Source organism: Culex quinquefasciatus, chromosome 3 (assembly GCF_015732765.1).
Source record: "Culex quinquefasciatus strain JHB chromosome 3, VPISU_Cqui_1.0_pri_paternal, whole genome shotgun sequence".
In the NCBI taxonomy this organism is placed as follows: Eukaryota; Metazoa; Arthropoda; class Insecta; order Diptera; family Culicidae; genus Culex; species Culex quinquefasciatus.
Window position 1 is genome coordinate 152895856 of NC_051863.1, and position 72089 is coordinate 152967944.

The window sequence follows — 72089 nt, forward strand, 5'->3', positions numbered from 1 at the left end:
CACTTTTTAATTTCTCGATGGAGTCAAATTTTCTGTCAAGCTTCTGTGAAGTATCGAGGTTTTTAAGCGAGAGGGGAACGACACATCCGGATTTGATAAAACAATCATCGAATCCTGAAAGAAATAACGAAAATTTAGACATCTTCTTTAATCCAATGAAATCCGATGAAATACGAAGCAATCAAAAACAGCGCACAGTGGGCGAAATGGAACCCAAAATCGGACTTAATTGAACGCGGCTGGTTTGGCATGAATACAGTGTTATGTGTTGTTCAGGAACATTGATGTTTTCATTCACCGCACGGTTTGCCATTTTCCAAACATTTTTTCCAAAATTCGTCTGTATTTAGAGCAGGCTTTTGCGGCCTTCTAAAATGCACTTTACTTATGTGAACATGTCCCAGGAATCCAGCCATTGCACCGCAAATCATCTAGGTCCATTTACCATTGTTATAAAAGCATTTTTGTTTCAATGTTAGGTCAGATTTAAAATCTGAAAATATTTTTATCGTAAAGATCAAACAATTTACATAAAATGACGATTTGCACTTGATAGTTTGACACATTTATGTTGATTAAAATAAAATGTATGTGAAAGGCAGTTTATTCTGCGTTTGGGAAAAATTGGCCCAAAAGTGATTCTTCAATCATGTTATTTAGTTTAATTCTATATCAACATAAATGTGTCAAACTATCAAGTGCAAATCGTCATTCTTATGTAAAATTGTCTGATCTTTACGATAAAAATATTTTCAGATTTTTAAAATCTGACCTAACATTTGAAAACGGCCAAAAATGCTTTTATAGCGGAATTGGGGTTAAATGGAGATGATTTTTGCGGTGCAAGTGGTTATTTTTACTGGATTCCTGGGACATTTTCACATAAGTAAAGTGCATTTTGAAGGCCGCATAAAGCCTCCGCTCTAAATACAGACCGATTTTCAAGAAAAAATGTGAAAAAATGGGGAATTGGGGCAAAATGGACCCTTTGCCGTTTCGTGCGGTGGATGAAACCATCACCAATCGATTCTCTGGATTTTTTACATAAGAAACACTATTATTCATACCAGGGAACCAGCCGCGTTCAATTAAGTCCGATTTTGGGTTCCATTTCGCCCACTGTGCAGCGTCTTACACCTGACAAAATCTGCTAACATCTCGACACAACCAACACATCTCCTCGCACATCTCTGATGTTCGCTTTTGACAGTTTTCTTTAAACAACGTAAACAATTCGATGGATGTTGTTTGTTGTCATTTTTTTTTTTGAAGATATTGTGGAATTCAAATCAAAATTGAATGTAATCTTCCCACATTATCCGATGTGCTATGGAACCATGGCAGTCAACTTTGGTCACTTCCGGACGGAGCGGTCGGTTGAATCGAGATATTAAGAGTGCAACATGGAGTTAAACTTTCAGTCAAGCTTCTGTGAAGTTTTCCATGACAGCTGGGAAAGTTTCACTCCATGTTACCGGCTCACATCTCTCTTTTTAATATCTCGATTATGTAGTTAGGGAGCGTTCTTTTATTACGTAACGCTGTAGGGGGGGGAGGGGGGTCGGAGGCCGTGTTACGCTCTATAGAAAAATTTGTATGGAAATTTTGTTACGAGGGGGGGGGAGGGGGTCTAAAAGTCCGATTTTTCGTGTTACGTAATAAAAGAACGCTCCCTTAAATTATTTTGAAACAGGTTGGTTAGAATGTGGAAGCAAATTGGATGAGTGGAATTGGAAATGGAAAGCAGTAAACCTTGCCATCAACAAAGAGCAGTTTGAGCACATCCGGAAATTGGTCAAGTTGGACGATGTCTTAAAGCAGCCACACTAAGGACTGAATTTCTTCACTTGTGCCTAGTTTAAAACAAAAATTAAGAAACAAAAGTTGCGAGGAATCTGACGAGACGATGCTATTGGTACGTTCGTTTGAAGAGCCGATGCGGCACTGAGTGCTGCACTCGTCGCCGACGAGTCGTCGGTGCCAGTTTTGGTTCAATCAAACGTCATTTGTCAGTGCGCGTGGAACTCGCATGAAACTGAAAAAATATCGAGTGCGGCACTAGAGTTTCAGTTCCAAGATGGCGGCGAAACTCGTGCGGAACTAGTGCGAGTTTCTTCAAAGAAACACTTTGACAGCTCTGAGTGCGGCACTCAGTGTGGAACTTGCCATCAAACGAACGTACCATATGATTTGAGAGGAGTTTGTTAATGTTCAATTCGGTCATTGTACTCAGAAAAATAAGCTTTATCGCTGTAAACAATAATATCAGCAATCTATGCTTCATTTTAGGACCCTAGTTAGGACCCAATTATGCTGCAACATTTCGATATCATTGCTGGAACCTACGTAGACTCTGACTCACGCTGTTAAACCTGCATGACCTGTTGCCAATACGGATTAAAACTCAGGTACGCACCGGTGTAGCTACTGATCATTCAAATCATCCTAACTTTTCATTCTACCTGCTCTTTCAGACACCAACAAAGGCTACCACAACAAACGTGCAAGTTGAATCACGCTCCCTCCTCAATCCAACAGATGGCGACCGTCGCAAACATCGTGCCAACACTGCACTGCTGCTGCTCCCTCGTTCCACACAACAGCTGACGAAGCAGAATCCAGTAGCAGCTTGAATCGACTATACCTGTCACAATCCTTATTACATAGAGAGACAGAGCGAGGAGACCCTTTCTGCTGCTGCACATTACTCACTCATCAGCGAAGAAGACAGCAAGGTAACCAGGCAGAGAGAGAGACCAGGCCAGGCTAGAGACCCTAAATAGGGAGACTGGTCTAAGCTTGCTAAATCGATCTGGCAACGTATGTTTTGAGCTTGGCAACACTGATAAGTTTTGCTGGGCGTAAAGGCAAATGCTCGTTTGGGTACGTCAAACTCGCGTCTGTTTGGGTACGTCAAATTCACTTCGTCCAGTCTCCCTATTTAGGATCTCTAGGCCAGGCCAGGCAACCTATGTACAAGTGAAATTACTACAATCGTCACAGTACTGTGTTCAACGCGACGTCGACGACACATCGGGGGAAGCTTCGTCGGGATTTGTTCGTGGATTCTAGAAGAAATTTGGTAGACACCTTTTTTTTTGTTCGCGTAGAGTAGAAGTTTTGTGGCTGCTGGAGCACTGCCTCAGTGATTCAGGGGGAAAATCTGGAAGTGGACTTTGTGGCGCCCACGACCTGAGCGAGCGAGAACAAAGTGCGTGTGCATCAGAAATTTCTGGTCCAAGGACAAACGAAGACGACGGGGTTTTGGGCCAGCAGAGATGACTAGCAGAAGTGGGAGTAGGAGTAGGAGTCGATAGCATCTCGAAAGGGGTGTCATCACGTACACGGATTGGTCGAGTCGCTGAAGAGACCTCGATTTTTACTTCATTCTCCAAGATATTCACACGACGAAGAAGCGAAGATAATTTTCTGATTGAAGAAGGTGTCACATAAGCAGAGAAAAAGGGGAAAATTAGCTTCAAAGTTGTTGCTGTGGAGAAGCCTTTGTGTGGGGAGTTCCTCACGACGACGACTTCACGTAACCTTGGAAGCAGCTGGAAGTGGCACGGGAAAAGTTTTGTGGCGAAGTTTTGCACGCGGTACCACAGCTAGTATCGCGTATCTAGCAGGTCGACGAGGCAGGGCGATACTGCTTGTGGTGCAAATTTGAAAAGCAAGGAAAAAAAAAAGAAGAGTGAGGCTGAATAATCAGCGAAAAATTGCGTCAGGAGTAACGAGCGAAGAGTCTGAATCCAAAGAGTTAGCAGCAGCAGTGATTCCAAAGGAAGATTGTGCGAAAAGAAGTGGAATCGTGTGCAAACCAGCACCCTGAATCATCGCCCAAACCCCCTCGGGATCTTCTCAGAACGAGGTAAGTCATCATCAGCCATTCAACGCTGGAGTGCGACTCAGCTATTTACCGACCCCCTTTTTTCGAGAAAGGTCATTAGGATTACCCTCCCCCCGCTTACGAGCGTTTCAAAAAGTGGAGTATGTCACTCAAACGCACACCCCCTTACAGAGTCGCTAAAACTGCGACGCTTTGCCCTAGGATGATAAGAGAGGGTGGGCAGCATTAAAAGCGTGTCACCAAATCACGGTGCACAATCCAGTGAAGGAATCCTTGCTGAGGACTTTTGTGCTTGGTGTAGCATCTTGACGTTGGTGCTTCTTCGTCTATAGTGCTAACAGTGGGGTTTGGGATGTTTGCTCTTGTTTTCATTTTGGGATCATCTGGATTGATGAGAAAATATGTGTTTTTTTTTTGCTGCATGGAATTTCAGTGTAGATTGAACATGGTGTCGACTAGCACTGAACAATCACATTTGAGAGAATAATATTTTTGACGTACCGTGTACTTGGGTGATTTAGGACTACAGTTTGAATGGTAGTAGTTTTTAAAGTACTTAAGGGGTTAAATACATGTAGATAATCACATAATTTATTATTACAGAAAATTTATTGAATCCACTAAAAAGATGATTTTTGCAATTCCGTCGTGAAATTACTTACTTTTCCTGTCATTCTTGAACGACGAAATAGCCTACTTTTCTGTACCAAAAATAACAGAATCGAATAGCAACACTTTTCAAAATAAATGCTGAAAAGTAACACTTTTCAACATTTTTTTGATTTAAACGATTTATTGACAAAATACATGAAAATTTTACATAAAATTTCACTTAGTGTGTGTTTTTGGAATTGCAAAAAATGTTGTATGGAACTCGTTGCAAAACTTGATTTTTTCAAGTTTTTCAAATCCTCTTTTTGCAACTTGTTGCATAAACTACTATTTCAATCAATCCTGAAAGTTTCATGAAGATATTTCGTGACTAAACTGAGTAAGAGACGATTTAAGCTCAACATTTTGCCACGCGCAAAGCGGACTGTCAAACTTTGTGAGCGTTTTTCTCTTGACACCGAGTTGATTTACGGGTGCCACGATATCTCGAGATGGGATGGACCAAATTGGCTGAAATTTGAGGCGAAGACTCTCAAGACGTATCCCGTGTGCATGACGAAGCCCGATTTTGAATTTTTATTTTTTAACAAAATACAAAATCAAAAACTTTTATATGAAAAAAAAAAACAAAAATATTTTTATGTTTTTTTAAATAAGTTTTTTGAAAATTGGCCTTCGTCATGCACACAGGACCGGTTTAACGAGTCTTCACCAAAATTTTGAGCAAATTTGGTCAAAGCAGTGTTAAGATATCGTGGCACTCGTTTTTTTTGAAACTGCTAACTTCAAATAGCTATATCTCGGCAATGATACAACCAAATGTCTTCAAATTTGTTTTGATAATAGGTGAAAATGTATATTTGAATCTCCTGAAAACAGGTTTTAAATAAAATTTAGTGTGTGCTCACAACAACCTGACTTTTTTTGTCGATTTACATGTATGTAACCCCTTAATCGTTTCTGAACTAATGAGACTATCGGATTCATCAAACAATTTCACATACCATAATTAAAAAGGGAGAAGTTTATTATCAAGATTTAGCGAAAAATTGTGAAAAGTTACCTTTTTTCAATGAAATGTTTTTCAAAAAAAAAGCAAATTTTAATCATACTTATGGGGACGCCTGATTTTGTTTTCTGGCATGGCATTTTATACGGGAAAACACTTTTTTTAGTGCAATAGAGTTATCTAAGCCCGATCTCACGCACACTAGCTTACCATTTGTTTTTGCCGGCCGTTACAAATTTTAACCTAAAAACCCTTCGTATACGTACACGCAATACATGCGCACGTAGATAACTCTATTTACACCGATAGAATATTTTGATCGTAAATCCGCATTAACAGTTCAATAGGGCGAATCTGCGTTTGTAAACAAGCAGTCTATCCCCCTTTTACGTGAACTGTCACTTGAGCAAAACGGATAGACTGCTTGTTTACAAACGCAGATTTGCCCTATTGATCTGTTATTACGGAAATATGATATGCATAAAAAATTAAATTACAAACCATGGTATAAATATCAGAATGAAAAAAAAAGTTTTTTTAAATGCATTTTACACCTGTCCAGTTGTTTTTTTCAATCATTAGTTTTCATAATATCCAAGTATAGAAGAGTTTTTTTTCGCCGAACTATTTTAGATCTAGATCGATCGAAGACCTGCTAAATATGATTTTAAACGCAGGGAAATGCATTTCAAATTGTTTACAGTTGATTAGACTGGGTAGGGTAGGGGAACTATACCATTTTTCAGCCTATTTCTATTATCGGCCTATCAGCACTTTGATCATTTATTACAGCTTATATAAAGTGTTTTTGACTGTTCCAAAGTAATAAATAGCTCAAATAAAAGTGAGCAAGCAACTCTCCATTGTTGAAACATCTGAAAATATTGATTTAATAGCAGAAAACGGCAAAAGTGATGAGAATTGGTCGAACGGCTTAGTGTGATTAAAATGGGTATATTTCCCCTACTTTTGAAATATTCTCATAGTTGAAAAACCGTTATAGGCAGGGGGCAGAATGGCCCGCCTAAGTAAAATGCGCCAAAAACCATAGAAAAGCATAAATATTTTTTTTTTTTAATTCAGTGTAGTAGGCTTATGCTTTGGGATGTTCCCTTCAATGTTGTATACTTGGTTAATGAAAATTATCAGCTTAAGGGGTTACATACATGTATATCAATAAAAAGTCAGAGGTTGGTATGAGACACACTTCAACTTTTTGCCTTCCTCACCTTACTGAGGAAAGGCTATAAAATCACTCTAAAAACGAAATTCTTAATTCGACCTCCTAGACCCACCTTCATGTAAACTTATCGACTCCAAATCACATTCTGAGCAAATGTCTGTGTGTGTGGTGAGATGTTGATAAAAAATTTGAACTGGATATTCTCAGCACTGGCTGAACCGATTTGGACCGTATTGGTCTCATTCGATCCGTCTTGGGGTCCCATAAGTCGCTATTGAAAATTATAAATTTTAGTAAAGTACTTCAAAAGTCATGCTAAAAAACGATTCTAACAAAAGTCCGGAAGATTGTAAAAAGGGTGGTTTTTGTAAGGAACCCCGTCATGTTATACATTGTTAGAAAGGTATTGAAAAGACCTTTCCAAAGAGTTCAAAAGTTTGAAGATCTGACAACCTTATCAAAAGTTATGCACACTTAAGTGTTATTTACGCACTTTTAGAGGCCGGATCTCATATATTTCGATGAAAACGTTGTCTGGATCTATCATGCGACCTGTCGATGGATAGGTGATCCAAAGATTTTTCCAACGAGTTCAAAAGATTGAAGATCTGACAACCCTATCAAAAGTTATAAGCACATAAGTGCCCTGAATTATGAAGATCTGACTACCCAATGAATAATGAATCAAGTTGATAGAACACTGAAAGGTCCGCCCTTTTGTATCTCTTTGGATAGCATTACCCTCTGAATGTGAGGAAGGCATCGACCACCTAAGGGTGGATTAAGTAACGTTTTTTAAATTCTGTTTTCAGGGCATTAACATATACATTTTCTCCTACTAACGAAACAAATTTTAAGATATTTGGTTGTATCATTGCCGAGATATAGCTATTTTAAGTAATCAGTTTCAAAAAACGGGTGCCACGTTATCTTAACACTGTCTTAACCAAATCGGCTCAAAATTTAGGTGAAGACTCGTTAAACCGATTCCGTGTGCATGACGAAGCCCGATTTTTTAAATGTGTATTTAAAAAAAAGATAAAAATATTTTTGTTTTTTTTTCATATTAAAAACAAGTCAGTTTTTTTAATTTTGTAATTTAAAAAAAAACAAAAAAAAATCAAATTATTCGCTCTACAGCATTGCCTTGGCGTTCTCGATTGCGAGATTCCTACTCGAAACTAGGTGTTCGAAGGCTTGATTACTGAGGCAGTTGCAAACCTCTTTTTACACCTTAGCTTCCATCCACCCCGGGATTCGAACTGACGACCTTTGGATTGTTAGTCCAACTGCCTACCAGCGACTCCACCGAGGCAGGACCCAGGGAGACGACTCCTACACCTGGACTGAGCTAACGACCTAACCTTTAGGTTAAACCGGGGCCAACATTTACTTCCCGTCCGACGGAAGGCGTGATCAGACAAATTTCGCCTCGAAAATGCCACCGGGACCATCTGGGATCGAACCAACGCCGACTGGGTGAGAGGCAATCACGCTTACCCCTATACCACGGTTCCCGGCGATTTTTTTAAAAAGCAACATTTAAAAATCGGATTCCGTCATGCACACGGGATACGTCTTGAGAGTCTTCACCTAAAAAAAATATAATTTTAATAATAATAATCATGAAATATCTTCAGGAGTGATTGAAAATCATCTTGAGTGACTTTTTGGCGGGCATTCAAGGGTTTGTTCCGGTGGGCATACTGAGCCCAAATCCAAAATATGAGCTTGATTGGACGTAACAGGAACTGGCGCTTTGCATTTGAATTTTAAATGAGATTTAACCCGTAAAAAAGATTTTTTCAAAAATCTAAATTTTTGAGGCATTTTGGCCACTAAAGCGTTTATTTTCAACATCACTGGTGTGTAGGCCAGATCCTTGCGCATCTTTTGGTACATATCTGAGTTTTTTTTTATTAGGTCCTATAAACATATGAAAGACAATAGTTTATTGGTCCTTTTCAAAAAAAAACTCTGGATATAACATTGAAGTTTGGAGCAACCTGAAGCTCGGTACAGACCTTCAAAGTTTGTCCATTTTTTCGAACAGCCTGAGAATAAACGCTTTAGTGGCCAAAAGGCCACAAAAATTGAGATTTTTGAAAAAATCTTTTTTTACGGGTTATGTCTCATTTAAAATTTAAATGCAAAGCGTCAGCTCCTAATTCGTCCAATCATGCTCATATTTTGGATTTGGGCTCAGTATGCCCACCGGAACAAACCCTTGAATGCCCGCCAAAAAGTCATTTTTGTTACACTCTAGTACACATATTCTTTGATATAAAATTTTGTGATTTTCTACATTTATGTAACCCCTTATAACTATTTTTTATGCAATTAAAAAAAAAGTTTTTTGTCTACTTTTCCAGGGTGCATTTTTGAAAATAGTGTAAAAAAAACTCGAGTGTAAATTTGTACTTTTTTTGTGTACACTCGGGGTGACATGACCCATATTATTTATAGTTTTCAATCGATAATTCTGGAGCAACACTTGAAAAGGACGCATAAGTATTTTGACAGCCAGAACTATTTTGCATATTCCGAGCTAACCAGTAACTATTCGACAAAACGCGCACTGTTAAAAAGTAGCTGAGAAAGCCAATTATTGTTTACCATTTCGAGTTTTATGAAAATGTTATCTGTTGGCTCGACACTTGCAAAATAGTTCTGGCTGTCAAAATGCTTATCTGCCCATTTCAAATATTGCTCCAGAATTTAGACCTCACTAGACACCAACGCTTTCCCATCCCACAGCGAGGACTCTTTGCAATAGATTAGTCGTGTTTCTTTGGACTCCTCCTCCTTGTGCATAAAATGATCATTAATATTTGAGCTGGAATGCCAATGCCAAGTGGAATTACTATTAGAAACACGTCTTTAGTGTAGTAGGTTAAGACAAGTAATAATCTTTATTATATCTTTTAAAATCGTGGCTTACTATAATGCCAACAATTACTATGCACGTTCTTGAGACATCTACAGCAGTGTAAACACAATCTGTGATTCATCATGTTGCATAATCATGAGGCTTATCACCAAGTAACAGAGATACACGACTGTAGTAAATGTAATGTTTGCATCATTACTTTTCAAATGAACCCGTGTGCAAACCAGGGCCGCGACAGTCGCTGACGAGGTCACTTCCGAGGAATAACCCCGCTGGAATGTGTCTACTAAATCAACATTTTGCTTCCATTCGAGTTGCTACTAACTGCAGCTGGCGACTCTTTTAGCTTTCGTAAACATAAAGGAGCTCTCCCTGGATGCACACAAAGACCTTCCAAAATCTAGCCGAGTTCAGCCGTTTTTTTTTTTGTGTTGCGCCAATATTACATTGGTTTTGCCCGGTGGTCCAGACTTTCTTTGTCCGCTCGCGTCGAAAGGGACACAAGAAGTGTTCGTCGTCTCGCAGAAGTCTCAATAGATAAACTGGCGATCATTGCCACTCGATTTAGTCCAAGACACCTCGCTTTCCTCCTCCCTCGTGAGTATGTGGGTTTAGTCTTGAGCTGGCTAAGTAGAAACGGCTTTTTTAATTGGAACTGATTGGTCTGTGGCAGATCCGCGAGAATGGTTGATTGTTTTGTTTGTGTGGAGTTTAAAGTTTAATAGCTGCGCTTAGTTACTGTGGGAATGTGTCGATGTGGATTTAACTTTTAATTAACGCTGAATTATTGGTGTATTTGAATACATTGCTGCATTAACGGAATAGCTGGATATCACGTTACAGTTGAACTGCAATCGGGAAATATCAATTGTGGATGTCGTGGAGAAATTCCCGTTTCTCTTTAAAAAAGTAGACTTGGGTTCAAATAACACCAAATAACATGCAATTCATTACTGACTAAATCTTTCAAACAACGTATCTTAAAAACTTGTGAAGAAAAATTAGTTCAATGCATTTGATAGTTTTCGAGAAATCGTAATTTGTGCAAAAAATTTATTGTTTTATCTTAAACTGCAACATTGTATTGTCGAAAAGCGTCGATTCAATACAGTGCAAGTGTTTTATAAACACTCAATTCTAAATCAATAAGATATCAACTAGTTTAAATGTACAAATCACTTGAGGCTCTATTGTTTTCTAGATTTTTTTTATACAAATTCTACAATTACAATCTTATTGACATCAATAACAGTCCAGTCCCGGAAATGTGGGTAACCATTTCTAAACTGCTTCTAAACCCGTTCCCCACAGGTACTGTACCTGACGCTCGTGATGAGGACGTCCGTTGAGTCACATCTTTGCTGGGCGGACAAAACGGTACGTGCGCAAATCCTCGTGCCAATGCATAGAACATTTAGAAGGTTTACCTACAGGTCTACGCGCGCAGACAAGTGGCTGGGACGGATGGGTGTAAACAAAACCGAAACAGGGTAGAAACAGGGACAAAAACGCGATATTGACGTAATGAGCTCGTCCGACCAGGTACACACACAGTAGAGAACCGGACTTGAAGGGTACAGCGTTGGAATGGAAATTAGAATCACTGCGACAAGGCGACAAGGACTTTGGGGGGAGACAAATTATGGAATGGAGTGACGCGTCAATTGTCGAACGTCCAGCGACAGTGTTAGGATAGTCGTCCTTGGGGTTCTAATGACTCGCTGCACTGAATCATGAAATTAGGTTGGCGTCATTTGCAATTCCTAAATATGTAACTTTCTCGTCTTCCTACAAGATGGCAATAATTACCCTCGTATGGTGGAAATAATCATCTTGCTCGTATCCATATCGTTTATCGTTTGGAGAAGATAGCTGCAAGAATGATGACATAATATCTGAATGTGTCAAGGCTGTTGCGTAGGTGCCGTTAAGTTCATTCAAGATTGGCACGATTTTTTTGTGGACGAAGGCTCTCCACTTAAGTCAATAAGCCGAATTAAATTAAAATTGAATGTTTTTAACCCATTTTTAGGTTAAAAATCCAGTTTATAAAAAAGTTAAGAAACTTCTACTGGTTTCTTCTTCATATTTTGACGTTGAATCGTTTTGTTTAGAATGTCCTTAAGGTGAAGCCGTTGATCATTTTTTAAAGAAAATTGATCATCACTTTAAAATGCGCTGTATTAAATTCAATTTAACGAATTTCTGCACCAAAATGAATCATCATGTGCCGGTTGTTGCCTTCTTGAAGCCACTGAATCAATTTTTGATTAAAATAAATTGTGATTAAAAATTTGCATAATTTAGTAATGCAATTAACTTCCTAGTTGGCAATCATTGATTAATGATGATTTCCATAACTTTACAAGGAAAGGAATAATCATTATCAAAAGTATCAGCAGATGTAGCGCACTATTCTAAACCATTTGTAGAAGGAATTTTGTCAAAATATTGACAGCGATCCAAAATTTATATCTTTGAACGAAAAACCGTGGCAATGATGGAAGTCTTCACGTTAATATTAAAAACATTTTTTTGACCGAACAAAATTGAAATCAACAAAAATGTAACAGTCCAGACGTATTGAAGGATTTGAAGCAGTTGTTTATGATCTTTTATTCTTCTAACTTAATCCACCTATGTGGTTGATGCCTTCCTCACTTTTTACCAACAATGGGTAATATGAGTGGTTTGGACACATATTTCAGCTATTTTTTTAGATCCAGAAAAATAAGTACACAGATATAACTTAAGTGGTCATAACTCGAGACAGAGTGGCCAGGTCTTCAATGTTGTAGACTCGTTGGAAAGGGGTTTCGATTACCTAACCAACGATGGAGCGGGTGATGGATCCAGATATCGTTTGCATACATTCAAATTACATAAATATTACTTAAGTGGTCATAACTCGACACAGGGTTGCCAGATCTTCAATGTTGTGGACTCATTGGAAAGGTTTCTCGATTACCTAACCAACGATGGGTCGGATGATGGACCCGGACATTGTTTACATGCATATAAATGAGATCCGGATATATGTGAAAACACATTTTTATACATAACTTTTGAACTAGTTGTCGAAACTTCAAACAATTCAATAGCGATGTATGGGACCCTATACCAGGGGTGCCCAAAGTACGGCCCGCGGGCCAAACGTGGCCCGCGAGGTGATATTTTGACCCGCGGACCCATTTTGAATGATCATGTAAAATGGCCCGTTGACCACTTGTAAAGTGATTTTATACTTTTTCAAAATTAGGGTTTATTTTAAGATTTTTTATGCTAATCTTTTTTATTTTTTTTATTAATAATATTATTAATATTATTTAGGAAATAATTTGTTCCAAATATTTTGTAATTAAAACAATTTCACACGTTTCAATGTGAGTGAAACTAGTAAATATCGTCAAAACTTTTATCAAACATTTTTAGAAATATCAAAAAACGTACAAGTTTTTTTTAGGTAGAATTCTGTAATAGTTGCAAAAATAAAAGTTTTCTTTATTAATTTGCAAGTCATATTGACCCTTTTATAAACTGACCCTCAAACTTACATTGTACTTCCTTAGGGATTCGAACTCATTACAGTTAGATAACGAATCTGATTGACTATCAACTGATTCAGGCAGACAAAATGTGGAAATCTGAGAATCAAGTTTGCAGCAACTATTTAACAAAGCTTTCGTCGATCAACCCACCCTCCACCATTATTAAAAATTGGCTCGAAAACCAGGAGCAAAAATATATTTTCAAAAAAACATAAAAATGAAATTTAAGTGCATTTAGCTGAAATTAATTAAATAAGCATTCCTTTGCATTTAAAATCATTTGAGCATGTTTGGGTTTATTCAAAATAATTTGAATTTTAGTAAATTTTCGATGAAATAAATAAATGTTGTTTCGCTTTTTTTTGAAAATAATGATTGCAGGTTAACTATGCGGAAGCTTTCATCATTTTCTAAAAGTTTTTCATTAGCCACACTTAACTTATAGATGAATTGTTCAACATGTAATGTCACCACCACTTTCGAAATATAAAAACAAAGCTTATTTTTTTTTTGAAAACACGAGTACATTCAGCTAAAAACTTTTTTTTTCAAATACCAGAAACAACAAAATCAACAACACCGATAGAAACCAGTTATTTTGTGGTTTCTATTATTTTGAATACACATTTTTTTTAAATAACAGAAATGTAATATTTTACATTAAAATAACGTAATTCATTTTTTTAACAACCTTTTTTGTATATTTGGCCCGCAAGCTCATTTGAGCTTTAAATTTGGCCCGGCCTCCAAAAACTTTGAGCACCCCTGCCCTATACCAATTCGACTGCAACTGGTGTGGTCAAAATTGGTTCAAAAAGCGCTGAGAAAACTCAGTGAGAATTTTGGTCACATACATACATACATTAGGATGTAACAAAATCACACTTTTTTACGGGCATTTCGGGGGATGATCCCCTAGGAGAACTTAGTCAGAATCCCAAATTTGAGTCCGATTGGTTGCGACAGGACCTGGCGCTGATCGAATCCTCCTGAACCATTGAAAACATAAGCACAACATCCAAATAAAGCATTTTCTTTCGATGTGTCAAACTTTGATCGTAGTACGCTGGATATTTTCTCGTTGCTATAGTTACGACCCAGGTTACGACGCTTGGCTCTGGATGCGCGCGTTCAAAGAGAGTGTTGCCAATACTTATTTAACAAATTAATGGCAAAAAGTTTTATTATTTTCAAATCATTGTACAGTCATCCCACATATTCGGAACACCCACATATTTGGAACACTTTTGTGATTATTTGTCAATAGCATGCCAAATGCATCTTTTCTGACGACCCTATTTTTAGGACCTTCATTTGGACATTCTCTTGCGATTTCTTTAGTAAAAGTAGTACTTTTTAAACAAAAACTACATTTCAAGACGAATTTATTCCGAGCAGCAAAACACTGCCTCCAAATGGCCTGTTCCATGATTGTGGGATGTTATTGTGCCTCCCACAATTGTGGAACACCTGAATTTACCTGATATTTTCACAAAAAAAAGTTATCAGACCATTCATAAAACATAACTAAGATTGAATTTCGTTGGTTTCAGTGCGTGAAGTCATTATTTTGTAGAAAATATGTACTCCTGGAGAGATCCAAAGTTTGTTTACATCCGTAAGAAAAAAGTGTTCCGAATTTGTGGATTTCGAGGATCAAAGTCTTTCTTCAAAAACTTCATATAAAAGATAAAATTTGCAGTTGTTCGATACAGCATTCGAAAGATCGCAAGAAAAGCTTTCGAATGAAGGTAAAAGCGAATCATTAAGTTCAATTATCGATTTGCTATGATTTTTTGAACATTGGCCGATCTGTAAACTGTTCCGAATATGAGGGATGACTGTACAAGCAGTAATAATTATCCAATCTCTTTGCAGTCTTCGGCAAAGTTGTACCCTGGAACACAAACTATAAGCTCATGAAGTTTTGAAAATCTAAAATCGTTGAAGGACTCAAAATGGCAAAACCAAAACGCACCGATTTTACGGATTAAATCCCATTTAAACTTTGAAGCCGGAGCGTCAGGTCCTGTCGCAACCAATCGAGCTCAAATTTGAAATTCTGACTCAGTACACCTTGGGGATCATCCCCTGAATTGCCCGTAAAAAAGTGTGATTTTGTTACATTCTAACATACACACATACACACACATTTAAACGCACACACAGAAATTTGTTCAGTTTTCGATTCTGTGTCGATATGTATACATGAAGGTGGGTCTTCGAGCTTTTGATAAAAAGTTCATTTTTAGAGCAGGATTATAGCCTTACCTCAGTGAGGAAGGCAAAATCATTTGATATTACTCACTTCATGTAGTTACAGAAGGGCGTCTAAAAAAATATCATAAAAATAATCACCCTAAAAATGATAGATTACGATTTCAAGAACTATATTTCCATACAACAAAAAAAAAATCCTAAAAATGATTTACAACTCGAGCACTGAGCTTGAATGAAAAAATGGCTTTTTCGAGTATTTTTCAGAAATGCACGTATCAAACATACTAAAGTCATTCAAATTTGATCGTCTGGGGCTTCACAAATTCCTGCACAGACAGTCCAATTTCAAAAATCACTCCACAAAATAAGCCAAAAAAATCCAACCAAAACTATAAAAAAAAAGTTTTGGGTAAGATTTCTATTTAAAAAAAAAAACAAACATTTTGGCCGTGCTTTCTCTATGACCCCTAATCAAATCAAACAATTTCATCAATTTAAAAATACGGATTTTGGGAAAATGTTTGTTTTTGGGAAATAAAGTAATGAAGAAATCGACCCTTTTTCCGTGTACTTATTTCTTTCTGAGTACAGAGCGGATTCGCTAATTCGAATGGAACTGCATTCGAATGAGCGAATCCAAATTCGTCGATTGGAACGATTGACAGCCGTCAAATGCTTGAAACCACTTGTTCGGAAATTGTCGAACAATGGGGTTGCAACATCAGTTTGACGACTGGTTTTGACGGTTGGTTGAGTGCGTTTTAATTCGAATACGTTCGAATTATCAAGCATTTGAATTAACGGACATCCAAAGTAGCGAAGTTCGAATTAACGAATTCGCTCTATAGCAACTTTGCCCAAGACACCAAATCGACACAACTTGGTTTGTTTGGTCATAGATAGAGGGTGACGAGCGGGAATTCCCGGGAAAAATTTCCCGGGAAATCGACCATTTTTGGACCTCTCGATTCCCGGGAAATTCGGTCGAGATTCCCGGGAAATGTTATACTTATAAATACCGAAGTAAAATTATATAAACTAATCAGAATAATATTTGAAAAAAAATTTTTTTAGAACATTGGATGCTCAATGCTTGCTGTCCAAGTTCGAATAAACCAATGCTTCTCTGATCTTCTTATTCAGATAGTTTAAAATTTAACTTATCAAAAATCCCAATAACTATAATTGAGAGAAGCCAAAAAAAACTGGACCCCAAAATTTATCTTGATGCATACTTAACACTTACACCCCAGAAATAAAATCTAAAGTTTTTTTTTAATTATTTTTATTTATTATTTCTGAGAGGAAAAACAAAATCAAAATAGGTCCAATTTCCATACCCTCTCTCGAGCATAGCAATCCTCATAATCTATTTTTAATCCTCCCTAGGATAATTTCTCTGTATCAAGGTAATTTTCTTTTTTGATGTCAACAAGCCATTTTGTGTTTCGCGTTCAACTTCAATATTCAATTATATTTTGGAAAAAAACACTCTGTCAATCTTTGTAATTGTGAACATTCGGATTTTCCTGATAACTGTAAATAGTTCTTCAATGAATATTATACAGTTGACCTTAAAAAAAAAAACAAGTTAAAATTGTTGTTTTGAGTCGTTGTTTATCATATTGGCTATTTTTTTTACTTCACAAAAATCTAATAAGAAGTTCATGCAATAAGCTTGTGAAACTTTTGAAAAATCACTGAGTGCGAATAAAGATTCGTTAACATTTTAAACTACAATTTGGAGGCCCAAAAAGCATAAGAAACGATCTTCCTCAGATAAATAGAATACTGAAGTGAGGGTTTCATAGAATAAGTATAAATTAAATGTAACTTAATTGATTGAAAAGTTACAATATTTTTATATTTCCTTTTTAATTTTTTGCCACTATTGACATACAAAAAAAAACTCCCGGGTCCCGGGAATTCCCGGGAAATTCCCAAATTTAACTCTCGATTCCCGGGAAATTGAAAATCTCGAGAATCGTCACCCTCTAGCATAGACAAGGTCCCGAAAAGTTTGAGCAAAATTAAAAAATATAAGTAAAATTTATTTCCGAAATTCGGAGAGAATTGCTCATTTGTTACCCCTTAACTATGGGTTGCGTTGCGAAGGGTTAAGTACAGCTCCCCTCCCTCGTTGCTATCAGCTAGAATGGCATCAGCGTTTTGGCGCTATCTTCACCGAGGCAAGGCTGATAACAGTCCTCACCAACGAGTAGTGTGTTTCACATTATCAACAATTTGTCATCATAAAATTTGCCCATCCACGCGTGTGTGTGGTGCTATTAATTCGATGTGCTTTCCTCCCCCTTTGAATGGTCAAATTTCTTAGCTGATTTGGCAACAATGTTGCCGGCAATCGCTCGTAAATTGCATTTCAATGATGACGGATTTGTTTCCGATATCAGCGCGCCTTGTACGATTGGCCAGAACTGATAACCGCGTTTTATAGCGAGACCCCCGCCATTATGGCATCTAATGTCACGGTGACAGCTACAACAATGTTGCAATCGGCACTTCGTTGGGATTCTTTGTTCAAAGATGGCAAGGCCACGCTGACTCGAATTTCGGTTCGAGGGTCGTAATCAATTTTGAATGAGATACGAATTGGATTGTTCGGCTATAATCTTGGTTCTTATCACATGTTTAACCTGTGTTGAGTGAGGCACGTTTCGATGATCTAGGATTGCTGTAGCATTCTATAGTATACGTGATGATTACGGAAGGTGCAATTAAATTCGATAAGTAATTCATTTGAAATCCAGTTATAAATTAATAAAACGTCCCCGCATGACCATTCAACCGGAAAAAAATGACGACAATCATATCTTTCAGCTTCCAAACCAATGAATCAGAACAAATAAAAACGAGAACGCAATTTCACTCAAAGACCATCCCGCACCCGGGGTTTGTATAGCCCACCTCGGATTGCCGGTGCCCTTATCATCCTGACACAATCTCCGTGTGCGGCGCGGTTTCTGGGCAAAACGTAAACGTATTCATATCAAGTCCGCGGTTGACAACGGTTGTTGTGGGTACAAGAAGTCGTCAGCAGTGTGTGACAAACGGTTTTGGGTTTGAGTTGTGAATCCGGGGGACGACGGAATTGTGCACGTGTTGTCCAACTCTTGACAAGAGAGACAAAACAAACAACTTGCAACGTTTGTTGGCCCATAGTATTAGTGGGGTAAGTGCAGAAAAGGAAATTGGCAACATTGTGTGTGATATTTTTACGGATATTTTTATAAAACTTGAAAGTTAGTAAGGATGGCAACACTGCATCAAAGTAAAACTAATCCGAAGAGTTTGGTAAATTGCTTTCAACTTACCCTGATTGTGGGGTATCCTTCGACTGTAACTGCTTGTCCTTCGCAGTTCAAACAAAGGGTTAAAGCTGTGTGCTTGCGTCCATTTACACACATTTAAACGCCAAAGTATGGAATTTACCAGATAGTCCGATATTGCACCGTAACTGCACGTTTTGAATATTTGATTTGCTCATACGGTGAAGCAAAGCAAAAGTGCGATTCTCTGCGTTTCAGCGAATCGATTTTTGTTGCACTTAAATATTGCTCGAGTTTGTATTTTTACGTCTAACGTTTTTCAAGATCGAAAAAATGAAGAGGGGTTGTCAACGCCAAATATGTTTAAAATGAAATGTAAAAATAAAAGAAACTCAAATATATTTATAGAACAAATGATTATTTTTTTGTTGGATGTGACATGCAATTTCATAATAACATGAAATAGTAGTTTAGGCAACAAGTAGAAAAAAGAAGATTTTTTCAGCACGAGTCGTACAAGTTTTCAATTCCTAAAAACAGCTTTGAATAAAATTTTATGTCAAACATTTATGTCTTCAGTAAATTCACTGCTCAAAACAAAAAAAAATATCGAAATATTACTTTTTGCAATTCCGTCGTGAAACTACTTACTTTTCCTGTCATTCTTGAACGACGAAATAGCCTGCTTTTCTGTACCAAAAATAACAGAATCGAATAGCACAATTTTTTAAAATAAATGCTGAAAAGTTCTACTTTTCAGCACTCAAATGGGTGCTGAAAAGTTGAACTTTTCAGCATTTGTTTTGAAAAGTAACACTTTTCAACGTTTTATTGATTTAAACGATTTATTGACAAAATACATGAAAATTTGACATAATATTTCACTCAGTATGTATTTCTTGGAATTGCAAAAAACGTTGTATGGAACTCGTTGCAAAACTTGATTTTTTAAGCACTCTTCGTATTTATCCAACTCGGTGAACCTCGTTGGATAAATGTACGACTCGTGCTGAAAAAACCTCTTTTTGCAACTTGTTGCATAAACTACTATTTAAATACTAGTCCTGAAAAGTTTAACTTTTCAACACCCATTTCAGTGCTGAAAAGTAGACATTTTAAGCATTGGTATTGAAAGTTGTTAATTTTACCTCTGTTATTTTTGGTAGGGAAAAGTAGGCCGTTTTGTCACTCGAATGACAGGCTTCGCTTCGCTAGGAGACGGTGATTTTAGCGGATTGCAGACTGGATTTCGCCATGTGATGTGATGATTGTCTAAGCCCAGGTTGCCTAGGAATTGATAATTGGGAATAGAACCAATTCTTGTTCAATGCATTCTTCTATGTTCTGATATTCAACTTGCATTCAACTTTCTTCTCGTCCGTTTCTTGGATTCAACTGTATCTGTCTAAGTCCTCTTCAAGCTACCAATGCTCCACGGTCAAGTGGAAAACATTTTTGCTTGCCAATCCAAAGGGCAGGGGATCGAACCCCGCCGTGAACATTCATGTTTTTTCATTAGTTCCAATTCAATGAGTCCAGAACATTCTCGTTGGGGGCAGATGGGAATCGAACCCAGAACCATTCGCTTACAAAGCGAACATCGTAACCATTCAGCCACGACTGCTCCCTTTTAACAAACATTCTGTCCCATATGCAAAAACAGCAAGCTGAGAAAAATGCGAAAGAAGTTTGCCCCATGTATAAGGCTACGTGTTGAGTTTTCACGAAAAAAAAACTGGATTTCCTTTCGATTTCTAGAACAAAGTACTGCATGTTGTAGGCTCTTTTGAAAGAGCACACGATTTGAACCAAACTGCATCAATAACTCAAAAGTGATGAAAATGCATAAGCGACATTTATGCGATCAGGGCACAGTGGTCTCAGAAGTGAAATTAGCAGGAAAAAATTATTGCTGCTTCGGGGAAGCATTTTAGAGCTTTGGTGTCAAAGGAACATTTGATCAGTACAAAATTCTACGCCTTTTGGTCATGACGATACTAGGGTGGTCCGCACTCTGATGAGATAGGGACATACTTTATTTGGTAGTTTTGTAGTGCTAACCATTCTGAACAACTTTGCTGAAGACACCAAATTTCTATCTCTTAATCTGTTAATTCTACAGCATTTTATATGAAAAGTGCTAGGGTTACCCTTCAAAAAGTGTTTTTATTCCATAACTTTCTTGCATTATTTTTGGCAATTTTAGTGTCTTCGGAACATATTTGGAGGACTAAAAAACGCGTCTTTTGGCGAAGGAACGAAGTCGCTAGCTTGTTTTGTTCAAAAGTTAGAGAAATGATGATTAGAAAAACTCCCGGACATTAACATATTAAGATAATAAAGCCGAAATTAAACAAATTGACGTATACACCGAATTGAAAAAAAATATTAATTACAATCTTCAAACAATTTTTTTTGAGTTATCGAAAAAACCCTCATGAGATTTTGAATCACCATAAAGAAGAAGTCTTAAGCTTTCAAATGCAACAAATAGAATGTTATTTTGTTTCCACCAAAAAACGATACAAATATTTGAAAACGTAAAATTGCTGAAACTTTTGAACAAAACAAGCTAGCGACTTCGTTCTTTCGTCAAAAGACGCGTTTTTAGTCCTCCAAATATGTTCCGAAGACACCAAAATTGCCAAAAATAATGCAAGAAAGTTATAGAATAAAAACACATTTTTGAAGGGTAACCCTATACACAGAAAAAAATATTCCTGTGAATTTACATTATTTATCATGTACCAAAAGGTATCATGATAAATGATGTATATTTACATTAGGTTCATTGGAAATTTACATTAGATTCATTGGAAATTTACATTAGTTTTGAAAATTTACATTAGTTTTGGAATTTACATTAGTTTTGAATTTACATTAGTTCAAATCAACTAATTCAGATTGGCCAATGGGAATGAGAAGCTCGACTTGGATTGCAGTAGGAAAAGGGTGTGGCCTATGTTTTATTTTAAAATGATTGAAGCGGAATAAAGTATGTCATAGGGAGCGGCCGTGGCTGACTGGTTACGGTGTTTGCTTTGTAAGCGGTTCTGGGTTCGATTCCCATCTGCTCCCAACGAGAAAAATAAGAACACAGAAATTTGAAATGATGAATATGAACGAAAAATCAAAGTCACTCGAGGCGGGGTTCGATCCCCCGTCCTTTGGATTGGTTAGCAAAAATGCTAACCACTAGGCCATGACGACTTGGTGAGCGTGAACTGGAATTAGGAATACTGTTACAGAGAGCGAGTTGTGGCGCTATAACCACGGCAAATAGTGTCCAGGGCATTCGTGGAAATACAATGTCCCATCCCAGAGGGTCCCGGAGTACCAAACCTTCTTAGCATGGTGCTCCCAACGAATACAACCAAATCTCGGAGCGTATGGTGGTGTGTCCCCACGCTTCTTCCCCCCCTGTCGATTCAGAATTGTGTTGTTGTTCGAACACTCAGTGCTCAAACTCAACCCAATTACGAGTCATCTCTGCGATACGGCTTTACGCAGTAGGCCTGGCCGCTTTAACGCTTGTGATGTTTCAATGCATTCTAATGCAATGGGGCACTACAAATGTTAATAAATGACAAGAAGAGTGCTAGGCGTCATCTAACCTAAGGCACTCTCCAGGATCCCTTCGAAAGATTGGCTGCGCTAGGGTCTGATTAGATTAGATTAGATTAGATTGAAGCGGAATAAAGTATGTCCCTATCTCATCAGGGTGCGGAGATAATTTCACTTCTCAGACCACTGTGCTGTGTTAAAATTTTCTGTGTAGAGTACTAAAAGTTTTTCAAAATACCGATTTTTTTTAAATACGGACAAACTCGATTATCCGAAACATCAATTATCCAAAGTTTCAATTATATGGAAAGTTTGAAAAGTTTCTTGGAAAATTCCGTAAATGAAACATGGACATTTTTTTCTCATTCTTTACTGCCCATGTTTGCATAAATGTCCCATATGCAAAAACTGCAAGCTGAGAAAAAAGCATTTTAAGTTTGTCCCACACGTAAGACTACGCGTTAAGTTTTCACGAAAAAACTGGATTTCCTCCTGATTCCTAGAACAAAGTACTGGATGTTATAGGCTCTTTTTAAAGAGCACACGATTTTGAACCAAACTGTATCAATAACTCGAAAGTGACGATATTGCATATGGGACATTTATGCGATCATGGGCAGTTTACATTACATTATAACTCTGCGACAATGTGGGTATCAAACAATTTGAAACAGATTTTCATTGTGTTAGAACTTCCAGCGAAAATTTGTTTTAGCGGAATAACTGTTTTTGGAAAATACTTATTTTTTATAGATTGCAAAAAAATATAAATAAATAAATAAAAACAAATAGGTATATGGCGAAATAAAAATGTTGCGTAAACTAAATTTTTTCAGTATCATATTTTAATAGAGTACCTAATATTTGTTTATATTTGCAATAAGGGTATCAAACAACGCAAAAATTGCAATAGATTTTCACTGTTTTAGAACTACTTTTTGTGCAAAATACTTTTTTTACAAAATGCAAATCAATTTGAAGTCGCAAGACACCAATTTTCTACTATATTCACAACACTTTGAACATTAAAGGAATTGAATTAGTTCGACCGAAAAAAAATGCAAAATCTAGAGAACTGCCCTAGCGACGAATTGCACGTTTTGAACTCGCATAGAAAAAAACGCAACATTTGCGTTTTACTTCTGCGCCCAAGCTACAAAACCGAAGTTGCAGGAATCTCGCACTGATTCCGTTTGCGTTTTGCTAATTGCGCTTAATTTATTTGGGAATGGACAATGACCAAACTTCAAGGCTGAGGTCAAAGTTGCCATTATGGCACGGTAGCTGTCATAGCGAACAGCCATTATGGCAACCAGCTGTCAAAGTTAGTTTTATCGCAAAGATAAGACAAACAGCGCCTGTTTTAATGAAAATTCCTCGTGTGATGTGCCAAAAATATCGCACGTGTCCAACCACAAGCGGTCGGCCCGGAGAACATTGTGGATGCAAAAGAAAGGGGCAATCTAGGTTAGGTTTCGCTGCACTCGTACATATGTGGTAGCAGCTAGAGGTGAGTCTGTCGAAATCGTGTGAATGTGTGCACAACTTGGAGTGCAGCACTTCTGTGTGTGTGTGTGTGTTCTTTGCTTTGCATCCGGCTGCAAAAGAGGAAAACACTCTGTGTCGGAGATATGTCGAGCATGTGGGTCAGAAGTTTCCATGCAGAAAAAAAAGCATCGGAAGCTTTTTGCTGCCTATCAATCATGTCTGCCCACTTTGTCAGCCGCATTTAAGCCAAATTTGTGCAACAAACGACCACAATCAGGTGCAAGCGGGCGCGCATATTTTAAGCTGGCATAAAAGCTTGGCAGAGTTTCCAGTGACAGATTGCTGGGGTTATTTTTTATGGCACGCCGCCATTATGGCACGTGCTGGACGTCACTTTCAATTTACGTTTCGGGGGGCGCCATCTGACGTGCCAATTACCGTCCACACGCTGTGTTTATTTAAATACGTAATGAAATTATTCCACATGGAATGCTTTCGGCTTCCAGAGGGCGTTTTATCTGGCCATCTCTGTGCGGAAGCACCCCGACTATCACGCAAGGTCGTAATCAAGGGTAATTTAGGGAGCGTTCTTTTATTACGTAACGTGAAAAATCGGACTTTTAGACCCCCTCCCCCCCCCCTCGTAACAAAATTTCCATACAAATTTTAAAAATTTTGTATGGAACGTAACATGCCTCCGACCCCCTCCCTACTGCGTTACGTAATAAAAGAACGCCCTTAGCCGAAATGTTCAATCTCACGGCGGTACTGATGGTCCGACGCGTTGTGGCGCGGCCATTGTAAACCAATTAAGGTGAGAAACGTATGCGTGATGACGAGACTTGGCAGTAGCATTTGAAAAGGGTCAATAAACCGGCAGCTTCCGTTGAAGTTTACTCTTTCTTGCGAGCAGCTTTTCAAACGGTCCTCCAGCGTGTGTGATTACGAGGGGAACGTCTTTTGTTATGTTTTGCGGAAGATTTATAGCAAACTCGTCTCGCGGTTTGAGATATTACCTAACGAACCGCGAAACCCATGTTGGTTAGTGGCGTATGCAAATTGGGACATTTTCACAAACTAACAGAAGGTTAACTTTGATGGGTCAACTCAATTGAGCGTGTACTGCGGTGACAGCTTAGAGCTGTCAACCGTGCACGTTAATTCAAAGCAACAAAGAAATCACCTCCAAGTTAGTCAGTGACAAATCTGCCTGTCTGTGGTCCTGCCAAACGATTTGTTAACCTAAACCGGCCAATGACTCTGACCGCGTGACCATTCGGTGGTCGAGCATCGCCCTGAATACCATAATTATTTAATTGAAGTCCAGTGCGAGCTGCTTATCAGCAGCTTGCGGGTTTTATCGACTGACCAATTCGATGGTTGTGGATGGTTAGGTTTGAAGTGCACAGAAAAAAAAAATCATGGTAATATTACATCTGGGAAGGAGTACATCTTTTATGTCAGAAAAAAAGGTGTAATTTTACCTCTGGAGATGTGTAATTTTACCACTTTTCTGGTGTAATGTCACTTTTTCAGTCTAAATTGAGGTAAAATTACACAATAAAAGAGGTAATATTCAACCTTCCAAAATTAAAGCTTCCAAATTTACATTATTTTTTTCTGTGTGGTGGCCCCAAATGATTGATTCAGTGCACGCGCTCTGTAACGCCAGCTGGCTGGGGTTTGTCGTGGGGGTGATCAACCAACGGATTGTCATGCCTATCAGGTCGCGTCGTCAGATTCTGCGGGTTTCAAGGTTCAAATGACGAGTGCGGGTGGTGCATAAGAATGGGTTAGACAAGTGGTTGGGAAACTTGCTAGTTCTAACAATGTGAACTGATGGTAAGCCCGCATCGGATTGCGATTAAAAGTTTAATCGACATTTGTTATGCAATAAAAAATTAAATGAATTTAAAAATAATCCAAATATAGGCATTTTTTGTCAATACAGAAACTAAACTACAATTGAAAAAAACTTCACAAATGGAACTTCATTATAATGATTCAGAAAAGAAACACAAACAATTAGTCTTTATTATCGAAAGTTCAACAATACTTATAACATTCGTGTTATTTTTTAAATTGGCAAAAGTATAGTTTTTGATACTTCGTTTTAACTGGAAATGACAAAAAGTTGAAGATAACTGAACTTAAAATTTCGTTCCTATTTTTTTTAAACTTCATCATCATTTTAAATCAAAGAATGATTAAAACATAAATGCTGAAATCATTCATCCAAAGGATTTAGAAAAATGTCAAGAAATTCATAAAAAAAATTGCCTGTTCTCTTTTTAATTTTGTATTTTTTGATATTGTTTTTTTAAATCAATGTTAATTTATCTGGTGGTCAATATTTAACCGTTTTTTTTTTCAATGAACATTCTATTTTAAGCAAAATGTTTGAAGAGACAATTTTTTAAACAGATTTGCAATAACTCTAAATTCCCTGGATTATTTTTTTTTGCAATTTCAAAATTTTCTTTATGTTTTCAAAACGTAAAAAAGTTTTCAAATTTTGGATTTTATTCGATAGTTATTTAAGTTTTCCGAAAACTGAAAATCAAGCTTTACACCCAACTGGCAGTCGCATGATTGTGATGCATGGCGGCATGAAAGTATATCAGAATCTGCATGAAATCTGTCCTCATGCATTTTTTGCGATATAGGAGTATGACATTTTTGCCCGTTACCGACAATTATCGACATTACCGACGGCATTTTGGTTGTATTTCACAAAACACTTATCAGAACGAGGTTGAACCACCAACTTCTTGGTTAATCCGACACGCTACCACCGCGCCAACGCTTGATGAAAAAATGAAAGAGCACCAACATATGCTTCTCAAAGTGTTGCTCGGGACGGGCCAGCTTTATATGTGTTGGTGAGAACTGCAGATCGCTGAAATTTTTACACGCGGGCAAATGATCTATTGCTTGCTGCAAAAATGTTTTATGACATTTTCAGCAAATCCAAGTTGTTTTTTCCTGACCGTATGTATGTAATTTAACCATTCTCACAAATAAAGTTTAACGGCAACATTAGCTCGAACATATTTTAATAACTTAAAGAATTTAGTTGAATAATTAAAATATTTACGAAAACCATTAAATTGGAATTATTTTTCAAATACCTTCGCATATAACTCAAAGCTTATTAGGCTCTATTTTTATATTAGTTTTTCATTAACTTTACCTCTTGTATGATAAACAAAAATTTATAGAGATCAAATGATTCATGAAAAATATTATGAAGATCTGTGTCAAAGACTCCAATATTAATTAAGATTTTGAATGTCCTAAACAGCTTTTCCATACTCAAATATATTGAAATAGTGAAAAGAACCTTAAATTTAAAGTAAGTTATTAAAGCAGAATTGAGTGAATTCAATTTGAGAATTGCACAAAATATTACAAAACTATTCAAGAGTTAAAAAATTAATTTTCAATCAAGCATGCTTATAATTCACGACTTTTCCCGACTTTTTGACAAAAAAATCATAAATTCCCGACTTTTTTCCGATTTTTGGCGGATTTTGGCGAATACCCGACTTTTTCCCGACTTTCCCGATTTCCCGACTTGAGTGGCCACCCTGCTAAGGCAATGCTTTAGAGCGAATAATTTATTAATTTTATTAGTTATTTTTTCTGCACTATATTCCACATTTTGAATCGATTTTTCGGAATATTTTTTTATAAAAAGATCGAAGCCTTTGTGCTCTCTTATGCTAACTAGATAGGAAAACCACCAAGTTTAAAACAAGAGAGCACAGAGGCATCGAAATGTTGTAAAACCCTTGATACTAAAAGTTTACTAAAATACTAAAATACTAAAATACTAAAATACTAAAATACTAAAATACTAAAATACTAAAATACTAAAATACTAAAATACTAAAATACTAAAATACTAAAATACTAAAATACTAAAATACTAAAATACTAAAATACTAAAATACTAAAATACTAAAATACTAAAATACTTAAATACTTAAATACTTAAATACTTAAATACTTAAATACTAAAATACTGAAATACTAAAATACTAAAGTCAGTTATGCAAATCATGCGAATATTAATATAAAAAATGCTTTAGGGACCATCCATAAACCACGTGGACACTTAAGGTTTAAGCGATTGTCCACGCCCATACAAAAAAGTTTTTTGTATGGACAATTGTCCACGGAGGGGGAGGGGGTTTGGAATTTCCAAAAAAGTGTCCACGTGATTTTTGGATGGTCCCTTAAAAACTGCATAGCAAAAAAAAATCAAACCATCCACATTAACGACTCCGGGTCTTTTGTGGTCTCTATTGCAAGTTTCTGCTCGAACCTAGGAGTCCGAAGGCTTGAATGGGGAGAGTACCCAAACCTCTTTCTACTCCAAAGAACCTTCCACCCCAGTGTTTGAACTGACGACCTTTGGATTGCGAGTCCAACCGCCACCAGCGATTCCACCGGAGTAGGCTTGGTTTGTGTGTTTGTACTTATGGCATGGAGACGACTCCAACACCTGGAATGACTTAACGGCCTAACAACCAAGGCCGGGACCGACATTTTACTTCCTCATCCGATGGAAGGTTGCAGCAGATGGGAATCGAACCCAGAATCATCCGCTTACAAAGCGGACAGCGTAACCATTCGGCCACGCACTGCCACAATTATTATTTTTTGTTTTTGTCTCCCATCCTTAAAATAATTCAATTTATGGAGAGGCAAAAAATGCCTTCATTAGGTATTTAGAAGGAAAAACTTATACAACCGATTGTTTACTTTCTAGAATACAGTTTTGAACAATTGTTTATCCATTTATAACTGAAAAGGAAAGTTTTAGGTTTTTCTTAAAAACTTAGATTTCAATCGAAACCAGACGTGAAACTTAAGGGAAACAAATCATTGAATTTGTTGAACTTTTGCTCACTATTGACAGTAACGATCTGGAAAATTTGTAAAAGCCTAAAAAAAATCAAACTTGCATAAACCAAGTGACATTCAAATTTCAAATTCCGTATAGAGTCTGTTATGTTTAAAATTTAAGATGTTGTTGTCGTTAATTGATTTATGTCTGACAGCTTTAACCTTCTTGTTCATTTTCTGCCCTTAAATTTAAGATAAATTTTGTAGATGTGGTTTCGTTGACTTTTGGCATTCGATATTTCCTTTTTCTTGTAAACATGTCGAAGAACATAGTTACGCAAAAAACCAGCAAGTCTGTACCATAAATGAAAGGATGATTAGGGCTAACTAAGGAGGTAATCAAGTTGCAAGCAGGCAAAAGAACGTACCGTCTAATCGCATATTTATTCCATATCTTCCCACATGGTACGAAGGCCCATAAAAGAAACGTCCAACGTGGTCACTGCTGCGGTTACACATGTTCTATATACCATCGTCATTTCGTCCCATTTTTATCAAAATTGGATCCCCCACTGTGGTGGCAGCCCCAAGCCCGAACCCGTCTCCGATTTATTCTGGGCCCGTGGCCGACAGAATTCCGGGAATGTGGTCCAGTCAGGAATTTGGAAATGTTATTAATTTATATATTTTTTTCTTTTCTCTCTCTGCTTCTTTTCCACAGATCTTCGACGACCCGTGAAGTGAAGCGAAATTTGTCCGATTCTACCCCCGAACGTAAGCAGTATAAGCTTAAGTAGCTTATTTAGCATTTAGTTTGTATAGATTTTACTACAACGTAGTACAAAGTGTAGCGCTTAAAGATGGCCAAATTTAGTGGGAAAAAGTGCCGCCTGCTGACGGTGATGACGCTGACGGTGTTCTTCTTCTTCGTCGAGATCGTCGTCGGCTACCTGACCAACTCGATGGCGCTGGTCGCGGACAGTTTCCACATGCTCGGGGACATTGCCGCGCTCGTGATCTCCTTCCTATCCATTAAGGTAAGTTTGAAGGTCTGAAAACAATTTCTCGAAAGAAAATTGAAAGTTGTTGTCTAATTTTCAAGCAAGCCGATTGTTGTTTGATATTGTTCACGTTTTGTAAATATTCATGCTGGTTTTTGAAAAAAACAAAATCCATCCTACTCTCGTCACATACTTGGTTTATTACTACCATTTTTTCAAAAAATGCGTTTGAACAATATTCCTCAAACTCAATGTATTTCAACGAATAATCTTTGCGTTTAACTTTACCTGACCATTGAGAAAAGAAGATATTCCTCAAGTAATCCGATCATAATATTTACCTTTTATGGCATTAAGGCTGGTGTTGTTTTGCTGTGGGTAAATGGATGATCGGATTACTAGCCATTTTTTTCAATGGCCAGGCCTACTGCGCACCGGTAACTGCAAAGATTATTCGTTGAAGAGCAATTTCAGCTCAAATCAGCAATTTTTCTGGTACTTTTGTACCCGACCCTCTCCAATTTCAATGAACTTTGTAGACATGTTATCCTAGGCCTACATAAGCCATTTTTGTGTATATGGAGCCAATTGTACTCGAAAATAACATTTGAGAAGGGCGTAAGTTATTTAAATATTTTTGTATTTTTTAATTTAAAAATTACTGTATCTTGGAGCCGTTGCATCGTATCAAAATGTGGTCAAAGACAAACTTGTAGGAAATTTTACGGGCTTTCTGAAAAAAAAATACACTGAAATAAAAATGCACGCCACTTCTATGAGATCTTTTTATTTTTAACTTGATGCCACGATATTTTTTCGTTAAATTTTTTTGAGGAGATAGGCTAAGATGTTACAAAAAGACTGACGAAAAATGCAGGATGGTATGCACTAGCGTACCCAGCTCTTTGAGGAAGGTGGGGCAATAATATAGACGTTTTGAAAAATACGTCATTTGTGGACACCCAAATGAGGATGGTGGGGCAATTGCCCCATGTTGCCCCACCCTGTGCACGCTAGTTATGGTATGTCTCTCCTAAAAAATACAAAAATCATTTACTAATTTGTTTTTTTTTAGGGGTGGTCTAAACGTCAAAATTTTTAAAAACTGATAGTGGGAATCGATTGGGAATTTTGCCTTTGACAGTTTTTCAATTGGATTTTATGGGCAAACAGATATAAGCTGAGATACATTGCTCATAAATGAAAATTTAATATTTTTTTCAGTGTGGTAGAAACCTGAATAGTTAATAAGCTTACGCAAATATTAAAACGAGTCAAATTAAAAAGCTGTCAAAGGCAAATTTATGGGAAATTGGAAGAGCTTTCCGGTAAAAATATTTTTGAGACTGAAAAATCAAGTCTGTCATATAGAAATTGCCAAAAACAACCAAAAACCTATTTTTCGACATTTTAATTGCTTAAACCGCTGTACCAAGGATTGGACATAGGACAATGGTCAATATGGAGACTTTTAAGTAAAATTGTCTGGCGAATCGATTCCGATCATCGGTTTTAAAAATTTTGACGTTTAGACCACTTAAAAAAACATTTTTGGTAAATGATTTTATTATTTTTTTAGAAAAGACATACCATCCTGCATTTTCGTCAGTCTTTTTGTAACATCTTAGCCTATTTCCTCAAAAATTTTGAACGAAAAAAATCGTGACATCACCTTAAAATTTTACTTTTAAACTTAAAAATCAAAAAATCTCATAGAACTGGCGTGTATTTTTAGTTCAGTGTTTTTTTAGATAGCTCGTCAAATTTCCTACAAGTTTGTCGTTGACCACTTTTTGATACGATGCAGTAATTTTTAAATAGCAAAATACAAAAATATTTAAATAACTTACGCCCATCTCAAATGTTATTTTCGAGTAACATTGGTTCCATATTATCAAAAATGGCTTATATAGGCCTAGGATAACATGTCTCCAAAGTTTCATTGGAATCGGAGAGGGTCGGGTACAAAAGTACCAGAAAAATTCCTGATTTTCCGCATTTTTGAATTCATCGCGGAGGAAGGGACGAAATATTATTCCAATTAAAATTGAAAAAAAAAATGGTTTAGTTTCTAGAAAATGGTTAACAGAAATTCTTTTCTACGATTTCTTATTGAGATTAAGATTTCCCGCTAACAAAACCCCCTTTCACCATTCGCACAGATGTCACCAAAGAAGTGGTCCAAAAATACGTTCGGCTGGGCCCGGGCGGAAGTGCTCGGCGCGCTGGTCAACGCCGTGTTCCTGGTAGCACTCTGCTTCAGCATAACGATAGAAGCCTGCAAAAGGTGAGAGTGCTCGAGTCGCACAGCACAAATTTCAAATGTTAAATAACCTCTTTATGCTGCAGATTCATTGAGGTGGAACACATACACCAGCCGGAACTGTTGATCTGGGTCGGCGTGCTCGGTCTTCTAGTCAACCTTCTTGGGCTGTGTCTACTTCACAGTGAGTATTGCGTTTTGAACTTGTTTTTTTTTTAAATAAATTTAAACTTATTGTTCGATTTCCTTTCGCGCAGAACACGGAGGTGGCCACATGCACTCCCACGGTGGAATGCCCCACTCGCACGGGATGTCTCACGGTAATCTTGCCCACGTGGACAACTCGGAGGAGAACAAGACCTTTATGTTCCAGGTAAGATTCTGGTCACTCTAGCTTTGCTTCAGAGGTACTAATAGGCGACTCCCCCTCTCCAGAATGGCGACTCCCCGCCGAAGAAGCCCACCCACCACGGCCACTCGCACGACTCGTCCCAGATGAACATGCGGGGCGCGTTCCTGCACGTGCTCAGCGACGCCCTCGGCAGTGTGATCGTCATCATTAGCGCGCTGGTCGTGCGGTTCACCGAGTGGGAGTACAAGCTGTACATGGATCCGGCCCTGTCGATCCTGCTGGTCATCCTGATTCTGCACTCGGTGTGGCCCTGCTCCGCGAGTCCGCGCTCATTCTGCTGCAGACCGTTCCGACGCACATCCAGGTGGACGCCATCCAGCGGCGGCTGCTGGAGAAGGTGGACGGGGTGCTGGCGGTGCACGAGTTTCACGTGTGGCAGCTGGCCGGCGACCGGATCATTGCGTCCGCCCACATCCGCTGCCGGAACCTGTCCGAGTACATGAAGATCGCCGAGAAGGTGAAGGAGTTCTTCCACAACGAGGGCATCCACTCGACCACGATCCAGCCGGAGTTTGTCGAGATCGAGACGCTCAACAGCTACTCGGGTGAGTGTGGGGGTTACGGAATGCACCTTCAATAGTTTCAATAAAACTTTGTTCAATCCCCAGGCTCCGACGGCATCTCGACCAGCCTCAACGGCAGTGCCACCCAGGACTGCTGTGCCCTAGACTGCCCCACAACTGACGAAAGCAGTTGTATCAAAGCCACATGCTGCCAAAACAACAATACCATCAAGGTGAGTTACAACAGATACCGTTATCTGTGGACAACTAAACTTTGAGTTATCACTCTGAATGTCCCAGCAGCTGCTCTTTTTCAGCAAATCGTGTGCATCTGGAATTATTACACAGTGCAATAGTTGCAACCGCAAACAAAGCGGTCCCACTCCCCCTCCCTTATCACTTTTCTTGTAACCCATTTGCATTTTTACTTGTTTCCCATGATGTCTCACCCCCTTTTCCACCTACCAGAACGAGATCAGTCTGTCGTTTAGCTGCATCGTTGCACCTGACTTGCCTACAAGTTTTAGGGTAGTGGGTTCAATTATGAATATTCTCAGCCTAATTACATTTTAAACTTCATGAATGTTTTAGTTTCATTTTTCAAAACGAAACACTTAAAACTCAAATTTAAAAACTTTCCCTGTAATCAACCCGTCAACCCTACAGTTTCATGGTGGAAAAACCGCGACAGTATCCCGGGCGTCGGTCGTTAACCTGATTGTATGACAATGATGACGACCAAGAACGGCAGACGAACTTGGGCCTCGGACGGGTTGGTGAGGGCGTCGCGTTGCCATCACCAGCGCCTACAATAGTGATTCATAGTTCAAAAACAATGCCGTAATGATGATGGCTGGTAGCCCGGGGCGCAGGAAATGGACAAAAATATCGGCTGCTTGAAGTATCTTCTTCCCGGAAGGAGAGAGGAAGACGGTACCGCCGAAGAAATTGGGACAGGAATATAAAACAATCACGGTGTACAGGCAGGTAGTCATGGGTCCTAGGTTTTGCATAGTGACGTAAGCGCCTACTTAGATCTGTTGAACGGGGTTACTTGAACCCTTGAAGTATCCAACTAGGGGAAATATACCCATTTTAAGCCTAATGAGCGGCGGTGTCTGAATGATGCTGGATAATCTGGAGTGTTCCTTGAAATTTACTAAAACCAAGTACACCAACGAGTAGAGCAACTTTTTGTGAACATTTCTGTTTATTTTCACTTTTATTAAAAGTTTTGCTATTCCTTTTACAAGCATTTAAAAAAAATATTTCCCAAATGCATTCTAATCAGTCGAGTGCATTGGGCCACGCCCATTCTCCTATTTTCAGCTTAGTTCTTTTGTTCTTCCAGCGCTTTGGGTCTGCTTAGTGCTGTCAAAATTGATGAAATTTTAAGCGAACACTCACGAAAAGTGGCAGAGAAAATTTCCTAGCATCGCTGGCTCACTCCAACAGGCGCTGCCTGGTGGTGTTGGTGACCACCCTTTGTTCTTTATTTGCCCTCGCTTCTCGCTCGGGTTTCTTCAGCCTTCGATTGGAATGAGTCTTCAAAATTCAAACGTCAAAAGACTTGGCGCGTTTGTGTTTTTGATGGCGCTTGCTAATTATTTACATATTTCGGGATTATTTTTCAAGTGAGTGACTAACTAATGTACAAAAGAACATGTTGCCGGTAGTTGGAAGCAATTTTATATCTTAAGCGCTTTGAAATCGTTAGCGCAAGTGAAAAGATATTGACGGCGACTTTCGTTAAGCAGTTAACCTCTCATCTTGCGTGTGGATGTGTGTGCCAACAAAATGATGAGAAGTGGTCTCGCAAAATAGAAATTATGATCAAAAGTGCATTAAATTTGATCTTTTTGGCCAGTAAATGGCATACATTTGCGTGCTTACTTGAGGCGGTGCTGTTGCTGATATAGTTTTTTGGTGCTTTAATCGACCATCAAACTCTTCATATGACGAAGATAGGTGTTTGATTAGAAAGGATATATTTCCCCTATTTTTGTGAAAAGAATCAATTTCGTTCAGGCGCTAACGTCACTCTGTAAAACGAAGGGCACACTTGAGGTGTGTCTGCGTGTGTCTGTTACTGATGATGGCGATGGTGTGCTGCATTGGGTGCATAATAAGGGGCAGGGTTCTGAACCTGGAACGTCGCGAAACCTCCCCCAAGACAATACCCGTTGACAACCGGCAAATTGTTTCTGGTGTTTGTTTGTGTGTTTGCGTTGCGTCGAAATTCATAAACAAAAAAAACGATTGATACAACAATAATTTGGGAACGCTCAAGTGCATGTTTCCATAGTTTCGAAATTTCCTACATTTTTGTTGTGTGCATAATGCCATTACATTATCCTCTACTCTACAACCCCTTCAAACGGGTTTTGATTTTAAAAAATCGCAAAAAATAATTGTTCAGCCAATTTTGATCTTTTAAAAGCATTGGAAAGAAGAGTTCTAAAATTTTAGAAACTTTTATGGTTGGAAGTTTTACTTGTTTTATGTGACTTTGTCACAATGTTTTTGAAAATGTAAAAAAATGAAAATTGTAAAATTTAAATGTAATAAAATGAAAAAAACAGGCAAAAATTATGATAGGAGGGGAAATATACCCATTTTAATCAAACTAAGCCGTTCGACCAATTCTCATCACTTTTGCCGTTTCTGCTATTAAATCAAAATTTTCAAATGTTTCAACAATGGAAAGTTGCTTGCTCACTTTTATTTGAGCTATTTATTACTTTGGAAACAGTCAAAAACACTTTATATAAGATGTAATTCATGATCAAAGTGCTGATAGGCCGATAATAGAAATAGTTCTGAGAAGGCGGGTATAGTTCCCTAAATGTAATGATAGGAGAATAGGCCAAATACTACTAAAAACAAACATAAACTAAAAGCATGGCATGAGCATTTTCCATTGACTTCCAATGAGCTGCTTTCCGTTATTGACAGATCAGTTGAAAGTTAAACTAATGAATCAAAAATGATCAGTGAGAGCCAACATCCGTTCACTGTTTAACCCTGAAGATCTCTACTATTAGTCAATACCGGCGCCGTCCCAAAAAGCGTGCAGTTCAAACGAAAGAGATCTAATATTCGTCCGATACTTAAATTTTGAACTCAAAAGAATAATTTTTTGTTATATACTTGTTGATACCGCTTGAGACGTTGCCGTGTTATCTTTCGCATCACGCTTTTTTTTTTGAGTTAGTAGGATAACGTATTGGCTTTTCGATGCCTAGAGCTACGATGCTAGGGGAGGACTTTCATAACAAACCCGTCGGCGAGCCTTCCGAGCAACGATGCTATGGGAAGGTCTTTCTGGTTAACACACAAAGTCACTCACACACAGTTATTTTGCTCCACTATTAACTCAACGATCCAAATTGTCAGTGCGTCTTTCGTTCATTATATAGAAATGGCTTTTTCACCGCAAAAAATAAAACCTTATTCGAAAAATTTAAACACAATCCACCCGACGCCGTGCCTTCCGATCAGCGATGATATAGGAAGGGCTTTGAAAATCACAAAAGAAATCACTTTTCACTCCGAATATTTTTTACGACCACGCGCTCTTTTTGCCAATTATGCACTGATGACGCTGCATTTTCAGAGGATAATTTTCTCCTCGCAGCACACAATACACGACAAAATTGCGAAACAAAAGGCACACCCAAAAAAATCACTTTTCACTCCGAATATTTTTTACGACCACGCGCTCCCTTTGTCAATTATTCACTGATGACGTTGCATTTTCAGAGGATAATTTTCTCCTCGCAGCACGCAATACACGACAAAATTGCGAAACAAAAGGCACACACAAAAAAAATCACTTTTCACTCCGAATATTTTTTACGACCACGCGCTCCCTTTGTCAATTATGCACTCAGAGCAACAACATTGGTTGAAATGGCGCGAACATTGGTTGAAATGGCGCGAAACTATGATTTTTTGAAAAATGAGGTTTTTGCGAAAAAAAAACAGCGTAGGTCATCCTAAAGGCCAAATAAAAAAATACGAGTCTAATTGGGTCCTAAAATGAAGCTTAGATTGCTGATATTATTGTTTACAGCGATAAAGCTTATTTTTCTGAGTACAATGACCCTTTGTACGACCACAAAGAGTTTAAAATGGATTTTTAAATCAAATTTGAAAAATAAACCTCGCGGTCCTTCTTGACAGAAAAGCTCCTACTTGACAGCTCTTTCAATGAACCGTTATTGATTCATTTGAAAAGTTTTGTCAAGTTACAAAAAAAAATTTTGCAGTCGTATAAATGAAAAAAGTGATCAGAAAACACTTTTAATTTTGTTTTTTAATCGTTGTAATAAAAAATTGGCATACTACTTTAGTACCCAAATTATTATTGTTTGTTTGACTTTCATACCGACGTTGCCGTGTTATCTTGTCGCAAGTCGCTTTTTGACGTTCTGAGAAAACGCGTTTCAACGTTTGATCTTGAATAAACAAAAAAGATAACGCAATGTAAACAATAACAAACACATTTTGTTTGGTTGAGTAATGCATTGTACCAAGTTTGGTTGAATTTGTTGTCGTAGTCCTGAGTTATAATTACAAATGTTTACGTAGTCGGGCGTACGTGTCAAATGCGTCCTGACCTTAACCTTTGACCAGATGTCGCACTTACATGCAAATGTCCTGTGTAAAATAGCACGACAAGATTGAAACTTTTTCATATGAAAAGTGACAGAAATGCACGAAGTTTTTCGGTTTTTATTGAATTGCATATCGAGCTTTGGGATTTGTGGTCAAAAGGTGAAGCATAAGAGCTGCATAAATGGCATTCTTAACTCAATTTGGCCCACAATGCACGTGCGACAAATATCACGACAGCGACGATAAGGATCTGCTGAATGCATTAGATTTTTTCACATTGAACACAAAAACAAAATTTGCTCAAATATTACTGCAATACAAATGTAAAGTTGAAAATTTGAATTATTAGATATATTTTAGATTATCAAAATACATTAGCAAAGGGAAACATTTTGCCAGTGTTCCAATTCGTTTTTTTTGAAAAAACACAGTTTTAAAAATAAAAACTTCTAAAAACTACGGCCAGAAAATACTCCAGTTTTAGGTAAAATCGAAAAGTAATTTTTCGCGAAAAACATTTTATTGGAATTATTTAAGAATTCTAAATAATTTTGATCAATTCCATGCTAAATATGACTTAGAAAAGCAGGAAAATTTTCAAATTGTTTTCAGTTGATTAGACTTCTATTTCCATTAAATTTTATGTTTTTCCTTTTAAATATATTTTATGGTTCCCCATTTTAGGACCGATTTTGATGAAGGGAGGGGAAGCTTTGAAAAAAATTGAATAGTATTGCAAACAAAATTAGTCCAAGAAAGGAGAAGTTATTTATCTGCTTTTTGGTGAGTTTTAGCGGATCCACACAGAACGTCTGATAGCCTACTTTAGATACATTTTTGCAGAGAAATGTTTGTTGTGTTGATGTAGTAGGAATGACGTATTGCAAATTTAGGTGACTTTACTTTCAATGAACCGTTATTAATATTCATTTGAAAGTAGTTTATGCAACAAGTTACAAAAAGAAGATTTTTCAGCACGAGTCGAATATTTATCCAACAAGGTTCACTGATTCCGAAAACACTTTGTATTTGTCAATTAATCGTTTAAATAAAAAATGTTGAAAAGTACTACTTTTCGAAACAAAAAGCTGAAAAGTTAAACTTTTTAGCATTTATTTTGAAAAGTGCTATTCGATTCTGTTATTTTTGGTACAGAAAAGTAGGCCATTTCGTCGTTCAAGAATGACACGAATAGTAAAAAGTTTCATGACGGAATCGCAAAAAAAATTAATAAGCCTAATTTGAAGTCACTAAACTTTTTCAGACCAATATCAATTTACAGAATCAAAACTTTTAGATACTTTGTTGTCATGGAATCTTTGACAGTGATCTCGCTCGTACCCCATAAGAAATTTGCCGGCCGCTAGCTTATCGAACCGACTTCATACAAAAACGATTAGATATTAAGCATACTTGGATATGTTTAAAGTTAACGATAAGTTATGTTTAAAGTCAAACTGTCCCTGTCCGGTAACCCTAACAGCACACCGGAACTCCTGTGGGATACATGCGCTGTGACGGCAACCGTCTGCTGCCGGGCCCTGCTCTGCGCATGTGCCCCGACGAACCTCGGATCCCGAACGGCCAAACCCGACAAGGAACCAGGAAAACGGGAAAATTCTTTTTTTGTTTACATACAAATATGCCGTGTCTGGCGGGGACTTTGGGGGACGACTATTGGGGATGGGTGGGGTGTCTGCAAGGGGTGCAGTGCAGAGGGTGCGACTCGCTCGTAGAAAATTCCGGTACGGAAAACAGGCTCGCCTCGCCTTCATTGTGTGCAATCGCTTCTCACTGCCTGCATCGTTTTGTGGAGAAGGAAAATTTTTAGATTTTTTTTTTCGGTTTTTTCCTGTACAGAACGGTGATAGACTTTTCAAGACTGGTTAACTGTAAAACAAACGAAACATTAGTAAAAGTAACAGAATTTAATCAAAGTTGAGCAATATATGTAGAGAGTGTGTTGAAATTCGGAAGTTTTCACGTGTGAAAGTGTAGCCTCATGGCTGTGAATCTTGTCTCGTCGCCGACCGACGACGACGACGACGACAGTGCAGCAGCAGACGACAAAAGCGGCCAAACGTGGCCGGACCGGCAATGCAAAGTTTCCGGCTGGCACCGGCGGCCTGGAGCTTAAGGATCTGGTAGCGGTGCTGCCAGACATACTCGGCAAAGCCAAACCCCACCGCAGTAGCGCCATTTGCAAGCCCAGGACGGTCGTCATCCCACTAGACAGTGGCAGTGGTGCCAGCGGTGCGGTGGGGGGTGGTGAACTGCACCTGGCGATTGCATCACTGAATGCGGCCTCGAAGGAGTTCTCCACCTTGGCCGAGAAAGTGATGGCCATAGCGGCGGCGACCAACAGTAGCAGCCACAACAGCAAGGAGACAGGTCAACAGGACTGCCAACTCATCAACGACAGCAATAACACTACCGTTAACGAGAAAGAAAAGACTGAACGCCATATTTACAAGGAAATCGATGATATAACATTAGCGGATAGTAAAGCGCCTAGCCCGGTACCGTGGTCGGCTGCGTTCCAGAGCCAGACCGGACCAGTAGCGACACCAACGGCAGACACCGGCAACACCGTCGTAGCCATTGACAACCCATGCACTCCCGCTCGCAAGCCGACGTCGGCGCGAAACGAGGTCATCGTGAAAGACTGCACCGCCACTGCCACCATCCCACGTGGTCCGCCACTTGCAGTTCCACCACCGCCTGTCCTCGCTCCTCCTCCGCTCGAGGAAAAGCTAGACAAGCTGCTGGACAGTGTTGTGAAAATCAAAGTCGACATGCACCAGAAGATCGACCGGATAGCCCGACGCGTAGACCAAATCCGACAGGACGTGCAGCTCAACATCGACAACACGGACCGCAGTGTGTGCAACAACCTGCTCGAACTGGCCGGTGTCCCGCACCGAAAAGGCGAAAACCTCCAGCTCTACTTTCGCCGCATCTGCGAGCTTCTCGGCTACACCGAAGCCGACATTCCTCTGGTCGACATACGGCGCAAGCGAGCCGACCGTACCGAAAAGACTGAATCAAGCATTAGCACTGCCACCAACCCTAACCTTAAGGGCACCGAAGCCGCCGACCAAGCGGAACCACCCGTCATCACGATCGAATTTATCTTCAAAAACATAAGGGACAACTTCTACCGGGCGTATCTCCGCGCCCGTCCAACCCGCTCCGGCTGGCCGACATCGGGCTGGAGTCGGACCGACGCATCTACATCAACGAGTCGCTGACGAAGCTGAACCAGAAGCTGAAGAGTGCCGCGCTGCGCAAGAAACGGGACGGACTGCTGCACGCGGTCTACACCGTGGACGGAGCGGTCTTCGTGCAAGCGCAGCCCGGCCAGAAGGGTAGGCGCGTCTGCAGTTTGGCGGAACTCGAGTGACATCGGGCAGTGTCGGCCGGCAGCAGCAACGTGGAGTCGGACGGGTTGGGGGGTTGAAAAAAAGGGATGCAGGGTTAGTTACCATAAGTTGGGAAGAGGTGAAGGATGGAATTATGAGAGATGCATTGATTTGTATTATTTCTACGACGGTTAAGCAAAATGGGATTCCCGTTAAGCAGTTTTTTATTGTGACTTTATTTGAAAAGTATTTTCGGCCTTTCAGTGTTGCCAGTATTTTTAAACTCTACGCGCTTAGATTTTTTACCAAATCCAGTATGTTTACCATTTTTGTTCATTTGACAGATGGTACTTCCATCTCAAAATTATTTTTATTTATTTGGCAACCTACTGAAAGCGCTCGGGATTGTTTTTGTTTTAGTAAATTTCGGTTCTGTGCAATTCCCCAACAAATTTTAGTCGGTACAATAAGGCTTCCTAGGCCCAGTGCAAACACTATGATTTTACTAAAAAAAAAATACTAACTCTTCGTCAGAGTGTCGCCACAGCAGCTGCCCAGTGAGAATTTCAGATCGAGTCTAAATCGACTCGTTGTTCGACCCAAAATTGTCACTTGGCGGTGGTTTCCTGATGAAAACAAATAACTGTCACAGTCATTGCGAAATATGTCGTTGACATTGGGCAGTCAGTCGTAGTACCGTTTCAAACTGGTGAAACCTTAAATGTAAACAAAGTTTTCTTCTCAGTCACGAAATATGCAAGCATTCTTCATGTAAACTAATGTCAAAAACAAAAACAATGACTTTTATATCCCGCCGTTTGACGCGTTTGACATGGAGGATTTTTAAAACCCGCCAAACAAATCGCAGCAAACTGGTGGTTTCTGGGAAAATTTAGAAAAGTCCTTGTCAGAAATTTTCTGTTTTGTTTTGAAAAGGATGTGATTTTTAGGACTTCAGATTTCATGAGACGGAAACAAGTGGTGGAATATGGGTGGAATCTAGGGTGGAATTCTAGGATTTTAAATACAGTAGATTTCATCAGTGCAATGATATGACCCGATTAAGGAGTGCAGCTTCTGGTTCCGAATGGTGTGCGTGTTTTACAAAATTCAACGCCTTGATCGTTTCCCGTGGACCATGGTGTGAAAACGAATCGAAAGAATTCGTCAAATTTTCTGAAGCAAAAGACGAAACAAATTTTGAATTTGTTATTTTTTAGTTAAGTGAAATAAACATGTTTTAGAGGGTGGGCTGGTTTTTAAAGTGTTATCCAAAATGCTTTTCATATTTGATAGTGGATATTTATATTAATCGTATCATATCTTCATCATATCATATCATGCATTGGGAGTGAGACTGGGCCAGAGTGATTCTTTTCTCATATTTCTGTTTGAAGGGTTGTGTAGGGGATATCTTGAAGATACTTTTCTGAGAAAAAAAAAACACTTCCAAAGAATAAATCCTGCGATCCTGACATTCAGGTAGCTGTTTAAATTTGAGATACGTTTTGGCCAAAAATTACATCTCAAAAAATCAACCTCTTAAAATATTATTTTGAAATTGCTATCGAAATTGCAAAATGTTTAAAAATCTCCACTTTCTACATAACCGATTCTATCGAACAAGTTGCGATGCTATACTTGAACTGGTATCGAAAAGAAAAGAATGTATAACATTTCCAAATCAAGCCAAATCAGCGCCAGGCTCGTGCCAACATTTTCATTGGGGAGATGCATATGATTTGGGCCAACCGCTAGTTTTAAATCCAATAAGGTTGGTAAATTCCATAGGTTCAAGGCTCTTTACTCCCAGCACTACAAAATGTTCTTTTTAATGGGACTGATCATTCAAGAATTTAAGAACTCTACGAGATTGGAACATGACAACTTGTTTCCCGTCCATTAAGTCTAATTAAAAGTAGATCTCCAAAATCACTTCCTTTTCAAAACAAAACAGAAAATTTCTGACAAGGACTTTTCTGAATTTTCCCCAGAAACCACCAGTTTGCTGCTATTTGCTTGGCGGGTTTTAAAAATCCTCCATGTCAAACGGCGGGATATAAAAGTCATTGTTTTTGTTTTTGACATTAGTTTACATAAAGAATAGCTGGTTTTGCCAAAATCCTGCTAGAACGGTGAAACATTGCAGTTAAAATGCTATTCAGCTCTGTTATAAATCTGCTAGAACGTTGTTGTTTACATCCAAGGTTACGCCCTATTAGGGCGTCTAATTTTCCCCGGTTTTGAATTTCCCGGGAAACGGGAAAAATATTTTTAAAATCCCGGGAAATTTTTGAAGCAGTCATAAAATCTATGTTTTAATAATGTTTTATATTTTTTCAAGCTTAAAATTATAGATTTAGCTCAATAATAATAATAATTGGTGAAAATCTACACTTCAATCTAAACAAGGACGACAGTTTTTAAATAACTTAAAAAAATTAAAAATGATTTTTTTAGTATTTGAAAAAAACTGCAAATTTTATTTTCAATTTTATTCAAATTAAATAATTATTTTATAAATATCTATGTTTTAATAATGTTTTATATTTTTTCAAGCTTAAAATTATAGATTTAGCTCAATAATAATAATAATTGGTGAAAATCTACACTTCAATCTAAACAAGGACGACAGTTTTTAAATAACTTAAAAAAATTAAAAATGATTTTTTTAGTATTTGAAAAAAACTGCAAATTTTATTTTCAATTTTATTCAAATTAAATAATTATTTTATAAATATATTTCATTTATAATTAATTAGAAAATATTCAAAGCGCCCGGCATTTTGTGGATCTGTGAACTAAAATTTAAAATTTCCCTAATAAGCCAAATTAAACCTGATATATGCCGAATCCAAATTTAAATGCTTTAAAATTCGGATTGATTACTATGTATTCAACTGTTCATCTATTTCTACAACCAAATCTGAATTTCCAGACCAAAATTTGACATTTTTTTCAATTTTGGGAATTCCCGGGACAAATTATGAAAATTCCCGGGATACGGGAATTCCCGGTTTTGGAAAAATCCCGGGATTTTTGTCCCGGGAATTCCCGGGATGGACGCACTACGCCCTATTGAAAAATTACTACAGCAATGGCCAATGGTTAGTTGGTTTTTCAGGCCGAGCGCCCATTGTCAAGCCAACATGCTTCGCAGGGAATGTGACAGCTCTTTGTTTACATCAGGAAATCACCAGCCAGCGGCTGTCAAGGTATGTAGATTAGTAACGTAAGGCGGGTTTTCAAGCTGTCAAAATAGTCAGTTATCACGAAACCCGGATTTTATACGGAGATTTCCAGAAAAGTGAAAATTTGACAATTTTCCAGGCAAATTTCACCGGATTTTTTTCTGTGGGGTTGTTAAGCATGCCAAACTGAACCGAAATACGCTTTTAAAACACCTTTTTAAAACTAAATTCAATTAAACGCATTTTTCGGTACAGTTTGGCATGCTCAACAACCCCACAGAAAAAAATCCGGTGAAATTTTCCCGGAAAATGGTAAAATTTTCACTTTTCTGAAAATCTCCATATAAAATCCGGGTTTCGTGCTAACTATTTTGACAGCTGGGAATTCCCGCCTTACCTTATCTAATCTACATACCTTGAGCGGCTGTGACGACTCTGTGACGAGAATTTACTTATTTTTGAGTAAAGTCATTGTTATTCTAGCCAGAGCCAGAACAAAATTTTTAAAATTATTTTGCCTCAAATTTTGAAATAATCAGAAATAGTGTAACTAACTTTAAAAACGATTTAAACTTGTGTTGTCAATGCTTTAGGAAATTTAAATTACTTTTTTAAAACTACCTATGGGTTTCATATGTACATAGGACCTTTTGAAAAAGTGAGCGAGAAATGAAAAAAACTGCTTATGGGAATCATTTTTGTGAAAAATAAAAAGGTTAGTTAATGTAACATGATTTAAAAAAAACACGCAAAAAGAACAGACCAGACGGTTTAGCAACCTCGAGATTGCAAAAAACGCATAAGTTCTTTTTTCACCAGAAGCACTCAAAACACTGCCAGCAATTGCACAATTTATCATAAAAGTCTAGATAATAAGTATTAATTTACTGCTCTGCTCTGTGAATTACGTTCTAAACAACCTATAGCATATGTTAAATTACGTTACGTTGAGCCCTGCATATTTTAAAAGAAGCAATATTGAAAAGAAAAGAAAAAAACATTTAAAAAATATTCCCATTTTGGTATTTTCTTTCTCTCTGTGATCTTTCCACGATTGTCTATGGTAAAAGAGATTTTTTAATTTTCAATAAATGAATGTGAATGGAATGGCTAAGCAACTATAAAGATTCGTGTTTATTGACCCTAAACAAAAACAGAGCAAAATTATGTGAGAAAATAAGAGTGAGTAACTGTGAAATCATATCGAGGAAAATTTCGTTAGGTAATTGGATGTGAAACAACAGAGATTATAAAAAGAAAACTATTCCGCAAACAGCAGAAAGGATGGGGAAAAAACAGACAGAGTAAATTGTATAAAAACGAAAACTTTAGATTTATTTATTATAAATTAAAATATATAGAAAGAAAGATATATTTGAGGCAAATTATGGATACAACAATTATAGAGAGACGTAGATAACATATATTGGTACAGATAACGAATGATAAGCATTATACAAGAGTTATACAGATATTTGAGAATTATACACGAGTAGAGTAAAATTCTAAAACTTTATTCCGGAATTACGTATTGACAAAACTAAGCAACCAGAAAAAGACGCTAACTTGCTGTCTGTGTCAGTATTACTCACGTTAATTCTCAATTATAGAATCGAGATTATTCCACACACACACACTCACATAAATTTAAAAGACTTACAAAATCAGAAGAAAAAAACACACACACACATTGGAAAGTAATGACTATATTCGTGCAGTTGGTAGTGATACTAGTGTATGATAAATTTAACCACACGCAAATAACCAACCAACAAACATAAATCCTGTCGTGACCAACATGTCGTCCTAATGATGTTTAAATAAAAAAAAAATCTGTTGATAAAAAAGAGCAAGAGTATGATAATTTATCTGGAGAGCGCAAAAGCGAAATATAACAACAACAAACATAGAACTCTATTCCCGTCTAAATTTCTAATAATCTTAAACCAAGCAAACACTAAAATCAACACATAGAGAGTATTCTATCGATAGAGTCTTATATTCTATATATACTTAGCGCCGGATCGGAACTTTTAAAAAAAGACGGAAAGATTAAGGGAAAAAAAAAACAACAATAAAATTAAAACTGCATATTTCGCTCAAATCGTAATGTAGCTAGTTGATTTTAGTACGAATATATAACCAGAACACGAAGAATCACTAGAAATTATCGGAGAAAAACAGACACACACTCACATACAGACACAACCGGACACATTGAGTAGGCAAAGCTATCCTCTATAACTCTCTATTTCGTACGTACACTTCTTCAGAATCGTATTCCTACCATGAATTGTATGGATATAAAAAAGTATGATAGAAATAAAAAAAAACCCTAATGTTCGTTCTCCAAAACAAATATTTTTTCACTTTTATAGGTTTGGTGCTGCATGTTTTTCTTTGATTTACCTGTACTTTAATCGGATTGTTTACCATTTTACAAAGCCGTAATCAGAATAATGACTAATGTGCAATGTATTCTTCTTTTTTTCCAGAATCAACCCTCATCCCCAACACCATCCCCATTTTTGTGTCGCCAAAGAACCTCCAGAGGTGGAAATGACGTCGAGTCAGGTAAGGAAAACCTCGGGCAAAGACAGTGAGCAAGAGAGTAACTGTCAAACACAAAAGGGGCGAGTTTGCTTGTTTGTTTGTCATAGTCTAATGCCTCCTTTAGTTGCCAATTGGGTGTTTTTGATTCTGATCACGCACCCGGGGTCCATTTTGCGATAAAGTTCAACTTTCATCAGTTCCTGATATAAAATTACACATTTTAGACCCAAAATCTGTCACCATCTTCGGATGTAATTCAATTTAATTAATTTTAATTTAATTAAATTCAATTTGAGTTTTTTTTAATTAAGCAGTAAATTTGATAACCTAAATTTGATTAGGAATTTTCACTGTTGTGTTGTCGTTCTTCTGCGTATCGTTGTCCCTCGCCGAGATCCTTGCTTGATCCCAGGGACGGGGTTTACCCTTGTGCGAATTTTGATTTAATTAATTTTAATTTTTTTATTTTGTTTTTATAGTTTTTTTTTTAAATTTAATCAATTTTATTTTAGTTAGTTTTAGGCCGATGCAAATATTTAAAAAAGTTTTTGTCCCTCGGCCCTGGCTGAGGTCAAGGGGGCAAAAAATAAAAAAATATAAAAATTTAAATTACAAGCCATAGTCTTCACATTTAAATGAAAAAAAGTGTTTTAAAATGCATTTTACACTAGTTCAGTTGTTTTGCAATCATTAGTTTTCAAAAAATCTAAGATCTGACAAAAACAAAAATTGTATCGAAAAAAAAGATTTTGCATCGAAAATTTTCAAAAAAACCCAAACATGCTAAAATGATTTTAAACGCAGGAGAATGTATTTTAATTTGATTTCAGTTGGTTGCACTTGAATTTTCATTGAAATTTTGAAGTTTATTGTAAAATATTTTTTTGCCCCTGATTTTTCGGACCAATTTTGAAAAGGGGGGGGGGGGTGACAAAAACTTTTAAAATATAAATAAAATAAATCTCATTACGTATTTTACAGAGGCGACTCGTCCACCTGTTCAACCTGTTCATTGAACAGGTAGCCGATTTCAAGCGGATATTTTTTTTATTTAAGTACCAAGGTGCTTTTAAAACCAGCAACATACAATAATTGTTCATTACAATTTTTGTTTGAATATACGTTAACAAAATCAACGCCCTATGTTCAGCAGCGCTGCATGCACCGAAAAAGCTTTGGCCCGCCACCCTTTACTCTTTACCTCTCATTACAACCCACCAATACTAAAGCGAGCCAGCCTAGCGGGCCACGCGCAAATGCTCGTCGCGTTCAACGCCGACCCTTTGAATGTCGGGGAAAAAATCTCCATATAGAAAAAAATCAACACATGTAAAGAGCTTCCTATAGAGATATCCACGCGCGAGAGTGTGTTAGTTTGTAACAAAATTACACACATACATAGGCAAATCGAGTAGATTAATTCGTCTGTCAAAATCAGCTGTGTCCTTTGTTATACCACGAGCACGTGGTAAACAGCTGGTTTTTACAGACGATTGGTCTACTCGATTTGCCTATGTCTGCGTAAAAATAGTGTAAACAAAATCAGCTGCTTGGAATTCAGCCAATCACAATCGATCAAAACCAAAACAATACTTTAAATACAAATACTAACACAGAATCGTGGTGTGCGTGAGAGAAACCGTGGAGATTCTCTATTCATAGAGATCTCCACGGATTCTCTCACGCACACCATGTTTCTGTGTTAGTATTTGTATTTAAAGTATTGTTTTGGTTTTGATCGATTGTGATTGGCTGAATTCCAAGCAGCTGATTTTGTTTACACTATTTTTACGCAGACATAGGCAAATCGAGTAGACCAATCGTCTGTAAAAACCAGCTGTTTACCACGTGCTCGTGGTATAACAAAGGACACAGCTGATTTTGACAGACGAATCATTCTTCTCGATTTGCCTATGTCTGCGTGTAACTAAACTCCAAACTAACACACTCTCGCGCGTGGATATCTCTATACGCAGCGGCAGTATCGATGTGTTGGTAAATCAGGTTCAATCTGAGAGCGTGAACTGACAGCATTTTTGGGAGAGAGCGAAATGCCACCCCCAGGCCCCAGCCGACTTAGCTCGCCCAGCTCTCCTGGAAACTGCATGCAAAAGTTACACCCTTACCAAAAATCATGATTTTTTGAGTTCCAAATCCCACTTTTCATACGATTTTTTGAGTTCAGGTACTACAACCATAAAAATGGTTATATGGGTTGAACTGAAAAAATCGTATGAAAAGTGGGATTTGGAACTCAAAAAATCATGATTTTTGGTAAGGGTGTAAACAAGCCAGCGCGTTGACAGCACGTTGAGAGCATGAATAAATGAGAGAGCGCGAGAGCACCACAGATATTGCTCTATATTTGGCGCACTTTTAGCCATCAGGCTGTTTTGCGCAGACTGGTGATGGCTTGTTTTAAAACTGGAATGTTCAACTGCGCGCGTTGAACCTCTTCGATCTTCTTGGTTTTTCTTGGTGGATTCTTGCTCTACTGGAAAGTGATGTAATGTTAAGTTAAGATAGTGTGATTGATAGATTGAATTAAACAAAAAAGTACTGTGCTTTTTTCCAGAATCGGGACACATGAGAAGAATTATGACAGTAGATTCAACCATGATCGTTATTTTATTTTTCGGTTTGATGCCATTAAATGCTCCAAAAACGACTGTGTTCAGATTGTAGTCCCGGTTCACTCTAGTTGAATATATTATTATCATCAGAGGCGCCGACTAGTCCAAAATGTTGGGGGCACGGTTGTTTTCCGAAATCGTTAGGTGAGAGTGGTGATTTGATGTTTAAGTTTATTGTATATCACAAATTTTACCAATTTGAATATTACGATGTGATACGAGTTTGTTTCATCCGGAATCCATTTTTTTAAAGATAATTTATTAAAACGTGATTGAGAATGTTTATTGGGGGAATTTTTTATATGTTTGGAAGGCGAATTCCTTCTAATTGGCATATTCTCACTTATTTTCCAGAAGTAACAGTCAATTGTGGTTTGGTTGAGCGTTTTAGCAGAATGCATTACTGTGAATACAAAGAGACGAGTTGTTCCTTTTAATTCCGCTATATATTTTAATATCTTGACAGATACGTATTTCGTCTACTACTTGCAGACTTCATCAGTGTTCTGTTCTCGACTGAAGGTTCATCGCTGGTGTATCCATATTTGTAGTTACTGTAGGTACTACCTCCTCGTTCTTCTTTTGTGCCTGTATAGGTAACAGCTTAAACAGCCACGTTGAGCCGTTACCTGAATCCTTGTTGAGTAAACGTTTGTTGCCTGCCTTGAAGATTTCCAAACTTTCAGCGACAGCCAGCTTCGATGGGTTAGTGATGTGTCTTAAGATGACCGCGTCGCTAGCTGTGATGTTATGTTTTCCTCGATGATGTGTTCGGTTACTGCTGACTTGAAATGGGGGACAAATCCTTTCCGTTTTTCCTCCATGGCAATTTTGACATATGTGTGTATATGCTCATCTTCAGTCGAGAACAGAACACTGATGAAGTCTGCAAGTAGTAGACGAAATACGTATCTGTCAAGATATTAAAATATATAGCGGAATTAAAAGGAACAACTCGTCTCTTTGTATTCACAGTAACAGTCAATAATAAAAATGATCAGGAATTTAAAATTCAACAACACAAATATTCTAAAAATGAAAACAAAAGTAAAAAGCAAAAATTTAGAACTTTAGAAATTGGAAAATACAAATTAAACAAACAACATTTTTTCAAGTCTGCAATTAAGAAAAAAAATAACAGAAAAAACAAACATTCCAAAATTAAAAAAAAAGTTCAAAAAACTCTAGGGTTAAAGAAAACTCATGGCTTAAAAAATTTTTGAAATCAAAAGTAGAAATTCAGAAATTTAAAAAATCTGAAATATGGAAATTACAAAAAAATCAATGTTTAAAATAATCGAAAATTTAACATCAATTAGTTTGTTAAGAATTTAAGAATTTAAGAATTTAAGAGTCCGTTTTGCGATGCCTGTCCGTCGAGTCGCATGTTTTTTTCGCGTCGTTCGTCGTCGGTGATTTTGTCGGGTGAGTGCGTGCGTGTGTGTGTGTGAATGTGCGGCTTGCTCTGGTTGTCACGATGACAGTCGAGGCAGTCCGTTTTGTGGTTACCTGTATGTTTGTCTATTTCTTTCTATTGACGTGGCTTTTTTCTTCTTAGTTAGATTGTAAAGTTCAAGTATCGCGATCGTCTTTCTCGTTAGTCAGTCGGGTTTCTTTGTTCTATGATTCGCGATTGTTTCATGGGAAGATTCGTTCTTAATTGCGTTAGCATAATATAAATTATATTTGACCTTTCGTTTCCCGCGAAATCACCTTTTAGCATTATAGCTCGTAAAGCACGGTGACAAATATTGTTTCAACGCGATTGTTCAAGTCCTTCAGATAACTCATAACTCATCAGTAATTAATTGGTCGCTCATCTTATAAAAACTTAAAAGTATAAATAGCCTCAGGTCAACTCTACGTAAATGTGTTACGCTGAGTATAATATTTCACCTTTTAATTACACACAATTTTGATTCTATCTTTCCACAGCCGGCTGTCTAAGATTAAATCATTTGTGCTAAACTCAACACCAAATAACCGGGAATGGTCTCATCCGCATCATCCGATTGTTTGCCTTGAGAATACATAATACATCACCCTATCACTCAACGAAATTCATTGATTATTGGGCCACATCATCATCCTCTATGATGAATCCTGGCCATTACCCTTTCCCACTAACAAAATCCCAAGTAGAAGTAGTTTTCCGGCACACGCGGGGTGTGGATATCGTATAGAACCCACCCTTGGTAGCAGCCTGTGCTAACTAACATTCCCGTCCCGTTCCCTCGAGATCTACAAACTGACATGGCGGGCGCCGTTGGTGGCCAATGACTGTTTCCTATTAGCAACGGCTCTAGTTTTGATGATCGTGATGTTTTATCTTTTCAGCGCATTCATGCATGCTGTTGATAAGGGAAACATTATTTGATCGTTGAAGCGTATGACCGGTTGTGTTGATAGGATATTACGGTTCTGTTCAGTAACGGAGAAGGACAACCATGGGTGGTCTCTCATGCTCATGCTCATGCTCAATTTAAGAATTTAAGAATTTAAGAATTTAAGAATTTAAGAATTTAAGAATTTAAGAATTTAAGAATTTAAGAATTTAAGAATTTAAGAATTTAAGAATTTAAGAATTTAAGAATTTAAGAATTTAAGAATTTAAGAATTTAAGAATTTAAGAATTTAAGAATTTAAGAATTTAAGAATTTAAGAATTTAAGAATTTAAGAATTTAAGAATTTAAGAATTTAATAATTTAAGAATTTAAGAATTTAAGAATTTAAGAATTTAAGAATTTAAGAATTTAAGAATTTAAGAATTTAAGAATTTAAGAATTTAAGAATTTAAGAATTTAAGAATTTAAGAATTTAAGAATTTAAGAATTTAAGAATTTAAGAATTTAAGAATAAAAGAATAACCAAAAAGATACACAAACAGTTTTCAATAAATTCAAAAAAAGCATTATGACAATTTGATACGACCAAAAATTTTCAATTTTTTAAAATGAAATCAAGAAAAAAATTACCTAAAAATACTCAAAAAAATATCAAATTTATCATTATTTTTTTAACGTAAAGATGTCAAAAAATGACCGTTTTGAAAAGTGTTTCAGTTCATTTTCGCTAAATCCTCATCTACAATGGCAAATCGTAGAATGTTGCGTCTGAAAACTTGATGATTGTTTTGGCAAGAGTTTGCGTAAGTTTGCTCTTGTATACTAAGCTTGCTGGTTTTCCTACCTAGTTAGCATAAGAGAGCGCAGTAGTATAGATGAAACGTTGTCGATTTAGAAAACAACAAATGTTTTTGAACTATTTTACAGATTCGCTTACAAGAATTCTATCCAATTCCAATTCAGTTTTAAATATTATTTTCAATTATTTCTGTGATTTTTTTGTAACATTAAAAATAAGAATTTTTCTTCCAAAATTTCTGGGGGCACAATGTATGGGCTGCCCCCCCTGCCCAATTTTAAGGGGGGCAAAAAGTACCGTGCCCCCCCAGAGTCGGCGCCCCTGTATCATATATTGTAGCATGAATTTGTTCTGAAAACTTTTTTTCACTGATGCTAAAAACAAATATTTAAATTATCTCGGATTCATGTCCATATAGTTTTGATTTTAACATCAAAAGCCCTTCAATTCAATTCTCCAAAAATTAGACAAAGGTTTAAAAGCGATACGACCTGGTTCTAAAAAGTATAGAGCAAAATGTCAATTTAATTTTTAAATCGAGTTAGCTCAATATTAGTTGAGCTTAAAAAGCCCAACAAACAGTTTTCTTTTGTTAAGGATGTGGTATTTTTCTAACATCCTGATAAATAGTTTAAAATTCAGTACAATATTAAATAACTTCCTTGAGTTTCGATAAGGATGGCAGAGCGATTGCTCTATTTTTCCACATTCCCACGCTAATGATTAAGTCTCAAAAATACATTTTAACGAGATAAAAAAAGTCTTAATCATAATTTTAATTAATTATTTGCATAAACAGAAAATTATAATAGTATAAAAATAATAAAACGTAAAAATAAAAGCCATTGGAAAGAAAAAAGCTTTAAACATATTTTTTAACATTGAACAGGTACTTCATTCAGGCACGAGTCGCCTCTGGTATTTTAACAAATTCATGTATACAAAAATTTCCAAGAAATCAAAAATTCCAAAGATTTAAAAAAAAAATTTTTAAATATTAATTCCAAAAGAGATTCCAAAATTTTTAAAATGACAAAAACTTTTAAAATATAAATAAAATAAATCTCATTACGTATTTTAACAAATTCATGTATACAAAAATTTCCAAGAAATCAAAAATTCCAAAGATTTAAAAAAAATTTTTTTTTAAATATTAATTCCAAAAGAGATTCCAAAATTTTTAAAATTTCAGAAATTTAAAAAAATTAAAAAATATTAAAATTTTTAAAAATTTAAAGAAATTTAAAAAAATTTAAAATTTAAAAATTCAAAAAAAATAAAAAATTTAAAAATTTCAAATATTTCAAAAATTTTAAAAATTTTAAAAATTTCAAAAAATTTAAGAATTTTAAAAAACTTAAAAATTAAAAAAAAAATCAAATTTGAATAGTAATAGCCTATTTAATAATAAAATGCATTTTTTTGCCATCTTGCATTGCAAAAATTTAAATCACAGCTCGACAATCAAAAATTGAACAACGAAAAAAAATGTTTTTCGTGATTCGATTATCCTAAGTGAAATTTTTGCGAGGCCTTCGGACATTGTTCTGTTTCTTTTGCTAATGTTTTATAAACGCCCTCTCAAACGACCTTATCAAGTTAGAAAATCACCCAATTTTTACGCCATTGATACTTTTTTTGAAATTTAAAAAGTTATTGGATTGGATTTTATTTAAAGTTTTTTATTTTTTATAAATTTTTATCTTTTTAAACTTTTTAAAATGGTTGAAATTTTTAATTTTTTAATTTTTTTTTTAAGATTTTTAAAATTTTTAAAATTTTTAAAAAAATTTGTTTAAATAAAAAAAAATATTCAAAAAAAAGGTATTACAAATTACGATCGTAATTTCTAGATCCACGATCGAGATTTCTCAAAAGTAAAATTACGATCGTAATTTCTCGATGGTAGATCGAGATTTGTCGATGATAAGTCGTAATCTTACTTGTGTAGATTACTTACTAGATTTGTCGATGATAAGTCGTAATCTTACTATCGAGAAATCTCGATCGTGAGTCGAGAAATTACGATCGTAATATTACGATCGAATGCAATAATCACCACGTAAAATTAAAATTAATTTAATTTTATTTTAATTAATTTTTTTATTTTTCTATTTTATTGATTTAAATTCTAATTAATTTTAACTTTATTAATTTTAATTTAATCAATTTTAATTTAATAAATTTTAATTTAATCAATTTTAATTTAAATAATTTTCATTTAATTAATTTTAATTGAATCAATTTTAATTCAATCAGTTTTAATTTGATTAATTTTAATGTAATTAATTTGAATTTATTTTATTTTAATTTAATAAATTTAAATTTAATAAATTTTAATTTAATTTATTTTAGTTTAATTAATTATAATTTTATTAGTTTTTATTTCATTAATTTTAATTTAATCAATTTCAATTTAATTATTTTTTCTGTGTGTTGAAAGATAGTCGCAGTGCTGCACCAATCAACACAGTCAAACGAGGGCGAGCCGATGTTCTTCAACTTGGTTTACGAGGTTCACCACTTATGAGTCAAACTTTTCAAGAAATTTTATAAGGAGTCTTACATTAGTCTATGTTTTAAGTATACTAGCAGGCCTGATTTGATTTCGTGCTTGAATTTACGAATAAAACGGATTTTTCACCAAATAAGTTTGAAAATTGTTTTCAAACTCAACAGTTAAACATGCAAGGACATGCCATTGTATGGGAAATTTATTGTAGGTAGGTACTTCGAGATTTAAAAAAAACGTGTCCATAAAACATGGTTTTAAACGTATCTTACTGTTATATGATTTCTGAGCAACAGTGAACAATACATATTTTTTAGATATTTTAAAGTTTTAAAATACTCAAATCCGATTGACTTAAAACAATGAAAACTGTTTGCCAAAAGTTTGATGTTTTAGAAAAAAAGAAGAATTCTTTTAATAAAGAAAATATTATCGAGAAATTAAAAGTGCAACAGGATTTCAATGTTCTGGTTAATTTACCGGCTAATCTTCTTTTTTCTTAATCTTGCTTTTTTAATTTCTCGATACAATTTTCTATTTGAAATTCTGGGACCACAAATAATAAAAAGACAGCTCGTGAATTCATAGATATTTTGCGAATTGCAATAATTGTAGATTTGCCCGTAGTATTTGAACTTGAAATTAACGTTCTTCGTCCACAGAAATTCGAATAAATGTTTAACAAATTCGTTTATGATTTGCCTAGAATTACAATTTTTAATTCCAGTTTTTCCCGAGTTGGTCACCCTGGATTTATCATTTTTTTCTACATAAGCACAAAAAAAAACAAAAAAAAAAAATAGTTTTAATTTATAATTTTTTGTGAGTTTAAGCATTTATTTGAGCATTAGAAAAATATTGAAATTTTGAAATAGATTTTTAGATCAGTTAATGTGCGATTTTTTCTTCAAAAAAACAAAAAAACATTTCTTTGAAATTTATTTGGCTTATACAATTTAAAATATATGCTATAAAAATCATTAGGTTAAATAGCGTCTTGTTTTCTTCTCGTCATTAATTAACATTTCGGAATAAGAATCCCAGCTAGCTTAGTACAAGAGAGAATCGGAATGCATCGAAACATACAAACACCAAAGTGCTGGCCTACTGTGTAATGTTTACCGCAGAGATGATTCGTTGAAGTGGGTTGAATTTGAGCAATTTTTGCAACAACACAATTCTTACTCTACAGGGGACGAAGAAGCGTGGGGGTTGACGAAAACATGGAATTAAGTTTCCATTGGCTTTATGATAAATTTTGTATTGAAAAAGAAACGGTTTTTTGTGATAAATTAAGGAAGTTGTACGTTTGGAGCCATAGAAATTGCCAATGACCATCATTATGGTCAGATGAACAACAGTGAAGTGTGTTGATTGGTTAAACCGAACTAATTGTAAATTTCATTCAATGTTCTCCTCTCCCCTCAGGATCCCTGCTGGACCAAGCCAACCCAACGTCCGCGTTGGCCCCCGACACGGACGCAAGCGGTCTGCCCAAGTTGACCGTCTGACAGCTTAGCGCGGGCAACAACAGCACCTTCAACAACTCCCACTCCAAACCCATCAACACGAACAACTACTACCACTCCCTGCAGCATCCGACCTGTACTTCTTCGACAACGACCTCCCCATCAAACCCGCAGCAACAGCATCCGTCGTCCCATCGTCCGTTCAACCGACCACTTTCCCACTTCTTCTTGGCTGTGACGGTCGTCGCGTCGTACTGAGCTCCTCGGGACTGGCCGCCGCGTCCAGCAGCTTGCTCGAGAGCTACGTCAACGGGTCGGACTCGCCCCTGCGGAACCTGTACTGTCAGTGCAAGCACCACGCGGCCACGGCCCAATAAGATAGACAGAGAGAGAGAGAGAGAGCGAGTATGAGAGAGAGAGAGAGAGAAAGTGAAGATTAATTTAATTAGAGTTCCGTTTTTACACGCGGTACAAACTTTTTTGACTACCTACACAATTATTATTAAGAAGACCGCGAGAGAAAGCTAGAGTTCAGCGAGTGCGTTTTGAGTATGCAACCGGGAGGAATTATTTTTAACTTTAAAACAGTTTAGTTTGTACTATCAGTTGATAATACCCCGTTTCAAAGAGAGAAAAAACCCGACTAGGCTTAGGTTTGTTGGTAGATAACAATAAAGATTTTTTACAAAGCAAAGCAAAGTCAAATCGTAAAGTATTTTATGTCGTAGATCAATTGAAACTTTACCCTGTAACCGGAACACAGACACACACACACACAAACACACAAACAACCTCTGTGAAGGCATGACATTGGTCATTGAAGCCGTTCAAATTGGAACAGACCAAACAATGAGATAGCAAGTGAGAGTTGCATGCCATGTTGCATGCAATGTGCGCAGTGTTGCTTGGTTCAGCAACCAGATGGCGACGGAAAAATCTTGCAAAAATGGTCTTAATTTTTGCTAGCCGTTCCTTTTTCTTGCGAATTTGAGGTGTGTCACCAAGTATTGTACATATTTTCTAGTTTTTTAGTGAAGAATATGATTTATATTTGAACATTGGAAATAAACTCTCGTGAGAAGATTGTGTTTTCACACAAAAAAGTGGTTGTTGAACGAATCAGAATTGGTAATATGTGACATCCGTTAGGATGTACGAGGGCGAAAACTGGGGTGATTCGGGACGGATAGAATGGTAAACTCCTTGTAAAAAACGTCCAAGAAACAGTTAAAAAATGTCACAAGAAGATTTGTCTTCATCGGTAACCAGCTGAAAAGTAACAATAACGGAAAATTGCGTTTGAAGTTTCTTAGCGTTTTGCGTGTTTGTAGTATGTTTTGATAAGAATATTAATTAGTTTAGATTTGTTTACTTGAATGTGTTTGTAAATTGCATTTTTTTTAAATAATTTGATTTCGACCTAAAAAAAATAAAATCCAGTATTGCGTCATAAGGCCGAAACTCATAAGGACGAAAAACATATGGCTGGATTTTTTTACACAAAGTTAGAGAAAAGTTTAATGAAAAATTGTATAATTTTTGGCAGAAAAATGCACACTTAGATTTCTCTAAAAAAACGGTAATTTTTAATTCGGTAAACCGTTTGTCAAAATAAACTGAATTTTACCGAAAATCGGTTGAACGTTGAACAATAATGAACTTCATTACCGCAGTTAAAAAATCGATAAATGTTACTAAATTCGGTAATCTATTACCATAGATTTCAGATGCTTTTGAATTTCAAAATTTCAAAACTCAGAAAAGCATGAATTTAAAAAATGGATTTTAAAATTTTTAAATTCAAACTCACAAACTATCAAAATTTCAAATAAAATTCAAAATTCGGTAATTCGGTAATTTTGGAATACACCCGTCCGAAAAAAAAATTAAAATTAAAAATTAAAAATCACAATTTTATTACAGTCCGTAACAAAATTTTGATTTTTACTAAAACTTGGGACTCTTTCTGTGCTCAGATTTTGTAATGTAGTAGGCAACAAACAAGTCGTTTTAAACTAATTTGGGGTCGATGAACTTTAAAAATAAATTTGAATTTTTTAATGGTTCGATATTTCCGAAGTCCCTAAGGAAACCATAGGATAATCGAATTTTGGATATATGGATATATCGAGTACGGGTTTTGAGTTTTAAAAATTTAATGGTTTGAAGTTTCTTATTTTTTTTTTTTTATTTTTAGATTTTTTTGTAATTTTTTTAAACTATTTTATTTTAATTTCAAGATTTTAATTTTTCATTTATTTATTAGCTATGCACATCAAGTAACTTAAAAACTACGGGAACAATCGATATATTTTTACTTCTCCCCTAAAGTACTGTCTACAAAATAATGTACAACAAAGTTTGAGTATTTTTACAATCAGATTGTTGCAGCATTCGGTCCCGAGTTCGGTCCGTGAGTTTGGCAATTTTCGAATGAGTAGACAACAAATTTCTTAGTTTCAATTCTGATTTTGAAAATTTTAGTTTTTTTTTATATTTTGTTCAGATTTTTTTCATTTTTGGGCCATCCAATCCGTTGACACTTTTTCTTAAAAATTCTGAAACTTTAGAAAATTAAAAAAAATAGCAGCAGATCGTTAAACTAAAAAAAAAAATTTTCATGAATTCATTGATATTTTACCAATATTTGACAATAGCACCCTTCTAGTTCAGTGGGTCTCGTGGCGCAGGGGTAGCGGCTTCGGCTGCCGATCCCGATGATGCTATGAGACGCGGGTTCGATTCCCGCCTTATCCACTGAGCTTCTATCGGATGGTGAAGTAAAACGTCGGTCCCGGTTTCTCCTGTCTCGTCAGAGGCGCTGGAGCAGAAATCCCACGTTAGAGGAAGGCCATGCCCCGGGGGGCGTAGTGCCAATAGTTTCGTTTCGTTTTACCCTTCTAGTTCAAAATTTAAGGTTTGAAATTTGAATATGAGGAGTGACTTATGGACTTTTCAAAATAACAGACGTAAATCATTGAGCAACTTAAACAAAAAATCATCAATCTCTTCGCGCTGGAGCCATGCGCACCTCAAATAATGTGCGACAGTGTGCAGGAATACAGTTTCGACCAACTGTCAAACACGTGTGAATAAGCAGTGGTGGATTTAAAATTTCCGTGGTGAGTTTCTGACCGTCAAAATGCTGCCTGTTGGATTTTTTAAAACAGATTCACATGTGTTTGTCTGTGGTTCGGGATTTTGCAGCCCTTTTACACGGTACTCACAAACACTACCAAACCATTACACACAGTGTTCGGAATGGCAAAATTAAGTGGATGAAATTGGTAACTCCTTCATTTGACGTCCTAGTCAAATGGTGTCTTGGGAAGAATTGTTGTACTTGATAAGGGCTATTTTCCAGGGTGTCAACCAAAAACTATCTTTGTTGGATGACGTTGTAGGGCTTTGGTGTCTTGGGCAAAGTAATAGAGGAGAAAATTTCATGAAAGTTTGTCGAAGACGCCAAATTTGTAGCTCTTAATCTCAATAAATTGAATTTACTCTTCAATTTACCGATTATCATCACGTTTTCAATTAGATTTCACGTAAAAATTATAGATCAGTGTTGCGTACCTCACGCGCTCACGCGCTCATGAGCGCTCACTTTTCGCTCATTCGTGAGGAGGAGCGCTGCGCGAGCTAGCTCACGTTTGCCCGCGCTCACGTTTGCTCCGATTTTTTCAGCTCGCGTTTGCTCCACGCTCGCGCTCGCGCTCATATTTCGCTCACGGAGCGCTCATTTTGGACGTGTCGCTAATCATTTAACGTTTTTGAGAAAGTTTTTTTTTTAATTCTAGATGGATTTTTTGCGTAAGGTGCAGTAGGGCTGTGGAAATATGACTTTGTGAACAAATTGTATGGTATATGAATTGGAATAGCTTATTTTCATCAATCATGTTTTTAAATAAAAGGTTGGATTCGCAAGGATCAAATATTTTTTTAGACATACAGTCGAATATATAAATATTTTAGAATTTAAAGGCCTTATTGTAGCAGAGAGGGGCGGAGGGGTATAGACGCCTAAATAAAAGGGCCTGTTAACCTTAGAGTAGGAGTAGGAATCTCGTAATCGAGAACGCCAAGGCAATGCTGTAGAGCGATTAATTTGATTTTTTTGAAACCTTAGAAAAACTTTCAAAACAATGAATGGATTCAAGAGGATTTATGCTTTGGTAAGTTTGATTCAAGGTTAAATGCTTGGTTGATTAAAATATAACATTAAACTGTTTTTATGTACCTAATCAGTGTTTTTCCACTACACTACATTTCCAGATTGCGGGTCAGAATGAGCTACCATTAAAAAAAAGTTATTCCGTTTATTAAATCTTTCAGTCATTCAGTGATTAGAAACGGCTAATCATTTCTATAAGGTAAGTCTTTATTTGGCAAACATTTTAGAAAAAAGGGTAACATGTTTTGAAACAGTTCTATTTTTAAATAAATTGTCAATATTTTTCACCACGAAAAGGTTGGCTCTTCTTCCAACAAGTGGATTTTATTCAACACTTTCGCAACCAAACCTCTGAAAATATTCAATTACAAGTTATATATGATTTTTTGAACATGGATGATTGTAACTGTTTAAAATATTATTTAAAAATAAATAAAATATACATAAATTGTCAATATTTTTGTACATAACAACAATACAATATGGTCCAATATGGATTTGATTTGTGAACAAACAGTGCATCTCTTCACGTAAATGAATTTAGTTTTTTGTTCCTTGTTCGAAAAATGTCTAGATTTTAAATAGAACGTAAATTTCGGTTCACTGATCAAATCCGTTTCATTGCCTACTTTTGTTTGTTCGACCACTTTCTTGTTTGTTTTTGCTGCCTGTGCTGAGATAGTTCTAGAAACTTTATTTCAAACAGGCAGATGCTTCAACAGGAAAAAACAACTACCTACTTTGGCTCACCGGCTCACGTGAGCGCAAAACGCTCCGGTGAGCGTGAGCGAGCACGAGCTACCTGATAAAAACTCACGCTCCAGCTGGAGCGAGCAAGCTTTCCGTGAGCGCTCGCTCATTCGCAACCCTGTTATAGATAAATGATGTAAAACCGTCAAAATCAAACTGAGATATCTAAAAATAGGCTCAAAATCACTTAAAAATGGTTATAATTCCTCAGTAAAGGCTCAAAACATTTTGCTGTCTTCGGCAAAGATGTGTAATTTTAAGTCATAAACAACTCTTCTGAACATAGGGGAACCGCATCTAATTCCAGCGTGCCTCTAATGTTGGCAGGTCAGAATTTTGCCATTCAATTAAAGCTAATTAAAAGCGTTTTCAACCGAACTCGAGTGATAAATATCTCAATAAGAAGTGAGCAACCAAGTTTCTATCAAAAGTTTTGCAAAATTAGTTGTTTAAATAGTGAAAATCAGCAAATTGGATGGAGTTAGGAGCGAGTGTTCAACCTGCCAAACATACGGGAATTTCCCCTAGTAGGCTGCGAAAATGCTAACATTTTGAGTTATCACCAAAACAGTGCATTTTTGGACCATTTTTGCAAAAAGGTCGTATAGCTCGAGTAGATTAAGAGCTACAAATTTGGCGCCTCCGACAAACTTTCATGAAATCTTTTCCTCTACAACTTTGCCGAAGTCACCAAAGCCCTACAATGTCATCCAACAAAGATAGTTTTTGGTTGACACCCTAGAAGATCGTCACCCTGTAGGCCAATAACTTCAAAATATTGCCCTTATCAAGTACAACAACTCTTCCGAAGACACAATTTGGCTAGAACGTCAAATAAAGGAGTTATCAATTTATTCCACTTAATTTTGCCATTCCGAACACTGTGCATTATTATGAGAGTGCGAGCGCCGTGTAAAAAGTGACAGATCGTCACACGTTAGTTTGACTTTGTCAATCCAATGGCGTAAAAATAAAAAAGTTTTTTTTACAAAACAGTTCGCTCATTTTAAAGAAATGAAAAATGAAACATTCTAATATAATTTTAAATAATGTTTTAAAATATTCCAACTCTTTATTACAACAAAAGTGTCCTAATCACCCCAGGTTTTCCTTTCTAAATTTTCAAAAAAGCAGAGCCTGAGAACAATTTTACGGCAACGTGAGTTTTCGTGCAAGAGTATCAAATCAAAAGTGTATCACACTACCGAAAGCCAAGATACAAATATAAACGGATAAATCTTATAGGTTCAAACGCATACAAAACACACACATACCCAGACAAACATAAGCTAATCACATAAACAGGTGTCGTTGAGAATAATTGCAGAGATTTTTTTTATATAGGTTATTTCCCGTTGAGTAAATTGAAGCGAAGTTGTAAAATAGGAACAAACAGAAAATCTATTTAAACTAGCCGAGCGAAACAAATGCCCAAAAAAAACGTGATTTACGTCGGATTAAACGTGAATGTGTATAATAAAAAACCAACAAACGTGTACGTGTGTGACTATATTGCCTGTTCATTATATTGCTATATTACCTTAAAACAAAAAAAACGGAAACCAAACAACAAACACGAAGCAGCAAATTATATGATAGACTTGTTCCCCTGTTTTTTCGTCCTTTTCTCAAAACAGAAAAATGTTGTAAATGAGGAAACCCCCGCAAGTTTAAACTTTTTTGATAGAAAGATTGATGCTTATTCTAACAGAGGAAGAGGGAGAGAAAGAAAAAAAACACAAAACCAATTAACAGTTGAACTTAATAAACAGAACATTGCTCAAATGAAACAGTTTGAACACTAAATATATACTTAGCTAAATGCAATTCTTAGTGAAAATGAAACAACAGAACAGAAGAGTAAACAATCATTCGCATTTATACTGGTTTATAGAGAAAATAACAAAGAAACAAACTCATAAAATAGACACATGCAAACGGTAACAACTTGAAAGAAGCCAAATTTCGCGAAATCACAAACTCACCCAAACACATTCGATACATTTGACTCTCACCCACACACACACACACACCAACACTTGTGCATCTCTATATACGAAACGTTTTAACGGAATATTTGAAATTTTATCAAAGGAAGATGAATGGAAAGCCAGAACCAGAGTTTGAGATGTTGGGGATTCCTTTCGCGAGCAGGTCCGTCGACTTTGACGTGACGTGATTTGGCAAACAGGCAGCAGCAGAAGCAGCATCCGTTCAGAATAGTGAGTAGTGTGAGGGGACAGACACACACACACACAAACGCCGTTTTTTGGTATCGATATTTGACTGGAATAGTGTTTGGCAAATGCAAGTGAATAAAAAATGTCTAAACGGAAAATGGGACTTGTTGACTTACTGTAACGAAACATTCCGAAAAAATTTTGCCATTACATCACATAAAAAAATAAATAAAAAAAAGTTGCTAAAAATAGAAACGAAAAGGCCTACTTTTCCCTACCAAAAATAACAGATTTGAAAATCAATACCTTTCCATACTAGTGCTGACAAGTCCTACTTTTTAACACTTAAATGGGTGTTGAAAAGTTGAACTTTTCAACACTTGTATCGAAATAGTAGTTTTTGCAATTCTGTTGTGAAACTACTTACTTTTCCTGTCATTCTTGAACGACGAAATAGCCTACTTTTTTGTACCAAAAATAACAGAATCGAAAAGCAACACTTTTCAAAAAAAATGCTGAAAAGTTCTACTTTTCAGCACTGAAATGGGTGCTGAAAAGTTGAACTTTTCAGCACTTGTATCGAAAAGTAACACTTTTCAAAAATTTTTTGATTTAAACGATTTATTGACAAAATACATGAAAATTTGACTTAAAATTTCACTCATGTGTGTTTTTTGGAATTGCAAAAAATGTTGTATGGAACTCGTTGCAAAACTTGATTTTTTCAGCACTCATCGTATTTATCCAACTCGGTTCCATACAACATTTTTTGCAATTCCAAAAAACACACATGAGTGAAATTTTATGTCAAATTTTCATGTATTTTGTCAATAAATCGTTTAAATCAAAAAAATATTGAAAAGTGTTATTTTTCGAAACAAGTGCTGAAAAGTTCAACTTTTCAGCACCCATTTGAGTGCATTTATTATGAAAAGTGTTGCTATTCGATTCTGTTATTTTTGGTACAGAAAAGTAGGCTATTTCGTCGTTCAAGGATGACAGGAAAAGTAAATAGTTTCACGACGGAATTGCAAAAAGTAACATTTTTCAATATTGTTTTGTTTTGAACAGTGAATTTACTTACCATATGGATGTTTGCCGGAGGGCCTCGTGGCACGGTGGTTAGCGGCTTCGGCTGCCGATCCCTAAGCTGCTATGGGGCGCGGGTTCGATTCCTGCCTTATCCTCCTGGCCTTCTATCGGATGGGGAAGTAAAACGTCGGTCCATTTGCGTAAAAGAGGTTTTGGGTGACTCACCACACATAACCTTCGGACGCCTAGAAATGAGCAGAAACTTGCAACAGAGCCCACTAAAGACCCGGGGGTCGTTAATGTGGATTGCTTTGCTTTTTTTTATGGATGTTTGCCATAAAATTCCATTCAAAAAGCGTTTTTCGGAATTGCCAAAATATGTTTTATGGAAGTACAGTACTTGTTCGGTAGTTGGGCTGAGAACGTAACTCAGTAACCGTATGCAGCTCGCTAACTGGGCTGCATGGAAAATGCCGAGGGGACCAGCAATGCATTATACTTTCTTAGTAAAATATAACAATAAAAGTTACCTATATTTGATTAGTGCGCTGACCACGGGGACGCGCTGTCTTGTTTTTGCATGCTCATTTTCATTTCTTTTGTGTCGCTGTTTGTGTGCTGGGGTGCGTGGTTATTATATATAGGTGAAGGGATTTTATTAAATGATCATTATATTGCATTATTATATTTAATTGATTATATAACCACACTATATTTTACACTTAACACATTATACAAAACACATATGAAACTGTAAACAGGAGCGTTTGGTACGGTATGTCCACGCATCTTTCCTCCTGAAATGTGATCCGTTCTCAGAATCCTCTCTTCGGTAAACACAACGTAGTAGGGCTGGCTGCTTTAATTTTTGCAATACATTTTCGAGTGTTCTCGGATGTACTGCAATTATTAATAATGACAAGAAAAGTGCTTGTGGCGTAATCTAATCACAAAACTTTCCAGCATGCTTTCATAGGACTGGCTGCGTTTGTGTTAGATTAGATTAGATTAGATAGACAATAAAAGTTACCTAAATTTGTGTTCAGAGCCAATTTTTCAAACTTCCTTAAATTGTGACATGAAATATCACAAAAACATAAAAAAGTATTTTTTTTTTAATTTCATTTGATTTTGCATTCTATGACCCCTCGGTCATTTTGGTTTGTTTTTGCCGCTTTTATAAAATAAATGCAAAACTTGACTTTTTCAGCACTCGTCGTGTTCGTCGTTGGATAAATGTACGACACGTGCTGAAAAAACTACTTTTTACAATTTGTTGCATAAACTACTTGTTGTTGAAAAAACATTAGATGATGGGACTCTTATAATTTCAGAATATTTGTTTGATATTTCATGTAACTTTTTTTAACTCAAACTTGAAGATTATTTAACGTAAAAAATGTATTTATATCCTATCGCATTTTTTCTCATTAAAACAATCTTTGTGTTGAGAATGATTAATTTTAAATTAGAAAGTAAATCTTTTGTACTGCCCCTGATCGCATAAATGTCCCATATGCATTTTCATAACTTTTGAGTTAAATATGCAGTTTGGTTCAAAACCAGCCATCCCTCATATTCGGAACAGTTAACAGAAAGGCCAATGTTCAACAAATTATGGAAAATCGATAATTGAACACAATGATTTGCTATTACCTTCATGTGGAAGCTTTTCTTGCGATCTTTTGATTGATGTATAGACAGGCTGTATATTTTTACGTTTTATATCATACTTTTTTCTTACGATGTAAACAAACTTTTTTTTCTCTCCAGGAGTTCTTATTTTTCCAAAATAATGACTTCACACTCTTAAACCAATAAAACGCATGCTTAGTAATGTTTTATGAATGGTCTGGTTTTTTTGTGTGAAAATATCAGTTAAATTCAGGTGTTCCACAATTGTAGGAGGCACAATAACATCCCACAATCATGGAACAGGCAATTTGGATGCATTGTTTTGCTGCTCTGGTTAAAATAGTCTTGATAGGCAGGTTTTTGTTTAAAAAGTACCGTAAAACGGGGTGACTTTGATAGCCGGGGTGACTTTGATAGGTTTGCGATTTTTACGCAAAATGAAGAGTACAGTTAAAATACGTAAGGAATGGTTTAGAAACATACTGACCGTGGTAGAGAAGTGTTCGAAGTACCTCAAGAAGAACTTTTCATAAAATTTTGACAAGTTTAAAAAGTTAGTTAAGTATAGTTAAGAAAATGTTGATGAAAGTCATTATTTTAAACTTCTCAAAGTGTCATGATTTTCTCAATGAACATGATTTTTTATCGGAAAACGGAATGCATTTTCGGATTCTTTGGACAATTTTTCACTAGGAGAAGGTTAAAAAAATTGTAAATAATATATAATATTTTGTTTTTGAAACACAATTCAAAAAAATCACCAACTTTATAGGCAATTTCAGTTGAACAAATTTCATGTAAAATGTGAAAATCTGTGATTCGTGCTTGAAATTCAGTATAAAATGCAATATAAATCGATAATTTTATAAACAAAACATGTTTTAACAAATTTCATGAAAAATTCCGACTTTTTAACAATTTTACCTAAAATTTATATGTATTTTGCTAAAAAGCATATACACTTAGTTAACTAAACATAAACATTGATTTTTTTCTTAAAACTATATCAGCTACTTTAGTGATCGTACATTTAGCGTACAAATAAAGTTTGAACATCTTAATTATGATTTTAACAAGAAAAACTATGACTATCAAAGTCACCCCGGAATTAAAACTAAAATTTTTTAACGTAACTATTTTTCTAAACATTATTGAAAAAACTTTTTTTCCGAAATAGTGCATGGACTTTGTGTGGCCAGCCCCAGTACATGTTTTAAAAATAATAATCTTGAGAAAAACCTTACCTGTTCGAAAATATTCCAAAAACAAATTGAAATCCTAGCAAAGTCACCCCGGTTTACGGTACTACTTTTACTAGTAAAATAGCAAGAGAATGCCCAAATAAACGTTCTAAAAATAGTAAGGTCGACAGAAAAGTTGCATTTTGCATCCTATTGACAAATTACCACAAAAGTGTTCCGAATATGTGGGATGACTTTGTTCTAGAAATCATGAGGAAATCCAGTTTTTTTACGAAAACATAACATGGGACATTTATGCGAAAATGGGCAGTGTAGTGATCTTAAAAATCAAGGAAAAATAACCGAGATTGTCGAAAAAAAAAACAAATTATTCGCTCTACAGCATTGCCTTGGTGTTCTCGATTGCGAGATACCTACTCGAAACTTGGTGCCCGAAGGCTTGATTGTTGAGGCAATTGCAAACCTCTTTTTACACCTAAGCTTCCATCAACCCCAGGATTCGAACTGACGACCTTTGGATTGTGCGTCCAACTGCCTACCAGCGACTCCACCGAGGCAGGACCCAGGCAGACGACTCCTACACCTGGACTGAGCTAACGACCTAACCTCTTGGTTAGACCGGGGCCAACATTTACTTCCCTGTCCCACGGAAGGCGTGGTCAGGCAAATCTCGTCTCGAAAAATGCCACCGGGACATTCTGGGATCAAACCCAGGCCGAATGGGTGAGAGGCAACCACGCTTACCCCAGCACCACGGTCCCGGCACGAGATTGTCGAAAATAGTTGATAAAAAAAAACGGGTGCCTCGATATCTCAACGCTGCTTTGACCAAATCGGCTCAAAATTTTGGTGAAGACTCGTTAAACCCTTCTAAACCGGCCCATGTGTATGACGAATAGATTTAAAAAATAAATAAAAATATTTTTATGTTATTTGATAGAAAAATTGTAGATATTGGCTTCGCAATGCACACGGGATGAATATGTCTTGAGAGTCTTCACCTTAAATTTCAGCCAATTCGGTTCATCCAATCTCGGGTATCGTGGCACCCGTAAATCAACTCGATGTTGCTAGAAAAAAAAAGATCAAAAAGTTTGACAAACAGCTGATGCCGCATTTCTGGTGTTTTTTTTTTTTTTGAAAAGGTCCAATAAACCAAATTTTCAGTTTTTGCTTTTTGGGTGTTTTTTAACACCCCTGACTCTATATGTTAGCTTAAATTATTAGTTTCTCACTTTAATCATCTTTATAGTGGACCTTATACATTTTCTGTAACATGAAATTTTAAGTTTTTTTTTTTTCATTTTGTAGCTAGATATAGCCATCAATCTGATTTTATCCCATAAAAAACCAAACGGTCACCCTAATGCATGGTGCATACCGGACTTTCTCTTGTTGACAATTAAATTAGATCACATTCAAATATAAATATTTACATTTTTTACTAGTCCAAGTCAACGAAATATTTTTTTTTAAATTTCTTTCTAACAACGAAATTCTTACAGAAATTTGAAATGTTGAAATAAAGTACTAAGTTTCCAAAAGCTTCAAATCTAGTGTACACAGCATTTACAAATGACCTGATAAAAAGTTGTAAACTAACAGGTTATCGTTATAAATAAACGCACAAATTACCAATGGCACCGCACCAGCACCAGCAGCGCAAACCTTGGCGCAAGAACCTGTACGAAAATGCCGACTACGAGGACAACTACACGGATCCGAGCTTCCTGCAGGAGCTGAAAACCAACGCCAACCTACAGACGTACACCCTTCCGGAAGCATTCCTGGGCGCCACCCGGCTGAGCCAGCAAATTTCCATCGTCGCCAGTTTTCTGATCGTGTTCCACTATCTGTACACGGACACCCTCAAACCGCAAAGCATTCTCGGGCAGGCCATCTTCGGAACCGTCGCCGGTTATCTCATCTATGCCGGCCGAAGTCTCCGGCTTGGCACCGTCATAGAGGACTTTAAAACGGCCGCAGCCGTGCTGGTGTTTGGCTACATCTTCTCCCCGCTGCTGCACACCCTCACGGACAGTGTCAGCACGGACACGATCTTCTCGATGACCTTCCTGGTGCTGATGCTCCACCTGATCTTCTACGATTACGGCGTTCCGGCGGCCATCGTCTCCAAAGCGATTTCCCTCAACGCCGCCATCTTCGGTGCGATCTGCCTGGCCTCGCGACTGTCCTCGCCGTTTCACGCCTTTGTTCTGCTGGAAGTGGCCGCCGTTTACTTTGCCCTGGGGCCGATCCTGTTGGCAAAGATCCGCAGTGTTCCGCTGCTAGTGGCCACCGTTGGTGTGTGCTGTTACCTGCTGCTGCAACTCTCGATGACCATCTTTTGGACGTACGTTTGCGTGTTGGCGTTCGTGAACGGATTCTGTCCGCTGCTGTTTGTGCGGTTGCAGCGGCACAAGAACAACATTCACGGACCGTGGGACGAAGCGATCGTCAGTGACTTCCGGGAGGAGAATGGTAGCGCTAGCAGTATTTGACGTGTCAGGAGTGTTCTAGTCTTTTAGTTAAAATAAAAATATAGAAGCATAACGTCTCAATATTATTTTAAAATATAGTTTGAAATGTTAAAAATTATTAATTTTGCAACATCGTCTAAAAATAATTGCATCTTCGAGAATTTGTATCTTGAGGAGGATCATCTGATCGATGTGGTGTCTTCGGCAAAGTTGTAGGTTATGATTTGGGCTTTTCAGAAAAGTATTGGTTCGAAATACTTTTTCTGAAAACATAGGGAATCCCATAGCTAATAGGCTATTTTCAACCACCTTTTTAGGGTAGCCATCTTTTGCGCTAAAGTTCAAAATATAATACCAGTATCTTGAATCTTTGACATTTAATCTAGATTGTTGGAAAAAGAAAATCTAAAAAAAAATGTCAGCCAAAATTTCAAAAACCAATAAATTTGGAACGAAAACTGTTTTTGATAAAGTGCAACGTGCTCAAGTTTAATTTTAAGGTATTTTATTCCTAAATTTTTCAGTTTAATGCATTTAGAAAATCTTCTAGCACCCTGTGTACTTTAAATTTGAGAAAATATGAGAAAAAATAGTTTTTCCAATGTCATCTAATTATTTAGTCCTCATTTTTTTCAACTAGCGGAAAAAAAAACGGAATCGACGTAACACCTTATAATGTGGCCCTCTTAAACCTTGCGGTTTCGTCAACGGATCCACAGGCGTGTATCGTTCTTTTTGCGACAAGACTCCGCCTCCCGGGTCTCCTAAGTGTGAAGGTATGGGCACTAGGGTGTAATATCAAAATCGATTTTCCAGCACAGCACTTTTTCAGTTCCTTTTGGGGTCCTAAACAACTCCCCAAAGTTTGGGACCGATTGGTTTAGTCCTCACTTTGCGCAAAGCGATTCAATTTTCCATATAAATTTGTATGGGGAAACCCATTTTTTAGGATTTTGATATTTAACAATTCGACGTTTCATGCCATATCAAAACCGGACTCATATTCGGATGCTCTGGAAGGTGCTCTACAACTTTGCCGAAGAGAGTATGGTGCTAACTTGCTCCTGAAAGAAGATATAGAGCCCTCAAAACTCGTCTAAAACGTGATTTTCGAGCAAAAAACACGTTTTAGACGTGTTTTGAACACGCTGTATCTTTTTTTAGGGGCAAGCTAGCACCATATTCTCTTCTGGAAAGTTGTAGAGCAGATTCCAGAGCATCCGAAAATGAGTCCGGTTTTGATATAGCATGAAACGTGGATTCAATAAATATCAAAATCCAAAAAATTGGTTTTCTCCATACAAATTTATATGGAAAATTGAATTGCTTTGCGCAAAGTGACGACTAAACCAATTGGTCCCAAACTTTGGGGAGTTGTTGAGGACCCCAATAGGAACTGAAAAAGTGCTGTGCTCACTAAATTTGGACAACTTTAATTTTTTCCATATAACCATATTACACCCTAATGGGCACGGGGAGAGGGCACCGAATACCTATATTTACACTTAGAATTTTTTGCGTCCGCCCCGGGATTCGAACCGGCGACCTCTGGATTGTGAGTCCAGTGCGCGGTCCGATTGATCCACACTTTCAACTCGCAATATCTCGGAAACTATAAGTTCATCTCTCGGTAAAGAATGTTGATGTTGAAACATTTGTGAAATTGTTTGCTCTTTTCTATAAAAAAAGTCTTGCCCAAAATTTGAAAATGTTCAAAATAAGTGTTTCCAGCCCAAAAGTTTACTATTGATCCTGAAAAAACGAGATTAGCTTTTAGAAAAAGAGAAAGAAAATTTCACAAAAATTGTATTCCTTTACATTAAAAATCAAACCAGAAAAACTTTTGGATTTTATTCATTTTGAATCTGAAAATTACTTTGAAATTTTGTTTGACAATTTTCCCACTACCACTGCACATTTTATTTCATGTTTCCATTGAAATATTTCTTCAGTACTATGAAAACAACAACTTATTTTTTCAATTCATTTTATTTACCGAAATAACAATTTTACAACTTGTGTGAATGACTGTTTCATAGAGATTTGGTGTTCCTTGCAACTATTTCCTTTTCAATAACCGCTTGGTAACAGAAGGTTCTTCGAATGCAATTAAACAAAAACTAGGGAAAATTTGGCCAAAAAACCTAGTGAGATCGAAACGTGGGAATAAACAACAACTTAGTACTATTGTTAATTTGATTTGTTTAACCGGTTTAACCGCGGTGGATTTTCTTGAAACAATTCGAACTGTCAAAAATCCACCAAAGCATCTACCGGTAGATACTTTTCTACCACAGTTTTTTGTGCGATCAATGTGGTAGATGCTTTGGTGGATTTTTGACAGTTCGAATTATTTCAAGAAAATCCACCGCGGTTAACCAAATCAAATTAACAATAGTACTCTTATCTTTAATTTTTTGAAGTCAAAGGTTTTGAGTCTTTTAATTTTATAAATTTATGTTTTTTT

The 72089-nt window shown here is 36.7% G+C and overlaps 2 protein-coding genes across 2 annotated transcripts; both read left to right on the forward strand.

The window, feature by feature from the left end:
- Positions 1-2954: 2954 nt before the first annotated feature.
- Positions 2955-57272, forward strand: LOC6039424 (zinc transporter 1). The gene is given in 10 exon segments (XM_038260195.1): positions 2955-3871; positions 29227-29542; positions 31669-31793; positions 31856-31953; positions 32027-32142; positions 32205-32430; positions 32433-32726; positions 32790-32917; positions 46353-46431; positions 56129-57272. Coding segments are annotated over 9 exon segments (1326 nt in total). The 5' UTR covers positions 2955-3871; positions 29227-29365; the 3' UTR covers positions 56212-57272.
- An 11319-nt stretch (positions 57273-68591) lies between these two features.
- Positions 68592-69711, forward strand: LOC6052709 (phosphatidylinositol N-acetylglucosaminyltransferase subunit C). The gene has a single exon (XM_038265882.1). The coding sequence runs from the start codon at positions 68780-68782 to the stop codon at positions 69641-69643; it is 864 nt and encodes a 287-aa protein (XP_038121810.1). The 5' UTR covers positions 68592-68779; the 3' UTR covers positions 69644-69711.
- The last annotated feature ends 2378 nt before the right edge of the window (positions 69712-72089 follow it).

Bases quoted from the DNA above. Each gene is read 5' to 3' on its own strand.
- LOC6052709 (XM_038265882.1), top strand. From the start codon at position 68,780: ATGGCACCGCACCAGCACCAGCAGCGCAAACCTTGGCGCAAGAACCTG.